Genomic DNA, 72089 nt, shown 5'->3' with positions numbered 1-72089 from the left:
AGGGATGGGGTCATGAAAGTCTTAAAAAAATTTATTTATTTATTTTGAGAGAGGCAGAGAGAGAGAGAGAACGAGGGGGTAGGGGCAGATAGAGAGGATGAGAGAACTCCAAGCAGGCTCCCCACTATCAGTGCAGAGCCCAGCATGGAGCTCAAACTCATGAATTGTGAGATCATGACCTGAGCCAAGATCAAGTGTTGGTCACTTAACCGACTGAGCCACTCAGACACCCCTGTCATGAAAGTCGTTAGGAGGAAGGATGGATTTGATATGGGCCTTGAAGAATGGGCAACATTTGGGCAGGGAAAGAAGAAAGGAGACCACCTACTCAGGTGCATGAACAGATCCTAAAATGGGAATGAATCTCAACTGTGCCCATGAGACAGTGAAAAGCCATTCCTGAGGATGGGGTGGGATGATCCCCACTCCCCACACCAATAACCGAGAGGCAACTGCTTCAGTGTCAAACAAACTTGAACTCAAACCCCACTCGTGTCACACAATAGCTAAATTAATAAGCCTGAGTCTCATTATCCTCATTTCTAAAATTGGAATAAAATACTTCATTCCTAAGTTGTCAGTTGAGGATTCAACGAAATGGTAATGTGCCCAAAGTACCCAGCCCTTCATGCTGGCCATAGTGAGACCAAAAAAAATGGTTAGACATCATCTAGTATGTGCAGATCAATTGAGCTCTCATGGTTAGAGCCTCCCGTGGTTTGCAAAGCACTCTCACAAACATGAACTCATCAGAGTGAACCTCCCAATAGTACTGCTGGGAAAACTGGAGTTTAGAGAAGCCTTGACTTTCTCCAGTTCCTATCTTTAGGGGCAGACAGACCTGTGCTCAGAAGCTAACTCTGCTACCTCGGCTAGCTAAGGCACCTTGGGACTCTTGGGCTCTCTGAGCTTCAGCTTCTTTGCATTCTGTGGTCAACTTTTCACATCCATATCTACATCCTTTCCTAAATATTTGATTTGATTCTTTACATTTTGAATAGATCATACATTATAAGCTTCAAAAATTAAACAGTACAAAAGCTACAAGATGAAAAGTCTCCCTCTCACCCCTGTCCATTATCCACCCTTTGAACCACACCCAGTAAGTAACCTGTGCATTCTCCAGTAATTTGCTGTGTATCCTTTTCTGAGTCTTTACGCACATAGAAGTCAATCTAAATGCGTATAAATATGTTTCTGCAACTTGCTTTATTTTTTAACAACACATCTCAGATATGTTTTCGTATCAGAACGTACCAGCTCCTTATTCATTTTTACAGTTGCATGGTATTCGATTATATGAATGTCCCATAATTCAACTAGTTTCCTATTGACGGGCATTTAGGTTGTCGCCATAGTCCTTTGTTATTACAAACAATACTGCTGAGAATAGCCTGTACCTAGGCCATTTTGCAAGTGAGTACATTCATAAGCTAAACTCCTAGAAGTACAATTACTGGGTCAAATAGTTTGTGCATTTGGCATTTCCATAGCTATTGCCAAGCTGCCCTCTATCAGGTTATACTTCTGCTTGCAATGTCAACATATGAGGGTACCTGTTTACCCAAACCTTGCCAACTCTTGTTGTCCTTGTTGCCAATCTGACAAGTGAAAATAGCATCTCAGTGTAGTTTCAATTTGAATTTATCTTATTAAAAAATGACTTTAAGGGTATATTCATAATTTTTAAAAGCTATTTGTATTCTATTTACTTTAAATTGTATGTTCATATCCTTTGCCCCCTTTTCCATTGGGTTGTTGACCTTCTGTATTTGTAATAAGGAAATTTCTAGAAGAAAAATTTTATGTCAGAAATACAAGCCCTTCATTTGTAGTATGAGTGGCAAATAACTTTCTCAATTTGCCATTGGCCTTTTGATCTTGCTTACAGCATCAGTTGTGTGTGTGTGTGTGTGTGTGTGTGTGTGTGTAAGAAACCATCCCCATACATATTGGCCTAACGTAACATTTATTTGCTCATGATGCAATGTTGTGGCCTCCACTGAGACCACTGTTCTCTGTTCCATGAGGTGTCAGCTGGGCTCACTTAGGCTTTAAAGTCACTCGGTGGTTGATGACCTCAATTACAAGTCTGGTGTTTGACTGACTGTCAGTAGAGATGATGGAGATCACTAGCCATCCAGTAGGCTAACCTACTCTTCTTCTCATGGTGGCCACAGGTTTCAAAAACAGCAAGAGAGCAAGCACCAATGCCCACATGTTTTTCAGTGTCTGCTTGTGTCACATTTGTTATTGTCCCAATGGCCAAAGCAAGTAACATGGCTAAGGTTGGAGTGAGGGTAGGAAAGGAATAGCCAAGGGTGTGAATAAAGGGGAGACATTTGTGGCTATTTTTTGCCTACCAGATTTATAGGAATTATTTGTTTTTGGGTTTGGGTTCCTTATCGTGAGGTTACTATTTGTTTGTCTTTCCATGCAGTTTTTAATTTTTATATAACACAATATCATGGGTTCCGAATTTTGAGTCATAGGTAGAAAGCTCTTCCCCAGTTGAAGGTTATAAAGGTCATTCCTATTTTATTCTTTTATGGCTTCATTGCTTACATTTGAGCTTTGATTCATTGGGAATTTATCCTGTGTTCACTCCACATTTATATTCTTGACGAACAAACAGTCCTCCTCTGTTTGGGAAGGTTGTTGCACCAGTCAGGATAGGCAAAGTTATACCCAATTACAAAAAAATCCTAATGGTAGTGGCTTTTAACAAGAAAAATCTACTTCATGCTACATGCCCATCAAGGTTTGGCATAAGCTCTGCCCCGCATCAACTTTACTCTGGTGCCCAGACTGATGAACCATCCTCCATCTAGATCGTTGCCAGTCATGCACAGGAGAGAGGCCGTGACCAAGCACAGACTGCCTTTCAGCTTCCTCTCAGAAGTGACATATGTCCCCTCCACCCTCATTTCATTGGCAACGCAAGCCGCACAACCCATCTTGATGCCAATGGGATTCTCCCCCGAGGAGGGACAGCAAATATTTGGGAACATTTCAGGCTTTCATAACTGTCCCTCCTGCCAATGTGCAGATTTGCAAAGAAATGCACGTGGAGCCTGAGGCAGGCTGGGAACTCCATCTCGCCAGCTAGCTCAGGAACATGACTGCTAGCCTGTGGTTCTACCTGCCAGGGGCAAATGAGGCCCACCCCAACATTTCTTCCCCAGATCTTATATCCTGCTCAGACTAGAGGGCACATATATAATCCAGAGCAGCAAAGGACAGAACGGGAGGAATAGGGGGCCTCACCTATGGGACTGTTGAATTATGTCTCCCTCAAAAGACGTGTTGGAGTACTAACCCTCACCCCCAGTGCCTCAGAATGTTACTTTATTCAGAGATGGTGTCTGTACAGAAACACGCAAGTTAAAATGAAGTCGTTAGGATGAGTCCTGATCCAATGTGACTGGTACCCTTACAAAAAGGGGATATTTGGAAATGGACACGTGCCAAGGGAAGATGAGGTGAGCACACAAGGAAAAGACAGCCATCCACCAGCCAAGGAGGGAAGCCTGGAACAGACCCTTCCTTCAGAGCCCACAAAAGGAACCGAGTCTGCCAACACCCTGGTGTCAGACTTCCAGCCTCCAGACCTGTAAGACCGTAAGTGTCTGCTGCACAAGGCACCCAGGTCTTGGTTACGGCAGCCCTAGCAAACGAATACAGGGAATGTCTCCAACGGCTTGATGGGGGCGTCCTGGATGCTCTTTGGAAAGGGCTTCTGGTGCCACACCAGAATAGCAGGAAAGAGATCTGTGATCAACTAGCAAGGTCTTCCATGAATGTGACGTGGGGAGCAGCATTGAATTTGGAGTCAGCTGGCCAGGAAGGGCTCCTGCACACTGTGACTTTGCGATGAAAACAGGGGCTTTGCTGAAACGATGAGGGAGGGAGAACGGAGAATAGCATGGCATCCGCGAGGATATTGGTCCCTGGCCTGCTCGAAAGCCATCCGCCCGTTAACTAATAAGACAGCACTAGCAACTAGCAAGAGAAAGTCAAAGTCTCAGACAAAATGATAGCCCCTTAATATTTTACCAGACATCAGCATCCCCGTCAATGACTCTTTTTGAAGTTTGTTATATTAAGACCACAATATCTGCTCTTCTCAGCCCTGCTGAGTATTATGAAATCTCTCCACCTCCAGCAGAAGTGATTCCAAAACCCTGCTAGCCGCGACGTATTTCTCAGAGCAGGTGTCAGGGTGTGCGAGGGCATTAGAGGAAGGCTGAAATATGCATGAAGAGGTCCAGAGGCGTGGGGATAGTGGTTGCTTTTGGCAGCAGAGGGCCCCTCTTTGTTTCCTCCCTGAAGGCAGATTCACCAACAACAAACTGTTGTATTTTAAACCTGAGGCATTAGTGTGCATGCATGTGCGTGTGTATGCGTAACATGTCTTAGTAAACTGGGTGCTCCCTGGAACACTGTCCCAATTTGGAAGCAAGACAGCACTCTTGCCATTGATGGCAGGGTTGACTCAGCAGGCCCCAGCAGTGGTAACATGGTGAGATGGCATCTGAAGTGACTTCAGAGGCAATGATCTCCAGAAAGAAACATGATGCAGGGGGCACCTGGGTGGCGCAGTCGGTTAAGCGTCCGACCTCGGCCAGGTCACGATCTCACAGTCTGTGAGTTCGAGCCCCGCGTCGGGCTCTGGGCTGATGGCTCAGAGCCTGGAGCCTGTTTCCGATTCTGTGTCTCCCTCTCTCTCTGCCCCTCCCCCGTTCATGCTCTGTCTCTCTCTGTCCCAAAAATAAACAAACGTTGAAAAAAAAAATTAAAAAAAAATTAAAAAAAGAAACATGATGCAGAATAAGACAAAAGAGGAGGGGCGCCTAAGTGGCTCAGTTGGTTAAGTGTCAGACTTTGGCTCAGGTCATGATCTCACGGTTCGTGAGTTCGAGCCCCGAGTTGGGCTCCGTGCCGACAGCACAGAACCTGCTTGGGATTCTCTCTCTCCCCCTCTCTCTCTCTGTCCCTCCCCCATCTGTGCCTTTTCTCTCTCTCAAATAAATAAACTTAAGAATTTTTAAAAATATGTAGAAAAGACAAAAGAAGAGTGTATCTATTGCTTATGTAACAAACCACCCCCAAAACTGTGGCTTAAAACAACCAGCATTTTATTTGTTCATGATTATGTGGGTCAGTTATTTGGGCTGGGCTCAGCTGGGTGATTCTTCTATTCACCCAAAGTCATTCATGTGGCTGCAGCCAGCTGGCGGGTCACCTGAGGGCCAGTTGACCTAAGGGATCTCAGCTGGCTTGGCTCTTCTCTGTTACACAGGCTTTATCACAAGGTGGCAGAGGAGTCCTCGGCAGCCCAAGTTCATTAGCATTTTTCAGGCCTCAGCTTACATCACCCCTGCTAATGTCCCAGTGGCCACACCCAGAGCCAATGTGGGAGGGGATTGCACAAAGGCTTAGATACAAGAAGCCATGATCCCTTGGGGGCCTTTCAGCATGAGAATCTTCCACAGTTCGCTTTTCTGAGAATTTTGTAAAAGTCGCTGAGATTCTCAAAGGCAAAACTTGCAGACCACTGGACCTCCTGCCTTAGAAGGTAGTGAAATCTTTATTACTTTCATTACTGTGATCCCATCTATACACACAGGCAAGTAAGCCTGGGGAAACTCAAATTGTGGGTCTTGGATAAATCTGTTAATCTCTGAGACTCAGTTTCCCATCTGTAAAACTCACCCCATAGACATCATCAGGGAAATACAAGCCAAAGCCACACTGAGATACCACCTCACACAGGTCAGAATGGCTAAAATGAACAAATCAGGAGACTGTAGATGCTGGAGAGGATGTGGAGAAACGGGAACCCTCTTGCACTGCTGATGGGAATGCAAACTGGTGCAGCCACTCTGGAATCAGTGTGGAGGTTCCTCAAAACATTAAAAACAGAAATACCCTACTACCCAGCAATAGCACTGGTAGGAATTTATCCAAAGGATACAGGAGTGCTGATGCACAGGGGCACTTGTACCCCAATGTTTATAGCAGCACTCTCAACAATAACCAAATTCTGGAAAGAGCCTAAATGTCCATCAACTGATGAATGGATAAAGAAGATGTGGTTTATATATACAATGGAATACTACTTGGCAATGAGAAAGGATGAAATCCTGCCATTTGCAGCAACGTGGATGGAACTGGAGGGTATTATGCTGAGTGAAGTAAGTCAGTCAGAGAAGGACAGATATCATATGTTTTCGCTCATATGTGGAACTTGAGAAACTGAACAGAAGACCATGGGGGAAGGGAAGGGGAAAAAATAGTTACAGAGAGGGAAGGAGACAAACCACAAGAGACTATTAAATACAGAGAACAAACTAAGGGTGGGTGGGGGCTGGGGGAGAGGAGAAAGTGGGTGATGGGCACTGAGGAAGGCACCTGTTGGGATGAGCACTGGGTGTTGTATGTAAGCCAGTTTGACAATGAATTATATTAATAAATAAATAAACAAACAAAAAAGTAAGTAAGTCCTGGAGATATAATGTAAAAAACAAAAACAAAAAAACTCACCCCATAGGGTTATGGTAAGGATTGCACCAGCTCAGGGACTTTTGGGAAGTGCAAAGTCCTCAATGGGTGTTCTTCTATCAGCCAAGAGATGCCATGAGGGAAATTTTAAGCTGGTACACAGGAAAATGTGCAGATACTCAATGAGAAAAGAGAGTTCTGGGAGACTGAGCTGTGTAGAGAATTTTTTTAAAAAATTCATGAGATGACCTTTCGGTTCGAGGGGCATTAAGTTCGTCTTGGTCTCTCTGTCTCTCTCCCCAAGACTGACAAGGAGAAAACAGATTTTGTCTTTGTTTCACACATCTGTTTTCCTCTTGTGCTAATTCTAAATTGTTCCTCTATCTCAAACGCAATGTGTTCCCTCCTGCTCCAAACAGCGTTGATCCAGCTTGCAAGACATCTCCTCCAGAAAGTGTTTGTGGCTCACGCCCCAAGTCGATCCCTGCTCAGCCATCCATCAGATATTACCACGTCCTTTTTATGTGTCTGGCACAGTGCTAGGACCTGGTGACACAAAGATGAATGAGGCACACTTTTTATCCTCTCGCTGCTCACAGACTGGTGATGAGATAGATGCATAAACAGGAAATAGCACTATCATTGTGTGCTGTGAAAGAAAAATGTGTATTTTTTTCAACGAGCACGTAATGATCCCTTCCCCTATGCGTGCCTTCTGCTGGCGTGAAATACAAAATGAATTAAGATGCCTTTCCTGGTTTTGAGGGGTGTCTAGAGCAGGAGTCAGACAAGTCAACGGTCACAATCCAGGAACACAGAAGCAAGCGTGAGGTTCACACGGGAGCCGAGAGTACAGCACCTGCCAGATTGAAGCATTCGGGGAATGTTTCCCATAGGATGTATATCAAACAAGAAGAAGCAAGGGTTGGATTCCAGGCAGACAGAGCAGCGTGTACAAAGGCAGAGTGGCTTGGGGGAGTGTGGCATTTTGGAGAAACCCAAGCTGCTCAGCATGCCTGGTACACAGAGTGAGGAGGCGGGGGGGATGTGAGAGCAAAGCAGCAAAGTCTGGAGGGGTGGCAGAGGCCAGACCACAGGCCCTGGGGAACCATTGATCATTTCAACCTGGGAAGTGGTCTGGTTGGATTTGCATCTTACAAAGATCGTTGTAGCCGAGGTGGGTAGATCAGCACATATACGGGCAGTCGGGGGGCAGGACAGGGACACAAGAGACTGTTTAAAATTCCCTTCAAATGGGAAATTATGAGGGACTGAATCTGGGTAATACTACTGGGGGACAGAGAGAAGGGGGTGGATTTGGGAGCCAGAAAGAAATGTCATGGGCTGAATTGTGTCCTCCCATAAAAAAATTCATGTGTGAAGTTCTGGTACCTCAGAATGTGACTGTGTTTAGACAGAAGGCTTTTGTTGTTGTTGTTGTTGTTGTTGTTGTTGTTGTTGTTGTTTGAGAGAGAGTGCGATCACACGTGTACAAACAGGGGAAGGGTGGAGGGAGAGAGAGAGAGAGAGAGAGAGAGAGAGAGAATCTTAAGCAGGCTCCATGCTCAGCACGGGGCCTGACACGGGGCTCGCTCTCTGGAACCGTGAGATCATGACCTGAGCCAGAATCAAGAGTTGGACACTCAACCAACTGAGGCACCCAGGTGCCCCGAGAAGGTCTTTAAAGATACGATTAAGTTAAAGGTCATTAGGAGGAGCTCTACTCCTGTATGATTGTTGTGCTTATGAGACCGGGACACAGAGACACATAGGAAGAAGACCATGTGAAGGCACAGGGAGAAGACAGCCATCCACAAACCAAGGAGAGAAGCCTCAGAAGAAACCAGTCCTGCTGATACAGTGTCTTAGACTTCCAGCGTCCAGAATCACGTGAGAATAAATTTCTGTTAAGCCACCCCACCTATAGTACTTCGCTGTGGCAACCTGAGCAAACAAATACAAGGAGGAAGAATCAGGAGATCTGGGGGTTATGTGGCGGGAGGGGCTGAAGGAAGAGAGTAGAGGGTGACTTTCAGGTTTGTCACTTGGCCGTCTGGCATGTGATGCTGCCCCTCTCCAAGAGGTAGAACTCAGGAGGAGCAGTGGGGTTGGAGAGAGAAGATGGTGTGTTCCAGGTCGGACATGTCCACGGTCCCTGTAGAACAGTGAGTGGAGATGGCCCACCAAGCAGCTGGAGGTGTGGGGCTGGAGCTCACACAGGAGGTGTGGGGATACAGGTAATGAAATGTTCAGACAGAGGGGCCGTTGAAGCAGAGGACAGCGGAGGTCACGCAGGCAACACGTGTGCTGGGAGAAGAGAAGGCAGAGGCCACTTATGGGAGAAGGGAACAGAGATGGCCTGGGCACGGGACAGAGTAAGAGGCATTTCTCAGAGAAGAAAATGTCAAGAGAGGCTCTCAAATCCTGGAGAGCTCAATGTCTCTAAGTCCCTGTCTCTCTCTGTCTCTCTCTCTTTCTCTCTCTTTCTCTCTCTCTCTCACACACACACACACACACACACACACACACACACACACAAGTTCATGTTGTTCTACCATTTTGTGATATCGGTCGGTCGCTTTGCAAAGATTTTTCCATTGTTTTCCACATGTTGCTCTTCAGGCTTCAGAGTCAGAACCAGAGCAATGTCTGTCTACTTCTTCAGAGGCCACAGAATGCTCTTAGCTCTGGACCCCTGCCTGCTGGGGCCTGCCCTGGCCTCTAGCCAGCCCCCCAACAGAAGCTGTCCATTGGTCACTAAATGTCACCCTCCGGGAGGTTGGCCCGGTTTTTCCTCCAGGGCCATCTTAGCCCATCCTGCAGTGATTACCTCACTGAAGGACACAGACTCAGTGGCCCTGCTCCAGGGTGTTTGAGGTGAGACTGCTCTTTTTAAGGCTTTTTGAGGAGTTGGGCAGAAACCCTGTGCCTCTGGGGTGGGGCCAGATGTACGGGAGCTATGGAAACCACAGCACCCACTTAGCCCAGCCTCCCAGACCTGGGTAGAACCATTTCATTGGTTTACTTACTCTGGGAAGGTGCCTGGACCCCCTCTCATGGACTCCTCCCTCCAGTCCAGGGAGAGATGCCTTGAAGAAAGGTCATTTGTCCCGGGTTGTGTGATTAATTAAGAACCCAGGATGTGGGGGTACCTGGCTGGCTCAGTCAGAAGAGCATGAGACTCTTGATCTCGGGGTCGTGAGTTCAAGCCCCACGTTGGGTATAGAGATCACTAAAAATAAATAAATAAACATTTAAAAAAAAACCAAACCCAGGACTTAGCTCTGGGTGACTTTAAAGTTCTCTCTGCTGTTAAGTGACACTCTCTCTTGTCTTTCCGCCACCACCTGGTTCTCCCTTCCTTCCCGGGCATACTCCATGCTGGTGAAATCCTGGGGTGCTTTACCCTGAAGTAAACACAGTCGGCCAAGCAGTAGCTGGTGAACCGGTCAGCCAGTCAGTGGATGTTTACTCTCCAGGGCACTCCTCCAGGGTGTGGAGGGGATGGATGGCACAATACGAAGAGAGCACGAGAAAGAGCTTTCTGCCTTAAGAACTTGCCGTCTCCTTGGAAATCCGAGTGCTGGGCACAATGTCAGAGATCGGTTCTTCTCCCCCACTCGGCAATAAACTTCGGTGCAATGCCAGGCAGGGTCCTTTGTGAGGCCGACAGGGCAGGCCCTCTCACCCTTTCACCGAGAGGGAGCCTGAAGGGGTCAGCCCGCCCAGCTGGGCTGTCTCAGGGGCCCAAGGCGAGCTCAGTCCTCAGTGACAAGCTCAGCGCCCTCGTCCTTCCGGCTCACAGCCTTTCTGAGGTCCCTCGGCATGAATCTCCTTCGAGAGACCCCACTGGTGGTGACAGGCCTCTGTCTGAGCACTGGCTGCCCCAGCGATAAGGACTCCAGCCTCCCAGCGTCCTGGGAGAGCCCAGTCACTTTGAGCTGTTCCAGTCCCTTTCTTCTTTGGAGATTAAATCTCCGTGCCCCGTGCTCCCTTCCAGCATCAGGAGGAAAAGACATGTGCTGAGCACAAGCCCTGAAGCGGGGGGCCTGGGAAGCTTTCCCCTGTCGCCCGCTCACCGGGTCAAGGCCTGGAAAGCAACCCTGCGTGCATGGCCTCCCCGGCTGGCTGGGTGCGGGCAGCCTGTGTGCCTGCAGGGACTTCTGCCCAGCAGCGCTGTTTCCTCATACCTGAGCCGCCCGGGCCGCATGCACCACTCCCGGCCTGAGCACACTATTTAAGGCCGCGCGCTAGAGCCTGCTGTGAGTCACGGCACCGGGAGGGCGGCGGCAGCTCCACGCACCCGGCTCCCTACACGCGCGGGAAGGGGTGCTCCCCCGGCCATGGCCTCCCTGGGGCAGACCATCTTCTGGAGGTAGTGTGCTCTTCTCCTTCCTTCCTGGTGAAGGGGACAGGGGTGAGGTGTCTGGGGAGTGCTGACGACAACTGGGCTGTCCCACGGGACTCCACCTATACCCTTATCTGCTCCAGCACTGGGCTGGCGGGAGCCTAACTGGACTTGACTTAACATCACGCCCCAGCCACTCAGGGCACCCATTCGGGGTGAGGCTGGCTTTCTGCCATGGAGGGCCGGGCCCCCCCGCCAGGGCAGCTCTGGATCAAGGCTTGTATGCATCGGGCCGAGAGCTCCACGGAGACATCAAGGCTCTTGTGGGGCACCGAGCAGGGCTGTGTGGGGCTGCTTCCTGGGATGGCAGGGAGTCAGTGACTGATGCTGGATGGGATGTGAAGGTGCTATATATGCTATCCGGTCCCCAGGATGAGGCAGGCGAGCGTGCTGTGACCCTTCTCTGTGGGCGTGACTTCCCAGTACTGCTGAGTAAACCACACCAACACCCCTCCTCCACTCCCAGCTGCAGGATGGGGTCCCTAGTTGTCATGGGGGTTCCCAGGAGACGAGACCCGAGATGCTGCTGCTGAGAAAGCAGGCCTTTGCTAAGGCCCGGGTCTGACCATCCTGGGGACTGGGGCAGGGTAGGGAAAGAGAAAGAAAGAAAGAAAGAAAGAAAGAAAGAAAGAAAGAAAGAAAGAAAGAAAGAAAGAAAGAAAGAAAGAAAGAAAGAAAGAAAGAAAGAAAGAAAGAAAGAAAGAGAGAGAGAGAAAGAAAGAGAGAGAGAGAGAGAGAGAGAGAGAGAGAGAAAGAAAGAAAGAAAGAAAGAAGAAAGAAAAGGAGAGGGGCACCTGGGTGGGTCAGTCAGTTAAGCCTCCCACTTGAGCTCAGGTCATGAAGTCAGTTAAGCATCCCACTTCAGCTCAAGTCATGATCTCATGGCTCATGGGTTTGAGTCCGGCGTAGGGCTCTGTGTTGACAGCTCAGAGCCTGGAGCCTGCTTCGAATTCTGTGTCTCCCTCTTTCTCTGCCCCTTCTGCACTTGCACTCTGTCTCTGTCTTGCTCTCCCACTCAAAAATAAATAAACATTAAAAATTTTTTTTAATTGAAAGAAAGAGTAGGGAGGCATGAGAGGGAAGTATAAAATGCAGTAGGCACGTAGAGCTGACAGGATGGAAGGCCCAGAGCTTCAAGGAGGAGCAGGGTTCACGAGGAAAAAAGAAAGCCCACCCCTCACATTTCCTCCTCTCACTTAGCTACCTCTAGTTGCCTCTTTTTCCCTCAGAACGTCACTTCCCTTTCTGGAAAGAAAGAGCTGGAAAGTAAAGGATGGGTTTTCCTAAAAGGGTTGATGATTCTATGTCCATCATAACTCATGATGGTGTTTAGGAAGATGGGAAGACTGGTACACGAGGACTCTAAGGGTCGTTGGAGAGACAAATCCTCTGATTTCTAGGTGTTTTTTTTTTAAAGAAAGGAAAAGGAGGGAGGGAGGGAGGAAAGGAAAGCTCAAATTAACAAGGAAGTTTGTGAAGAGGCTGAGAGAATGTTACTTCCCAGCGGCAGCCTAGAAAATTCTTTCCCTTGGGGTGTCTGGGTGGCTCAGTTGGTTGAGCGGTTGAGCATCCAACTTTGGCTCAGGTCATGATCTCACTGCTCATGAGTTCAAGCCCCACGTTGGGGTCTGTGCTGACACCTTGGAGCTTGGAGCCTGGAGCCTGCTTCGGAGTCTGTGTCTCCTCCTCTCTGCCTCTCCCTTGCTCGCACTCTGTGTCTCTGTCTCTGTCTCTCTCAATAATAAATAAACATTGTAAAAAAACTAGGAAAGAAAAAAGAAAATTCTTTCCTTTAAAAAAAAATGATAGCTCCCTCACTTGGGTCCTTCTGGAATAGCCAGTCCTGCAGTTGGGGGGGTTGGGGGGTGGGCTCTGTGTGGTCAACAAGGCTGTCAGACAGCACTCACCTCCCCATGCCTTACTCCCAGGGGAAGGAGCAGGTAGTGGAGAGCTTCCCTTCAGGCTTTTCTGCCCTGCAAGAATGTCCCAGAAAGCACCTACATCAGAGGAACTGGTGTTTTGCCAGCACCTTCTATCTCCACGCCCTGGGCTAGGTGCCTTACAGAAGTGCTTTAATCCTCATCTGAGCCTGTGAGAGTTCATTATCACCTCAGAGAAGTTCAGCCATGTGTTCAAGGCGACACAGTGTGCAGGAGGCAGGGCAGCATTTAAATCCACTCTACCTAACTCTGAACCCCAAGCTGTCTCCTCTGGGCCGTGCTTGCCCCCACTCCACCCTCCCCTCAGACTCGCCTCACCTCGCCTGTCCCAGCTCTCCCTCCTCCACCCCCATTCCTCTGTTCTGGTTCCATAGATGTGAAACACTCCTCTAGCAACAAGTGGGTCTGTTGTTCCAAGGATGGATGTGTGGGCTTTCTAATAATACATTACAACCAGCCTGACTGGTTTTGCTGGAGGATTAGCAGGAGGTGGGTGTTCAAAATGTATGTTCCCCCACCCTTTAGAGACCCAAGGGAATCAACAGAGGCTCCTCTTGTTGGCCCCAGCATGCCTCATTAGCTATTCATGCTCTGCAATTGCAAAGGCCATGACAAGTCACAAGAGCAGATCTTTTGTGCCAAGAGGCCACCAGGAAGAGGACCAGTGGGCAGGCTCAGTGGGAAGCAGGGGCTGGAGAACTCATCCCACCCTTGGCCCTAACGAACCCTCTTTCTTTGCCATAATTTTCTTAATTCATAATAATTCCTTTTATTGAGGTGATCATGACCGTCGGTGATGTGGGGGAGCGTAAGAGAGGGCCTGCCAACCTCCGCAGACCTGGTGGATTTCTCTCTTAAATAATTACCACAGAGCTTAATACCTTCAAATCTCATGCTCAAAAATGGATGCCACTCAGGGATGGAATACCAATATGCAGTTTCTGCTGAACCTGACCTTGGTCTATTTCAGTGCTGTGTGATCAGAATTTTCCTCCCCTCCTCCCACTGTAGCTGACAGTGGGCACAGCATTTGCCCATGGAACATTTGTGCAGTACCTGCTAGGAGTTCAAGGGTAGAAAGGTCATGGCCCCTGCTCAAAGGGGTTATGTTATGGTCAACAACATTAACTCAATACCTTCTGTGTGCATCAGACTAGGCACTGGGTCAAAGGCGGCTAAGACATTGATGAGATTGTAGCCTAATGGAGAAGAAAGACTCCCAAACAGATAATTCCAGTATGCTGTTCATAAGCCATGAGACAATAAGGCAGTGTGCAACAGCAGCATTTCCTTAATCTGAGGCCTTAGGGAAGGTCTCCTGAGCCAGGTGATGGCTGGGCCAAGCCTTGAAGGATGAGTTAGTGTGATCCTGGTAAAGAAGGGTGGGAAGGACACTCTGTGTAGAGGAAAAAATAGAATAGAATAGAATAGAATAGAATAGAATAGAATAGAATACAATACAATACAATACAATACAATACAATACAATACAACACAATAGAACTCCTGAACCAGCTACTCTCCTCTCATCATCAGAGTAAGAAGCATGAGGCAGGGGGTACTGGGATGAAGCAGGAGAGGCAGGGCCAGGTCATGGTGGGTCTTATCTGTCAGGCTCAAAGTTTGTTGTTGTGACGAGAAGCCGATGAAGGCTCTCAAGCAGGGGGAATCATGGTGGTTTTCATCTTGGGTGGGTTATTCCAGAGGCAGCATAGAGGATGGATATGAGGGCAGTGAGCCTGGAGGCCAGGAGAAACTGGGGAAACCATTGCTGTCAGAAGTATAAGGGATAACGAAGACCTGAAGTGGAGAATGATGGCTGGGATCTGGAGGGCAAAATCAATTCCAGACACATTTAGAACTTAAAATCAGTAATATATGAAAAATGAATGGAGGGGCAGGTAGGGTGGTTCAGAGTAGGAGTAGATGAGGCAAAGGGCAGAGCCAGGCATGAGCCCGTTTCTGGATCGCACAGAGTGAGTTGGAGAAGAGCGAGGAGAGATGAGAGTTGTTTCACTCTGGTACATGTTGAATTTGAGGGCCCCCTGGGACCTCCAGTTGGAGATGCTCAACAGGCAGCGGAAGGCATGAAACTGGGAGAAGTGAGGGCTGGAGATAGCAGTTGGAGAGCAGTTGAGGGAATGGTCACCTGGGATTCCTTCTAAGGAGAACACATGGTGGGGGGGCAAGGAGCCAGCTAAAGAAGTGAGCTAAAGAAAACTAACTTTTATGGGTGGTCAAAGGAAGATGAGTCAAAGAAAGAGCTGCGAGTACACAGTGGAAGAGGTAGGAAGAGACCAGGATGGACAAGTCTCAGGGATGTCAACAGAGCAAAGTTTCATAGAGGTCCCGGGGCTGGAAGCGGTGTCATTCAGGCTCAGTAAAGTCTGGCACTGACAGAGAGATCCAATCCAGATAAAAATATGGCCTATGCAGCATTTAAGTGAAACTCACATGGCTTTGCCCAGAAAATGAAGAGGGCAGGCTTCCAAGTAGATCCTGCATGCAGATGAGGTCAAGCAGGGGTAGGGACCCTCTGAGTCGAGCCTGAAGAAGGGCTCTGAGTGTGCACAGTCAGCAGAGAACATCGGATTGCTATGACACCTGGCAGCTCTCTTTCCAGAAAGCAGAGACACAACTGTAGCAGAAGTGAGGCCCAGTTGGCACAGATTTCAAATTGTTATTCTGCTTTCCTCCCCACCATCCTTCTCTCCCTCCCTCCCTCCCTTCTTTCCTTCCTTCTTTTTCCCTAGATTCTTCATCTGTCCTATTCTGACTCTTCTATCTGAAGTCAACTCTTTGGAGCCTCTAAGACTGGGGGAAATCACCAGCAACGAGAGTGACGAAGACATGTCCAAGGAAGGAAGTTACTGGGTGGAGAAGTAGCAGGAATCTTTTTACCAGAAGAAGGCACATGAAACAGAAAATAAGGGAAACCAGAACAAAAGCAGCTCAAGGGGCTTCGCTCTGGAGGCTTCGTTTCCCACTGTCCCTGAGTTTTCAAGCTGGTGGCTGGCTCAGACCTACCGGACCTTAGTGGCCAGGGAAAACAGCGCTTGGCAACACAATGAAAGTTCGCCTGATGAGAAAATCATGAAAGGTCTGGCTTGGGGAGGATCTCAGCACAGGCCATGCTGACACTTGAAACCCCTCTGAGATAGGAGATCTGCCCAACTTTCAGACCCTCTGAACCTACAAAACCTAAGGTTTGGGGGCCTTCAGGGCCCATCCCCATGGACAGGACAGGAAGTTAGGAAACGAGATAAACTGCACATCGGGAGAAAGACTTAAACAGGTGGCACCTGTGTTGCTGCCCCTGTCTTTCCATTCAGCTCACATGGCGTTTCCACCTCAAAGTCTTCCTGGATCTTTCTAGCTGCTGTTAACTGCCCCTTTTATGTTTGCGGTTGCCCATGTTGATGAATTTCTGTTCCTGACGCCCATCTGTCTCCCTCAGTAGGGTTTTAGCCCCTCGAGGGTCTGGCCTTCACCTTGTTCACTGTTGTGTGGGGGCTCCACCATGTGTGACACCATGGCTACACAGCGGGGCTCTGGAATCAGACTGCCTGGATTCAAATCCTCCTGCCACTTTGAACACTTCTCTTCTGTGAGCCTCAATTTCCCTCGTTCTAAAACGGGGTGACAGTAGTACCTAACTCCTAGTGCCATGTGGATGACACGTGATGATTATGTGCCTGGCACATCCTAAGAACTCTATAAATGTTAGCTATTGCTAGTTAGTTGCCACTCTACAATGCTCGGTCCGTGACCGGCTCTCCATAAGAACTTGTTAACCTCAACTCCATGACGCCACTGGCTCTCCCATCCCTTAAATAGGTGTTCTAGGGAGACTACACTTGGATAAATTGCCACTGGGGTCTCTTAAAGACAGTTAACTCTAACAACACTCTGGAGAATATTCAGTTTTCTAGAATCTTGTTTTGAAAAAAAAAAAAATCCAGCCCACCTCACTTTGTTGTCTATGAGTCTGACACGTAATCCTTCTCTCAACCTGAGGATGACTACGGTTTAGAATATATGTCTGGCTTTCCCAGTATCAAGCATGAAAGCAGACAAGGTGAGTTGGGAGACCCTTGGGTATACAAGCTCAGCATCTACATCTTCCTGACGAGGCACTGTTGACATCAGGAGCCACAACCTTCAGGGAGCAGTTGGAGCTATGGAGATCTGACCAAGCACTAAGTAATGGTTAATTAGCTAACCCACCCCACAGTCCTGATTATCTCCATTTCAAAGATGCCAGTGTTGAGGCAAGAAGATTTGCTCAGTGTCCCCCAGCCAGCCAGTGGCAGGAACCAGCTAGTTCCCACTTAGACCTCTATGCCGACTGTTACTAGGAAAGTGTCTTTCTACTCAGCTCTGCCTCATCTCGCGCGACTTAAAAAACCCCAGCTCCTCACTGGCAAAACTCACATCCTCAGGGGCAAATGACTGCCGGGATTCTTAACCGCCGAGGAAGGAGCTTCCTCCAAACAGGCAGGAGCCTGTGGACTGTTGGCCCCTGGTTTGCGTTGTTTTGAGTAGCTGCTCTAGGTGAGTGAGCTCAGGAGGAAGAAGTGACTGAAACTCAGTGAGAATTACATACTCTCAGAGCTTGACAATTCAGACGGTACACCCCCTCGTTTTATTGCTAAGCTAATAAATTGTGCAACTTGCCCATGGGTCATGCAGTTTTTAAAACATGGGTACAACAATAAGCTTATATTGTCCAGTGTCCCTAGCTGAAAACTGCGTTGGACCCCAGCCAGCCACGACTGACCAAACAGCAAGGTCCCTAGACCTGAGAGACCAAAGCTTCCTCCATATTTACCTTTGACATAGGAAGACGTGGAGATAAATGTTGGTACTGGAATTCGTCTGACCTGTGTTCGTATTCCAGCCCTCCACTCCCTCGCTGGGGGACCTCAAGTACGTTACTTAACCTCTCTGTGTCTTCACTCCCTCCTCGGTAAATTGGGATTCATAACAGAGGCTATGTCACAGAGTTGTTGTCAAGACCAAATGAGTTAATGCACGTGAAAGTTTCCAAGCAGCACCTTGTTTGGGTTAACGGTTGGGTGTATGAGTTATCTCAGTTATTCCCTCCCACTGTTTTCACAGAATAACTAAGTGATTTGGAGATAGGGAGCCGAATGGCAAGTCCCACAGTGGCAGCTGGGTTTAAGGGACCTCAGTGTCTGAATTGTTCTAGGATTTCAGTCAACTGGAAACACTTTCTTTTCTAGTCCCTGTTCTGTGAGATCCGGGAAAAATCCCTGGCCGCCTGAGGTGGCAACATACCCTATGATACTCAGGGTTCAGTCTCCTGACGGCAGAGGTGACATCACCTGGGCCTGTTAGAAATGCAAATTATCACACACAACCCCCCCTTACCAATCCCCCAGACCTACTGAATCCCAACCTGGGGGTGAGGCCCAGCAATGTGTTGTGGTTTGTTTTTTTGGTTTTTTTTTTTTTTTTCATTTTTTCAAGTGTTTATTTTTGAGAGAGAAGCAGGGAAAGGGCAGAGAGAGAGGGAGACACAGATATCCGAAGCAGGCTCTGGGCTCCGAGCTGTCAGCACAGAGCCCGACACAGGGCTCGAACTCATGAACTGTGAGATCATGACCCTCAGAACCAAAGTCAGACGCTTAACCGACTGAGCCACCCAGGCGCCCTACAATGTGTTTTAATAAGCCATCCAGGTGATGCCGACGTGAGCTCAAGTTCCAGAAGCTCTGTATTAGAGTTCTCTCTGGACTCCTTGGTTCCTCAGGGAAAGCACAAGGATTTCATCTGGACACAGATAAATTTCACCTGGGCTCATTTATCATTCCACATTTCTCCTTAAGAAATGTTCTAGGGGCGCCTGGGTGGAGCAGTCGGTTAAGCGTCCGACTTCAGCCAGGTCACGATCTCGCGGTCCGTGAGTTCAAGCCCCGCGTCAGGCTCTGGGCTGATGGCTCAGAGCCTGGAGCCTGTTTCCGATTCTGTGTCTCCCTCTCTCTCTGTCCCTCCCCCGTTCATGCTCTGTCTCTCTCTGTCCCAAAAATAAATAAACGTTGAAAAAAAAAATTTTAAGAAATGTTCTAAAGAGGGACAGGTGGGCCTTGATGAAAACGAAGGGAAAAACATGAAGTTTCTGCAGGTAAGAAACCCAGGTTATATTTCTCTTTATATTAGCTTTCCGCAATCCCAAACCATCTGCCTGGAACGTTTCAGATTTACTAGCCCATCACTTCCAAATGTATTCCTACTGCTCCCAGCACAGCAGTAATGGGGGAAAGGGCAGACGGTTTCCCCTCTTTCTTTTTCTGCAGGTTTAGAATGAAAAATTTCATACACTAAAAACCATGAAAGATTTGAGAAAGGGAGAGAGCATCCATAAAATTTAAAGTATTGAATTGTCTCTTTTAGCTTCCTATGGCCTCCTCATTGTGCTCTCTTCCACCCCCACCTGAAATGGCCATTTCATACCTCTCTTCTCTTCAATCCTCTTGTAAGCCCTCCCCTCCCCAATCTCAGATGATTATCTTGCTTTATCCTTCACTGAGAAAATAGGAGGCAGCAGACAGGTATCCTTTATCTTTTCACTCCCAAAACTACCTGCTGCACTCATCCGCGTCCTTTTTCTCTGCTCTCGCCTGCTCAAGAACACCTCTGCCAGCCAACATCCTCGGTCTCCCCTCTGCTCCTCTGTCATCCCTGTCCCCATCAGCCCATTGCTATCTTAAAGGGAAAACCCTCTCTCACCTCACAGACTCTCCAGCTCTCACCCCATGTCTCTTTTCCCTGTTCAGCAAACTTGTCGAAAGAGCTGTCTGGGGTTGCTGATGAGATCTGCGGCATCAGAGAGGGAGTATGATGTGGTTCCTAGTGCAGACTGGAGCCAGGCTGCCTGCGTGCAATCCCAGCTCTGCCACCTTCCAGCCATGTGGCCTTGGGCAGGTTCTTGGTCCTCCCGGTACCTGGGTCCTGCATCTGTAAAATGAGGATGATACTAGAATCTGCATAATAAGACTGTGAGAATTATGTGAATGAAATCATATAAAGCGCTTAGCAGATCCTTACTGCAGAACACAGTTTTGTCCCCACTATACCAAGGTATTGCTCCTGTCCCTGCCAAACCTGATGTTGACCTCTCTGTACTCATCTTACTTTCACGGCGGCATTCGACACAGATGTCCCACTACCTACTTCATGATTTCTTCTCTTGGTTTCCATGGTACTACACTCTCCTGATTCCCCAACTCCCACCCCTGCTTCCCACCCTCCTTCCCCTGTGGCACTGGTATGGTCTCCTGGGGTTACCTCTGCTTCTCCAAGCCTGGGCCTAGTCTGAGGGTAGCCATCCCTCTGCTGCCCCCACACAACTGGAAACCACCAGGATCTTCCTCTGGGAAGCCTGCCACCGGTATGAGGACTTTCATTCATTTTCTATATTTAAAAAAAAAAAAAAATTTTTTTAACATTTATTTATTTTTGAGAGACAGAGCACAAGTGGGGGAGGGGCAGAGAGAGAGGGAGACACAGAATCCAAAGCAGGCTCCAGGCTCTGAGCTGTCAGCACAGAGCCCGATGCGGGGCTCGAACCCACGAACCGTGAGATCATGACCTGAGCCGAAGTCAGATGTTTAACCCACTGAGCCACCCAGGTGCCCCCATGTCCTATATTTGATGATTGGCTCTACTCTGCTAAAAAGTCTTAGGGCCCAGGAACAAAATATAGTGGCATAGGGACAATTATCCTTTAAAGGGGCTGGCGTAAGCTTCAGGGTTGGGATGAAGTCCCATAAGGATGGTAGGGTAAGTTGTGTACTAGAAAGTGCTATATAGGAGGATGGCCATATTGGGCCACGCTTCCCGGAAACAGCCCTAACGCCTGTCAGAATCCCCTCATCTGTCTTCTCACTCCACTGGACCATTATCTGGTCACATCTGAGCATCATGGGGTCCAAGCAACATGCTTGATTCGAGCCCCTAATAATCTCTGTATTTAAGTACCTAAGACCGTGGTTCCCCAAATGAGTCTAAAGGGCACTGACGCTGCAACACAATTTTTCCTGGAAGAGTCCTGCAGTCAAGCAAGTTTGGAAGTGCTGAATATTATTAGGTTGGACCATGTGAAATTGCCAATGTTCAATGGCTTTTGCCCTATGGAAATGGCAATTTCAAATGGTTCATCCTCATATGTGTTCCTCTGGGACGTTCACTTAGGCATATTAGCATCTTCACGTCCTAACGGTAGAGAAATCTGTTTGATTGCGATTGACCCAAGGTTATGAAAATGTAATCCTTTTTAAAATAATACTTATTAATAAACACCAGACACACTTTGGGAAACTATGGGCCAGGGTAATTGAGAACGGCAGTCATGAATAGAAAAAAAGTGCAAGAAGGTGGGAGTGTTCAAGCAGCAGCCAGGCCTGAGCAAAAGCACGGGAGAAAAAGAGCAGGATGGGGTTTTCCTTCCAGGGAATGCCTGCCCGTCTTTGAAAGCCAAAGTCATATTTTTTCAGATATTCCCCTTATACAGTCAAGCTCTTCCTTGATGAACCTTCTTTCAAATAAGCTTTTTTTGTAACTGACTTCTGCCCTTCTCTCCCTCCTAAAGGGTGGGGAGGATCCATGAGGTGACATCAATGGCTCATGCCATATTCCTCAAATGACAGATACTAAATAAACATGGGTATTATTTTGACTGCCCTCTCATTATTATAATTATTAATTAGTTCATCGTTTCTGGGTATTATCATCATCCCAGTTCATAGGTGTTCATCTAATCTGCTTACACCAGTGAGGTGAGTTAAGCACATCTGGATGCAGAGAAGAGACTCAGCCCTGGCTGCCGGTGCCTCAGGGAGCATCTCACACATGCTCTATAAAGAACGTGGGCACATAGCCAATGTGAGTTTGTTGTTCTCCAGGCACTGGAGCCAAATGTCCATGACAGAGAATGAAATTGTTGGATGGGGTAAATTCAGGTAGAGTAGAGTGAGACAGGGGCTTGGCCAGGACTAGATCCCCGGTGCTTCCACTGCCCCCCACACCATGCCACTGTCTGGAATTCTTCCCATGAGAGAGCCTCTAACAGGCTTCTCTGTCATTCATATGCTACCTAACGGCCACCTGTGACTGACCCTCTGTGGAGGGACTAGGTATTTTGACATCAGTCAGCCCCTCTGGTCACCTAGCAGGTGTTAGGCATTGGTAGGCACTATCTAAGACTCTGTGGGAAGTAGAAGATGAGAGTTGAAGGATAGGGTGTTGCTTTCTTAGGACAGCATAGCGTTAATCAAAGTTGTGAACCGTGGCTTTCTGGGACTAACGACATTGAATGGTCCCCTGACAGTTTTGTGTCCTGTGGTGGAAGACAACTGTTTAGAGTGAGCATCCTTACAAAGGAAATCCCTAGCCTGTCAGGGACATGGCTACAAACATTCAATTGCCAGGTAGGGTAACAACAAGCCTTTTTTGATTTCTCATGATATAAGTGAAAACAAAGCCTTTGACCTAGGCTCGCCCAAAGAGCACACACAGATAAGCCTTGAACAGGCCACATCATCTTGCAGGCCCTCATATCTCTTTTGTCTTCTCTCCATAAAAGTCAAATAGTCTTACTAGCATTCGGAGAGCTCTGAGAGCAACGGGAAGGGGTGTGGGCATTGCTACTTCTCTCCTGCTTCGTGGTAGATTAGAAGAGGGTGGGATTCGGAAGCTGGGGGTCCTGATTTGACTTCCCTTTCCAAATTTATATTGGGTAATCTTATGCCAGTCACTTGCTTAATTTCTCCTGTTAAGTAATGACAATAAATGGACCTCCCAAAACTGCCCTAAGGCATCTCTTGCATTGCTTGACATGTCTACATCTTTAATTGAGAAGCTGTCTCATCCATTTGAAGAAGAGAATTAAAAAAAAAAACAACACAAGACCCATACACCATGAACTTTAAAACAAGCAGAAGGTCAGAGGTGCCTGGGTGGCTCAGTCAGTTAAGCCTGCAATTTCAGCTCAGGTCATGATCTCACGGTCCGTGAGTTCAAGCCCTGCATCGGACTCTGCACGGACGGCACAGAGCTTGCGTGGGATTCTCTCTCCTCTCTCTGCCTCTCCCACACTTGCTCTCTCTCTCTCTCTCTCAGATAAATAAACTTGAAAAAAACAGGCAGAAGTATTAAAAGCAATGGTCATACATGTCCTATTGTCCATTTCCCTTTGGGTCCAGCTTCAAAGAGTCTGTGCATATCAGGAATGTAGCCCCACGTTCTGGATCTCTCAGACAGCAACTTATGTCAATTCTAGTGTTGGCCTTCTCATGGGATCACCCTATGAGAAGCCCCACAACCTTTAATCATAGCCTCCAAATTTGGGTTCTTCCTGTGTATCAATACAGTTCCACAAGTTCCACATACATTATTGATGAATTTAACAAATAGTTATTTGATCATCTACTTTGTACCTGGCAACAGAGATCCTAGGATTATAGTCGTGTATCAGGAGACGGATAAGTAAACACACAGTTATAAGAGAGTAAGCAAAGTGCCACTGCAGGCCACTTTCAGAATGCTTTGGAATCAACTTCTAACCCAGCGTTGATGGTAGTGATTATGGTGCATGGTCAGAGAGACTTTTTGAAGGAGGTGGCTGCTGAGTGGGAATTAGCGAAGCAAGGAGAAGTGGAAAGAACATCCAGGCGAAGTGCAAGGCCTACGAGGTGGTGCAAGATGGGAAGACAAGGGGGAAGGCAGAGCAGGGAACAGAGTGGCATCTGGAGAGATCAGCATGAGCTGGATTTAACCTCAACAACTGGAGATGTTGGGTTTTATCCTCCCACTTGCCAGCTGAGTAAATTAAGGCTTGAGAGTGCTAGGAGAAAGTGAAGGCGGATGCTTGGGGGGAAGATTAGAAGACGTGCAAAACAAGCAGATGAGATCAAGTCACTTTTGAGAATGATTTTCAAATGAATGAGGAGAAATGATGAGGTCAGGAAGCCATTGGTTAATGGCAGGACTCTGTGAGGCCCATTACTTACACTTTCTGCAAGGGATCATAAATTTCACTGCTTATCCATTGTCACAACTGTTGAATATAATATATACAAAGGGAATTGAAAATAGAGTGTAGATCTATCTGCCTCCAAAGTCTATACCCTTTCCTAGTTTAGAAAGAAATTTATTTTATTTTAATACTAAGATTAGGGGGGCGCCTGGGTGGTGCAGTCGGTTAAGCGTCTGACTTCAGCCAGGTCACGATCTCGTGGTCCGGGAGTTCGAGCCCCGCGTCAGGCTCTGGGCTGATGGCTCAGAGCCTGGAGCCTGTTTCCGATTCTGTGTCTCCTTCTCTCTCTGCCCCTCCCCCGTTCATGCTCTGTCTCTCTCTGTCCCAAAACTAAATTTAAAAAAACGTTGAAAAAAAAAATACTAAGATTAGGTGGTTGGAGGAGCTGGGGAAGTTGGGGTGGCCCGCTGGTGGCAAGTTGGACCTTATGAGGCCAATCCCTTTAGGTCCAAGAACTTGATGGCTGTACTCTGTCGAGAGCTCTGGAGCCCAGCTCCCCAGGAGCCTCTGTGCAAAACCCTAAATGCCACTGCCTTTATTTAAAAGCCCTTAGAAGTAAAACTCTAAGTGTTAGCAAAAAGGGATATTGGTATGAGAAGGAGGTGTTTTGATTTTGCAAACCTATAAGCTTCTTGGCTCTCTTGAGGTACCAGAAGGACTTTTTCCTTAAAGAGGTCCCCCCAAACTTCTTAACCGTGCTAAAACTCTAAGAGAAGACTAAAATTTTGAAAGTGTTGTGGTACCTGGCTGGCTCAGTCGGTGGAGCGCACGACTCTTGATCTTGGGGTTGTGGGTTCAAGTCCCACATTGGGTTTAGAGACTACTTAAAAATAAAATCTTTAAAAGGAAAAAAAAAAACCACAAACAAACAAATCCCAAAAATTTGAAAGCTTTTGACCATGACCAAAACTGAAAAATAGATAAATCTGGCTGTTTTCTCATATTTCCAGGTTGACATTTTCTCATAGGCAAATTCCTAGATCAACAAAATGCTCAACTTAGCAAAGAGGTAATTATAGTTTCCCTAATACTGACCCCAACATATTCTATTTATTCTAATAAAGATGTAAATGCTAATTTTCAGAGACAGAAAAAATGGGGACTGTAAGAGAATGTTTAATATGTGTAAAGGATCCTGCTAGCTTCCCAGTTTCCTACCCCTAAGGCAAGTACAACTGTAGAAAAGTGAGTTGCAGGATGGTGGGCTTTCATTGGCATTCCCCAAAGGTGTCAAACTATGAAGGAAGGGTTTTTCATTTTTCTGAAAATTCTGGGGGCTCCTGGTGCTGCCCAGCTGGGCTTCCTAGAGCTGAGGCTGTTCTCGAACCATCATGCAGGGCAGCTGTGAACAGCCTATTGTGTTATGAAGAACATGTCTGCTCACATAAAGGAAGGCAGACCGGTTATGTATAACTTCTAGCACATGTTCACTGGGTCCTGGCTCTGCCTCTGAAAGTGCAACAGTTGACCCAGGAAACTGTTGGAACTGCTTCCTGAGAGCATCACTTTGAAAGATGCCTGCTCGCCCACCATCTAAAAGACAGGTCAAACCTAAAGAAATTAGCGTTTTCTCTTGCAAAATGTGTTTCCTTTATTTGTTCTACAAGTGTAATGTGGGATTAGTGTGGAAACTTTGGAAAATGCAGAAAAGCACAAAAGAAAAAAATTATCAAAATCTCTATCATCCCTAACCTAGGGATACCCACCGTTATTATGTTCTTCCAGTCTTTTTTCTTGGTATCTATGTTTAATAAGTGATACCCTACAGTGCATATTATTTTAGAAACTACTTTCTACATATTGGTTTTGTGAACATTTTTCATATAAATAAATATTCTTGGGCAGTGTGATTCTTTACCACTGCATAGTACTGCCTCTATAATGAACCTTAATTCTCTCGTTCACTTCTCTGTTCTTGGACATGTGGGTGCTTTCAATGATTTGCCCACAATTACTATGCTAATTTTAACCAACACTATAGTTACTATCCTTGGAAATCCATCCCGTTGGGGTTTTTTAATTTTTTTTTAATGTTTATTTATTTTTGAGAGAGAGAGAGACAGAGCACAAGCAGGGGAGGTGCAGAGAGAGAGGGAAGCACAGAAGCTGAAGCAGGCTCCAGGCTCTGAGCTGTCAGTGCAGAGCCCAATGCCAGGCTCAAACTCACAACCTGTGAGATCATGACCTGAACTGAAATTGGATGCTTAACTGACTGAGCCACCCAGGGGCCCCTAACCAACCGTATAGTTACCATCCTTGGAAATGCATCTAAAGAACCTGTTGGTTCTTTATAACGAGTTCTTAGAAAGAATTACAGGATGGAAACTCACAATGTACACCATATGCCTTCTGATGCATGTGAAGACGCTGTCCCCCTTCTCCTCGCCCTAAAGTTTGCACCAACTCACACTCCTACCAGCCATCTAAACTTCCCAAAATAATAGTGTCTACATAGGCCTTTTCCAGGACCAGCACTAACCCTTTGCCACCGTTTTGAAAAAGAAAATGGCAATTTTTTTTAATGTTTATTTATTTTTGAGAGAGAGAGAGAGAGGTAGAACGTGAGCAGGGGACGGGCAGAGAGAGAGGGAGATACGGAATCTGAAGCAGGCTCCAGGCTCTGAGCTGTCAGCACAGAGCCCGACGCGGGGCTCAAACTCACAAATTGCAAGATCATGACCTGAGCCAAAGTTGGACGCTTAACCGATTGAGTCAACCAGGTGCCCCGAAAATGGCAAATTTTCTATCTCATGTTCCCACATTTCCTTGTTTTTGAGGCTTTCTTTTTCATGTCTTAGTTTCCTTCTTAATTTCTCATCCAACCCTACTCTCAGTAAAGTCACTAATATACTCATTTACACTCAGGTACACTAGACAGTGATTAATGAGATAAAATATTATACTATACATTTTAATCAGTAACAAAACCAAAGGGCTAAATTTCTTATAGGGTTTCACTTTATTATCAAGCTAAAGATGGGAGGGACTGTGGCGTGGAGAAAGCCCCAAGAGGTAGGAAAACAGAGGGTCAGTCGTCCACCATACTCCTAGAGCTGCCCTCTGCGAGTCTCTTATATGGACAGAGAAAACAATGGAATGTTCACAGGCTATTCCTTCTCTACCCAACCCCTCAGGAGAATCTTGGTGTTTTCTGCTAAGTCTCCCCACCCTCCAGCTCATAATTATGAATTCAGTGGAGTAAGCCACACAGGCAAAACTGATGAAGGTGGAAGAGAGAGGAGAGAGGATTTGCTGGTGAGAATAGATAGAAAGCTACGAGGGAGAAGAGACCAGGGAATAGACCTCAGAGAGAGTTTTGGGGAACTTTCAAGAAGGGAAAGTTTGAGGGGCGCCTGGGTGGCTCAGTCGGTTGAGCGTCCGACTTCAGCTCAGGTCACGATCTCGCGGTTTGTGGGTTCGAGCCCCGCATTGGGCTCTGGGCTGATGGCTCAGAGCCTGGAGCCTGCTTCAGATCCTGTGTCTCCCTCTCTCTCTGCCCCTCCCCCATTCATGCTCTGTCTCTCTCTGTCTCAAAAAAAATAAATAAACATTAAAGAAGGGAAAGTTTGGGAAGCCAATAGGAAGGACAGAAGTTGCAAAAGAGGGTGTCTTCTTTTTTTTTTTTTTAAGAAGTTTTGCCATGCACTGTCCATGTAATGCCTCTTGATGTTTTCCTACATGTCCAGTGGTTTCAGTGAAGCTTTTCCATTGGGTCAGTATTTCTTTGTGACATTGTCAAAAACTGGACCACAAGATATTTGGGCTTTATGTAGATTATAATAAGATCCTCCCCCTCGAGCTAGACAATATTTATGGATAATAATTAAGAGCTGATTTCTAAATGCGTGTTTATATCTAGCTGCTAATTTTAATTATTCACGTAAAATCTTTTATTTAAGGAGAGATAACCCTGAAATAAAAATATGGACCGCCATTCCATCGGGCTGCCTCGTGGACATGTTTTGGTTCAGTAGAAGAAGGATACGTTCCAAAATCAGATCAGCTCAGTTCGGTATTTATCGAATGCCTAGGATTAGTCAGGCACTATGTCTGACACTCAGGGGAATAAATGTGACTGATACATTGATTCAGCATGACCAGCAGGTTAATAATTTATAATCAAAGCGCAATTTTATTTTTATCTCTCTCTGACCATTTGAAGTGCATTCAGTAGGGAAATGCATGACAAACCTTTTTTTTTTAATTCAAGTTAGTTAACACACAGTGCAGTCTTGGCTTTAGGAGTAGAACCCAGTGATTCATCTCTTACGTATGACACCCAGTGCTCATCCCAACACGTGCCTTGCTCAATGCCCATCACCCATCTAGCCCATCCCCTCACCCAACACCCCACCAGCAACCCTCAGCTTGTTCTCTGTATTTAAGAGTCTCTTATGGTTTGCCCCCCTTTCTGTTTTTATCTTATTTTCCTTTCTCTTCTATGCTATCTGTTTTGTTTGTCAAATTCCACATGAGTGAAATCATAGGATATCTGTCTTTCTCTGACGGGCTTATTTCACTTAGCATGATACCCTCTAGTTCCATCCAAACCTTCTGAAAACTGTCATGAAAACTTGGCCTCTCCTTCAGATGGCTGATGCCTCCTTGGCCCCTGGTTCATGGCAGGCGCACTTCTCACATGACTCTCAGTGCTCAGGTGTCCTCTCCCACGTATTGCTTGTGGTGAGGACTCACAGCTCTAGGGTATCAGGCCCACCAGACAAACTCATATCTTCCTTGCCTCGTGAAAGGGTAATGACCCCCAAATTCAGCTCTGTGTTCCGTCTCCCCCAACCTGAACCCCTGTCTCTGTCTCACTCACTGAGCTGTTCTAGACCACATTAAATCCCTGAAGTATGATTTCGGTTCTAGTGGGTGTTTCACCACTGCACCCCAACTTTGTGCTTTGTGCATTGGGGAGGAGTTACAGCCTCAGAAATTACCTCACGCAACTTCTCTCCCTACACTGAGCCCCTTTTAAATCCTTCACCTGATTGAGGCGGCTAAGATTTCTGGAAGTGGTTGTCAAAGATCCCCTTTTAAAAATCTGCATAGTGCTGTGGTATCTTGCTTTGGTATGCAGCGTCTACTGTATCTTAGAACCTCAGCTGAAATGTTAAACTTAACATCCAATTACATGCACACAAAAAGATACACTTCCCGTTACTGAGAAGTTTAGAGGAGACCAAAGGAGACACAAATGTATAAGCAGATCATTTATACACTTGATATATATGATGGGATGGGCATCGTGATAGAAACATGTACCAGGGACAATGAGGACACCGAGATAACTTCTGATACACATTGCCACCGTTTTCCCTCAAGCACCATCCAGAGTTAGGCCATACACAAAAGAATGAGGAGGCTGTCTGGCTTACAAGTGAGCTCAAAGAATGTGGTGTCTTCCTGGGAACTTCATGCTTCAGCACAAAGGCCACGGAGTTGCCCCCTAGTTACTCCAATACCTGGAGAAATGATAACATTACACATTTGGGGTAATACCGTATAATTGGTTACAGTGGATAGGGGAAGGCTCCTTTCTTAAGGGTTTGAAAGGAGGCCCAGAAATCTTGGCAGCCACATCTAAAAATAGTAATCCTCTCTGAATCTGCCTGGAGGCATTGTAGAGACAGGACCGGTTGGGGGGCCAGCGCCACTCAGATGCGTCTCCTTGCTGCTCTCGGCTCCATGGTATCAGTGCCCATATAGAAGACATCTGCACGAACACAGCCCCAGATTTTAGGGGTGGAGAGGGAATAGAAGGGGCCCTGTCCACTAAAGCTACCTTCTCCTACCTTCTCTGCATTTTATCCACCATCCAATTCTCTCTCTCCCTTTGCAATAAATAGCTCATTGCACTTTCCCAGCCCCCACCTCCCACCCAAACACGACTTTACAAAACTGTAAGGAAAATACTGAACACGTCTAAGAATGAGCTTGCTCCGCTCGTGGTGCTAAGGCAAGAGGAAAAGGGAGCTGTGATCTGTTAGGGTCTCAACTGAAGTTTACGCTGCTGAGCCCTGGGCCCTAGAGACGTCCTCTCCAACTGTCCGAACAGGTGCAATCCACTCTCCACGCCACGAGAACCCTGCCCTGGCTACAAGTCCACAGGCCTGTTGTAGCTTTAGTGATTTTACCCATTGCACGTCCCAGCCATTGGAATAGCCCAGGAATTCAAGCAGTCAGGAATGGAAACTACCTCTTTCAGACCTCTCACACCCACCCAATCCCTTTTCCCATTTTTAGAAAGATCGCTCTTGTAACCAGAGACCATTTCAGAGCAATGAAGCAGCATTTCATGCCCAGGGTATCCCCCACCCTGTTAGATGGTGACTCGTATGGCAGGCCGTGGCAACCTCCTCTGGGAGACCGTGGTAGCAGGGAAACTGGCCAGAGGGAGATAGTTCCAGCATCCCCAGTCATTCCTACCTCTTGTCTTCTGGGCACCCCCATCTGTGTTGCCACATCCCATGGTCACCCTGGGTTTCTCAACTCTGTGGCCACTGGAATGGTCACATTTGACTGCAATGTGAGACACTGTTTCTGTCCTCGGTTTGGGTAAGATATGCCTAGAAAGAGCGGAGAAACTAAGAAACCATTGTAAATATGAACCCAACAAAACTAGTTTCTGATCCTGACTTCTGAAATCTAAGCCAAGGTCGATGTGGCTGGTGCAGCTTTAGGGGCACTGGAATTATCCTTTGTATCCAGGCTAGTGAGAAACAAAGCCCATCCATTTCTAGACCAAGGGAAAACCGGGGACGCATTTCTCCCAGGCCTGGCAGGATTCTCAGTCCCTGACAGAATCTAAGCGTCTCCACAGGAGACCTTCCCCTCCTAGCTCCACCCTCCACCCCTTTGGCCTGGAAAACAGCACACTGTGTACCCACAGTCACCCTGGTTCTTCACATGGGCCTTAAAGGAAAGGGATGCAGCCTTTTTAGTGCATTTGCTACCTGCCAGGCACTGTTCTACAGGTGTTATATATATCATGAAGAAAGGCACCAAATGAAGAAGGTAGGTCTGACGTTGGCCTTCAAATATTTCTCCCTCCCATTCAGAGCATTAAAAAGATGGTAGTGGTGCCCCCTAATGCCTCACCAACCACCAGGTAATTCACGTACGAAAACCACTAAACTTTAAAACAAAAAAAAAGTATACACAAGTTAACATTAAAAACACTTCCTTCCAGTTTTCCTGATTGTAAAGTCCACTGAAACTTAACTTTGATCTCTGGTCCCTTTGTGAGTGTTGGTCGGGGCTGGGAGGGACAGGTTGCCATTCCTGCTGGGCTAAGGCCATAAGGCCACGCTTCGTGGGCCTAATGAATAGCCCAGGGCTGCCCAAAAAAAGCTTGCTTTGGCCCATCTCTTGAAGTTCTGATAGCTTGGACCCCTGGACAGCGAAGCTTTGTCTGTCACTTGTTTCTCTAACGTGTTCAATATTGCCTGAAGCAAATTCTCTGGATGCCCATTAAGACTGATTCTACCCTGTTGTGAAGGTATAAATCTTACTTTTAAGTTTTTGGAGGCATCATCTAATAGTCTGTTGATTGTGCAGGAAGTGTTCACGTTGGGTACCATATTCCCTCCATGGCGTATCTGTGTCTGTGATACCTGCTGGGCACTCGAGCTATACTTCATACCTCGCATTTCCTTTTCTCTTAGGACTTTGAAGATACAATCCCATCATTTTTCTGGCATCCCTTGTTACTTTGGAAAGCAAGCTATTAGTTTGTCATTCCTATCTAGGTAATTTGTCTTTTATCGCTTTTAAGATCTTTTCAGTCTTTGTTCATCAGTTGCGCTATGAAGTGTCTTGTAGTTTTCTTTTTACTTACCCTACTTGAGATACACTGGCCTTCCTGAATCTGAAAAATTGGGATCTTTCCTACATACTAAAAAATACTCGGTCTTTTTCTCTTTGGATAGTGCCCCTCTCTCATTCTCTACCTCTGATTAGATACATATTACATTTTCTCATTTTGGTCATGGTGTGTCCTACCCTCTTTTTTATATTTTTAAAACCTCTTTTGTTTCTATGGCTTGAAATTTATATTTTCATTCCCTGAAAATTTCCTTTTGGCTTAGAGGGGTGTGTATATTTTGTAAATCATCTGTGGAGAGAAATGACTAAAAGGACCCAAGGTGAATAAGTGATCAAGCACAGCTATTATCAGTTAATTTCCAGGTTTGCTTCCTGACCCTGGCCAACTAGGTCTTCTACTTTTTTGAGCCCTCCAAAAAGCATTGTGCTAGAATTCATGGCACCAGCAAGATTTCATATGCTGTAATTTTTTAAAAGATTATTTTCCTTTAGAGAGGAATATAAATGATCATTTCTCCCATAAAAGGTGCCTCAAAAGTGAAGACTGTGTTAGTTTCCCTTAGTCTTTGATTTATCCATTAATTCAATAACTTTTAAGTACTATGTGCTAGATACTCTGAGGGATGCATTCTCTAAGGCGAAACATTTACTCAACAAACATTTATTAAATTCCTGCCATGTTCTAAGACCTGGAAAAACAGCATGAACAAAACACAGAGGCAAGAAACAGCCTGGGATCTTTAGAGGCCCAAATTCATTTAGAATAGATGAAACATGGAGGTAGGGGGCCAGAAAATGGGGCAAGAAATGGGATAAAGTATCCACAAGTTCAAAAAAATTTTTTTAAATATTTATTTATTTTTGAGAAAGAGAGAGAGAGAGAGCTTGAGTGGGGGAGGGCCAGAAAGAGAGAGGGCCAAGAAGATCCAAGCACTGTCAGCACAGAGCCCGACACGGGGCTCAAACTCACGAACCGTGAGATCATGACCCGAACTGAAGTCAGACACTTACCTGACTGAGCCACCCAGGAGCCCCTAAACTATCCACACATTTATGTAAACTCTTCTTGAGCTTGAATTTGGTTTCAAGATTTTTTAAACTTTCAGAATTCATATACATTCTTTCCTTTTTATGCTCAAATCAATATTTTATATTTAGATGTAAATCTTAAGCTGTTACTAAAATATGGTATCTGAATATGTAGAAGTCTAAACCAGAAGATAAAACAGAAATTTTGTGTTTCATTGTAGCCCTGTAGCCAACCAATCCCCGGGTTAGTGCCAAACCCCTGGGCCAGGCACAGGCTGGGATGGGGATTTGGGGGTGGGTACAGGAGAATACAGCAGAACCTTCTTGCATGTAGTACCAGGCTAGCAGGAATACAGGAACCATGAATCTACAGGAGAGAGCTGAGGCCTGTGCCCTAGAAGTCAGGCTGGGCCAGAGGGAAATGACCATGCAGCAGACTCAGAAATCACAAGGAGGCCCTGGATTCAAGCCCAGCTCCAGGGCAGAAGCAGGGTGCAGATTCCAGGCTGGAAGGCCGGGGAAACTTTCTTGGTATCTGTTACAGACAAGCAAGTCCACAGAGTTGTGTAAGTCAAGGATGACCGTGGATCCTAGGACAGGGTGCGTATCGCCTACCGTCCTCAGTGTGAGCAGTCGAGACCTGTCATGTACTGGACAGGGCAGCCCCAGGGTCTGTGGCTAAGGAGTGCGGCTCGATCCCTCAAGGGATGGGCCCCGCAGCCTAACTTCCACAAGTCCGTCTGTCCTCCCAGGCTTCATACAGCCACACCTTCAGCCACACTTTCAGCACTGTATGTCCACATCTATGCAATGAGAACGTGGGTCCCAGCAGGTGAGGACTTGCCTGCCGTAGAGTCCTGGGTCAGACTTTTGGAAGACCGAACAGCATATCCCTATTGATTCCCAGGATACAGCGGTCTGCTTTTCACTGGGGAGATTTCCTGGTGTTACTGAAATAAAGAGTGAATGACAGAAGCCTTGGGGCATACAAATATGACATTGTATCCCATTTCAGAACACAGAGGCGTCAGACCGCCTAAGACAGGTATATGTGCTCAGGGAGAGAAAAGTTCTGAGGGTGACAGATAGACTTGTTCCCAGACTTACTAATGAATAAACAATGAACTGATCCCAGGGCTAGGCTTTCTGAGAGAAGACAGCCCAAGTTCTTCTCTGAATCTCTTCAGTGACAGTGTAGGTTTCCTGAAGGCAAGAAAGGGATGAAAAGTCACAACAGTTATTGTGGCTTTAGGGTGTTGCAAAGTGATCTAGATTCTAGATCATTTGCTCTGTGGGCCGCCCATGTGCCATCTGTGGGCCACCCATGGGGCCACCCATGAGGCCCAGATCACAGTGACCGATGGGGACAAAGGGTTGAGGGAAATGTACCTGCCCCAGAGGGAGACTGCCCTGTCCTACCCCATCAAACTTGCTAGTTCCCATGCCGGCCTCCCAGCCCCCATCCTAAACCCCAGTGCCTGACCCTCCTCCTCTCGCTCAGGCCCTGCCCTCTGAGGTTCCCCTTCCTACCTCATCCCCTTAAATCCACTAAGGAAAGAGAAAAGAGAGCACGCTCTGGGCTGGGCCTTCAGGAAAGGCGTCAGAGTCAAGGCAGAGCTCTTTGAGTGGGGCCTGCCTTTCACAGCCAGAGAGGGGTCAGAAGAATGTTACAGATGGAGGACAACAGGGGACAATGCACTCATCCGCTTGGTAAGGATTCACGGCTCCAGAAGGGGAGAAGGGTCACGTAGATACAATGGGCATTTTACAATGGTCTTAAATTCTAGACTCGATTTGAACTTTGATCTATAAACAACGAGAAATCATTTAAATTAGGAGACATAGGGGTGCCTGGGTGGCTCAGTCAGTTGAGCATCCGACTCTTGATTTCAGCCTAGGTCATGATCCCAGGGTTGTGGGATCAGGCCCCATGTCATTTCTGTGCTGAGTGTGGAGCCTGATTAAGATTCTCTCTCTCTCTCTCTCTCTCTCTGCCCCTCCCAGCTTGTGTTCTCTCTCTAAAATATAAAAATAAAAATAATAAAATAATAATAATAATAATTGGGGGATACTGGGAAGGGATAGGAATAAGAATTAACATTTATAATTTAAAAACAAAAACCAGCATCTATACAAAGCCTAGTTTGTTTCTCTGACCCTTACAGCAATCCTGTAGAGGCAAAGTGTTGATGAGGACACAGGTAGAGGAAGAATTACAGGACTGCTCAATCATACAAGCCCCCTGCTCCCATCAAGTCTTCATTAGGAAAATAACACCAGGTTCTCCACGGAGTTGGTGAGGGGAGAGATAGAGAGCACCTTCTCTTTGCATCATCCATTCCAGAAATGACCGTCATCCATCCATCCATTCACTGTCACTGAGCAGTGCTCCAGCCCTCATCTGGACTGGGCTGGAGCAGGAGGGGTGAGGAAAGCAAGGTGATGTGGGACAAGGTGGGAAGGAGGCCGTGCATGATAGGAGAGCGGCCTGAAAAACAGGAGCCAATCATGTGAAGGACGTGCTTATTAGCGGCCAAACCTCACTCCAGGTGCTGTGAGCACCCCTGGAAATCTCTCCCAAACTTTGGTTTGGAAGACTTATAATTAGGCTGTTTCAGTTCCGACCACACAGACTGCTCAGGGGCTGCCCAGCCCTTCCTACAGAGCAGACACTTCATGGGAGGTTCATAACCGGTGTGAAGTGTGTTTATTACTAAACACAATGGGATCAGTTATACCGCTGAAGAAATCTTCTGGAAACGTTATTTCCTCTGCAGTGAGAATAAGGAAGAATGGGAGACACAGGTATGATTAGAAAAAAGACTAGTGATCAACCTGATATTGACTTTTGTCCCGCTCTGCTTGTGCCACTGGAGAACGGTGTGCACACGGCTGATGAAATGCTAATGTGTGCTTCATGGGCAATCAGGGGACAGTTATAAATAGAGCAGGTTTAAGAATAAAATATAATGGGGCACCTGGGTGGCTCAGTCAGTTAAGTGTCTGACTTCGGCTCAGGTCATGATCTCGTGGTTTGTGGGTTCGAGCCACGTGTCAGGCTCTGTGCTGACAGCTCAGAGCCTGGAGCCTGCTTCCCTGCTTCGGATTCTGCGTCTCCCTCTCTCTGCCCCTCCCCTGCTCACGTTCTGTCTTTCTCTTTCTCTCTCAAAAATAAATAATAAACATTAAAAATTTATGGCTCTGCCACAAAATCAAATATTGTTTAGGAAAAGGTATCTATCTGTTAACATTCAGTAATTTTCCACCTGATACTCCCCCTTTCGGGTTTCCTTCCAGCATCTCAAACAAAAGATACCACCTGCGAGAGGTGGGCTTCTTCAGTCTGTGGAACATCAGGCCTGATGGCCTCCATAGGTTATTAACTGCACAAACCATGAACCCAGCAACTGATGGGAACCCTGGGAGTTAGAAATTTTGGATTTATGTAACATACCGTACAATAATGAAGGCCATGCATGATGGAGTATTAGACCCAAGTCTCATCCTGCTCTGATTTAATAATGTAGGGGTGAGCCCGTGGATGAGTTACTTAACACAAGGCCTCAGTTTCCCCATCTGAAAAGAAAGATAACAGTACCGATTGGGTTGTTGCAGGGATTAAATGAGATAAGTGAGGCCCTGCCCTCAGTACATACCAGCCATCATTGTTATTAATAAAGGTTTTAGGAGGCATAATCAGAATACATAACTGTGGCAAGGGCAAGGCCAGAGCAAACCCCCTGGGATATCAAATTACAGAACTGTCTATTTGAAAGGGACTTTCAAAACTGTTCCAAGTCCTATCCGGTGCCCCAAAATGCCCTTCCCCACTTCTGTCCCTAAGTACTTACTCAGCCCCTGCTTATAGGCACATGTCCAGTGACAGGAAACTGCAGTCTCAGGCCCGTACCAGAACCCTCATTGGAAAGGTTCTCTGGATACTTGATCTAAATCTAACCTCCTGGAACTTTCACCTATTGCCTTCATTTCTTCCAGAGTGATAGAGAATAGGCCCGTATGGCACCCTTCAAATTTTGAAGTGATCATCACTACATCTGGACGTCTCTAAACTAAACTACCCCAGTTACTTCAACTACCCTTCAAAAGAAATGTCTTCTGGGGCGCCTGGGTGGCGCAGTCGGTTAAGCGTTCAGCCAGGTCACGATCTCGCGGTCCGTGAGTTCGAGCCCCGCGTCAGGCTCTGGGCTGATGGCTCGGAGCCTGGAGCCTGTTTCCGATTCTGTGTCTCCCTCTCTCTCTGTCCCTCCCCCGTTCATGCTCTGTCTCTCTCTGTCCCAAAAATAAATAAACGTTGAAAAAAAAAAAATTTAAAAAAAAAAAAAAAAAAAAAAAAAGAAATGTCTTCTAACCACATCACCATGCTGGTCCCACTTCTCCTAGATCAACAGTTCTCAACCAGAGCAACATGTCTCCAGACACTTCAGGTTGTCACAAAAAGGGCAGGGTACTGCTGGCATCTAAAAGATGCCAGGGTGGGGCGCCTGGGTGGTTCAGTCGGTTAAGCGGCCGACTTCGGCTCAGGTCACGATCTCGCGGTCCGTGAGTTCGAGCCCCGCGTCGGGTTCTGGGCTGATGGCTCAGAGCCTGGAGCCTGCTTCCGATTCTGTGTCTCCCTCTCTCTCTGCCCCTCCCCCATTCATGCTCTGTCTCTCTCTGTCTCAAAAATAAATAAAACGTTAAAAAAAATTTTTTTTTAAAAAATAAAAGAGGCCAGGGATGCTGCTAGAGAACCTACAGCGCACAGGACAGCCCCGGCAGCAAAGAATTATCTGGCCCAAATACTCAATATGGCTGAGCGTGAGAAACCCTGTCCTAAACAAACACATTAATCAGTGTTCTTTTTATTTATTTTTATTTTTTAATGTTCATTTGTTTTTGAGAGAGAGAGAGAGCACGAGCGGGAGAGGAGCAGAGAGAGGGAGACACAGAATCTGAAGCAGGCTCCAGGCTCCGAGCTGTCAGCACAAAGCCGGATGTGGGGCTCAAACCTACAAACCTTGAGATCATGACCCGAGTTGAAGTCAGACTCTTAAGCGACTAAGCCACCCAGGTGCCCCAATCAGTGTTCTTCTTAAAGTGTGGGCCAAAAATGTGCATAGAGGAGTGTCAGCCATTTTACTGTCATTCTTTTTCTATTAAATTCGGCTAAGACTCTGGTAGTCCGTGGATAGTGGTTAGCTCAAGCCCCCTTTTCATGTGTCACTGCTAGCCCAGAAACGGCACTCCCGGGGCCCACGTGCTCACCCAGAAATCACCCATCAGTGGTGGCACTCTCTCCTGCTGAGCCTGGAGGCAGCCTTACAATCTTCTCTAACACCATATCCTAGGCCACCACCACTATCCATCATTCAAAAGAAGTTGGCACGTAAGATGCAATCTACTTGTTGGTCATATCTTCCTGGTTTTGTGGCATTGGGGCCCGGGTATGATGTAACACTGGGTCCTGTGCTTTGGAGGACCCCCATAACGCTGCATCACTATTCTTCGCGGAAGCTTGAAGGAACTCAACCTGATACTCAAAAGCACCCAAGTGTCTTACGGGCAATTTTTGAAAATGTCTTTCCCAAACAGAAAGCCAGGCTGTCCACTGCCAGGAAAGCCATGTGGACAGGGCAGGGCTGCCCAGAAGGATGCCCACTCCTCCCCCTCCCCTCACGCAGCTAAAATTCCATGGAACAGCCCCCTCTTTGCCAATTGCTTCCCAACCCTCCATTTACCAATCTTAAATGGTCATGTTCTCAGTTCCCTGGATCAATGCTGGCCTTGATTTTACCAATACGGATAAAGCAGGGGGATGTAGAGATGGGGAAAAAAATGTTTGAAGAGACAACAGTCTAAGCCTCTCAGAAACCTAAAACCTGTACTAATCAATATCTGGACAATAATTGTACCTTGAAGCCCAATGCTGTCTTCTACATAGTATTTAAAAATAATTCCTTTTCACTTTTCTGGGGGGGAAGAAAGAGAGAAATGTTTTGGATAGGCTGAAATGAATGTCTTCAATTTCAGCATTCTTTATAATAAACTCAGTCACTTGGTTAGTTTATGAACAAAGTAATATATTTGATTTATTCAAATATTTACTTGATTTACTCAAATATTCTGCTTGCTATATTTAATTTAAAAGTGTAATTTATTCAGATTAATCATACAAGTGATAACTTAATCTACGTTTCAGAGCCCTTAATCATTTATCATTTATTCAAGTGGAAGTAAGCTGATGATCTGTAAGGAACGTGCTATCTCTCAGTTCAGTCAGTATTTGGGGAAGGAGGCAGAAACTAGAGAGCATAGAAACCATTAATGTTTGGATAAAACAAAGGGCACTTTATGCCTTCCAGAATGAGTGCTCTACGCACCGTGGAGCGGATCCAGAAAGCCCTTGTTTTCTGAAATGGAGCTAGAGGAGATACACAAGGGGTGGGGACGAGGGGAGCCTTCTGACCTTGTGGCCTCCTGCCATGTGGGACCTTTGTGGCTTGCTGTGGCTTTCAGGTTTGTCTGTGTTTTAAATTTCAAATCAACACCTGTGCTTGGGGCTGCCTTCCCAGATCAGCACACCCCAGTCTGCACCTCCCCACGTCCCCACCTTCCCAGAAGACCCCCCTGGCTTGCAGCACCCTCGGTCAGCACAATTGTGTCTGTGCAGTTTGAATAATGCCCAGAAACAGATTCTGGCCCTACTGAGCTGCCCACTTTGGCTGCCAGAGTTCTCTCCAGAGAACATTATTCCTGTTGGTAGACCAATTACAAGGTCACACAGGTTTTGAGCGGTCAGACCTCTATCCTGTTTTTCTCCATAAGCACTGCCACGTTTAGAGTGTGATTTTGTACAGTGTGAGGTTTTGCAGGGATGCACGGATCATGGCTTCCCAGAAATGCCTCATTTCTTTCAAGGCAGCAGCAGCGGAGACAAAGGCGTGTGAGGTTGTTGAACAGGGCCATCCCTGGGTAGCATGGATGTGTTTGGCAGAATCTAAGCCCCTCCCCTGGAAGGCTCTGAGTCCTGCAGCACCTCAAAGCCCCCTTCTCCAAGTCCAGAGCACTGAGTGGGGTCCTGACCCCATCCCTGCATACGTGGTCTTTCTGTTGCTTTAGGTTGCTGCCTTGGAGAGAGAGTACGTTGCAGCATGAATTAGCTAAATGCATTTCTCAAGAAAACCTTCCTTTGTACTTTCCTTGAAATTGGTTCATGGAAACACACTTCGTGGAAACACTCTTGGATTCTTCCTATTTCTCTCTGATGTAAATACTTCCTACGCCCTAGAATTCCTGCGAGAATTTGTTGGTCTTTGTACTGAAGCCCTAACTATGTGTCTTGTGTTATTACAGCATGCATGTGTGCATGTGCATGCATGTCTGTGTATGTTGTACGTGCATGTGTGTGTGTGTGTGTTTTGCTTCAGTTACACTATACGCTCCTTGAGGGCAGGCACCCCATCTCTACATTTCCTCCATATTGCCCGGCAATGCCTTTCACACACTCAACACTCAATAAAGCTTCCTAAATGAGCCGATCCTCCAAAAGCACTGATTTTCATGTGGGTCCTTTTGTAAGGAGGATCTACTTAAATGTGCGCCGTGAATTCCAACGCAGTGGTGAAAAGACAGTTTTGCAATAAAAACTTCCCACAGCGTCGTTATTGGAAATCATTCTGGCAAAGTAAAAGCCAAAAAGCAATGTAAGAACACCTTATGTGAATATTTTATTCAACTTTAAAAAAAATTAATAAGCAGCAGACAGGAATTATTTAATCTGGCAGCTCCGAGAGTTCCTGCCTCTCTTTCCAAGGCACTAGAGTTGAGCTATTTCCCAAGGGAACAGCAGCTTGGCACAAACCTCAAGGTGATTCCTGCTTAGGGAGATTGCTGACAGACAACAGGGTTCAGCTTCCACGATTAGGGAAACATGCGGGTCTGCTGGTGATGGAGACGGGCTCAGCCGCTTTGAGTGACACACACGACCTCCACTGTCCCATCCCTGCCAGTGAGTGTGCAGGTGTCTGTTCTGTGTCTTTGCTTTTCCTCAGAGAGGGTAGGGGAAAGCACATGTGATGGCTTGAGGCAGGGGTATCTATGATGCTTCAGTGTGGCTGGAGGGCAGGAACCCAGGGGGAGCGTGGGGAGAAGCAGAGGCAGGAGAGAAGGCAAGATAGCCCCTTTCAAAGGCCACATGGCCACATCCAAGGGTGAATTTTTATCACGAGGGAAATGGAAAGGCACTCAAAGTTTTCAGCAGAGGACTGTTATGACTATATTACAGTTCGGTAATCATTTTTACAAAGAGCTCAGTCGCTGAACCAAGGGCCAGTCTCCACACCAACTTCCATCAGCACCACCAAGGAAACATATATTCCAACTTAAAAACATGAGTTTGTTATATAACCACAGCAGAAAAATAAGAATTCATACTATGGAAGCTTCCCATGTGCCTGGCATTATTCTACATGGTTTTTAAAATCACTCAACTCGTGTTAACACTGTGTTAACTCGTTTAATCTTTTAAAAAAAATTTTTTTTAATGTTTATTTTTGAGAGAGAGAGATAGTGTGAGTGGGTGAGGGGCACAGAGAGAGGGAGACAGAATCTGAAGCAGGCTCCAGGCTCTGAGCTGTCGGCACAGAGCCTGACGTGGGGCCTGAACCCGTGAACTGCGAGATCATGACCTGAGCGGAAGTCGGACACTTAACCGACTGAGCCACCCAGGTGCCCCCAGCTCATTTAATCCTAACAGGAAGGAATGGAAGCTGGAAGTCACATGACTATAAGCGGTGATGCTGTGGCTCGAATCAAGCAGGGCTCGGTCCAGAAGCCATGCTTGGGACCTTGTCATCATACTCTCCCCGTGATCACTGAGGCTCCCACCTCAGTCACTCTCATACAGAAACTCTGAAGTCACGCTGATGGGGGCGGTATGAAGAATGGGCAGGAGGGGCCAGACTGGAAACAGGGAAGACTGTTGGGAGAGCCTTGTAAAAATGCTAGTGGCACACGGTGGTGACCAGGGGCCCTGAAGACAGAAATGAAGAGACTGGGAGAGAAATGAAAAGGATACTCAACAGGACCTAATAACTCAGAGGAGCTCGTTGAGCCCTCGCACACGCCTGGTACACGGTATTTCTGATGTATCAAAATACTCTAATATTGTTAGGATTACCAGTTGGACTGTTCCCAGGTGTAAGTCAGCTTTTAATAACAAACTTACAGCAAATAGCTTCGGGTAAACATTTTTATGGTAAAATATATATACACAGCCTTTCATGGATCATGCCACATCCACTATCTAATTTGATCTTAAAACAACCCTCTTAGATCGGTCTTCTCAGTCTGCTGTAACAAGGAACCACTGACCTGTGGCTTAAACAACAGAAAGGTGCTCTCTCACAGCTCGGGAGACTAGCAAACCACCTGTGGGGCAGGCTTGATTCCTTTGGAGGGTGAGGGAGAATCTTCTCCAGGCCTCCCCGCCAGCTTCTGGTGGTTTCTGGGCAATCTTTGATGTTCCGTGGCTTGTAGGTCTCTGCTTTCATCTTAAAGTAGTGTGTTCCCTAAGTGTGTGTGTGCATGTCTGTGTCTAAATGTCCCCTTGTCATAAGGACACCAGTCATACTGGACTGGGGGCCCACGCTACTCTGGCATGACCTCATCTAGCAAATTCCTTTTGCCATGACCTTATTTCCAACTAAAGTCACATTCTGAAGTACTCAGGGTTTGGACTTCAAAATATAAATCTGGAGGGGTGGACGCACTTCACCCTGTAACACCCTTCCAGCTGGCAAAGCAGGGATGGCTCCTGTGCCCATTTTAAGGAAAAAGAAACCGAGTCTCAGAGAGATGAAGTAATTCCCCCAAGGTAAGTGAAACCCTGAGCCACAAATGCGAGGTGGCTCCCTGGCTCAGTAGTCAGAGAGAGCCAGGCAGTGCCGCCTGCTGGGTGCGTGTGGCTGTTCTCACACCCTTCGAGCGGTCAGAACCGAGGGTGTAGAGAGAGCAAAGTGGTCAAATGTGGTCTCCTCTTAGAATCAATGGCAGATACCCCGTTGTTAAAAGCATCATTTTGCTTTATTCAGTTGCTGCCCCCACAGCCGCACCTCGTGAGGGCTTGACCTCCAGGGAAACTGTTCACTCACATTGTTTCTTGTACGTCTGTTGTTTCTTGCGGTGGGTCCGGCCCTGAGCAAGGGGAGAGCTGGGCACAATGCGCGTATTCAGGGCAGAGAGCAGAATGCCCTGCGCCTCCCTTTTCTCTCTGTGGCACCATTCTTTGCCTCCCTGTGCCTTTCTTTTGTCCTGTTGTTGAGCAACATTGGTGTGGGTGTGGGGAGTGTGCGGCTTGCCAGCAGTGAGACCGCGTGCCCGAGGACGCCTGCCTGATGACTTATGCACAAGGGTGGGCAGCGATGGGCGAGCTTCCCAGGAACCGCTTTGCCAACACGCTGGCTCCGACCTGGGCCTTCTTCTCTGCCCGCGTCACTCTCGACAGCGAGAGCTGGTAGCCCTCCAGGGGCATGGGTCCACCCGGAGAGCGGATGGCCGTGCCCCATGTGTGAACCCCCCTCCTCTTGGGAGGGAGCGTAGGAAGTAGATGAGTGCAGCTTCCAGAGATAGATTCTAATCCCAGCTCTTCCACTTACCGACAAGGTGAATTTCAGGAAGATGATGAATCTCCCTGTGTCATTTCCTCATCTATAAAATGGGGATAATACATTTGTTTACCTCATAAGGTTATTGAAAAGATAAATGATATAATCCATGGATGGTGCCTAGAACAACATGTCTGCCAAGTTATTCTAGCGCTCAGCACTTGTAAACAGTACTGCCTTAGTTTTCCCCCAAGTGTCATTTGTTAATTTGTTCATTGAAAACTGGCAGGATACATTTTTTTAATGTTTATTTATTTTTGAGAGAGAGAGAGCGATCATGAGTGGGGGAAGAGCAGAGAAAGGGAGACACAGAATCCGAAGCAGGCTCCAGGCTCTGAGCTGTCAGCACAGAGCCCGACACGGGGCCCGAACCCACGAACCGTGAGATCATAACCTGAGCCGAAGTGGGATGCTGAGCCCCCCAGGCGCCCCTGCAGGATACATTTCAAGAAGTTAACAATGGTTGTGTCTGGATGACGAAATTGCAGGTCATTTTATTGTTCTATTTTTTTAAAAAAATACATTTGTATTTTCTAAAGTTTCTATAATAAATATGTAGTACTTTTTTTAATAAGAGGAAACAAACTCCCATTGAGGATCTTCAGGGTGCAGTGGACTAAGGATGGGTGAGTACAAGGGAAGATATGACCATTGTCTTTCGTGGAGTTTAAAGTCTATGGAGGGTGGGGAGCCTGGGTGGCTCAGTCTGAAAACCGTCCAACTTTGCCTCGGGTCATGATCTCATGGTTCACAGGTTCAAGCTCCACGTTAGGCTCTGTGCTGACAGCTCTGAGCCTGGAGCCTGCTTTGGATTCTGTGTCTCCCTCTCTCTCTCTCTGCCCCTCCTCTGCTTGCATTCAGTCTCTGTCTCTAAAAAATGAATAAACATTAAAAAAATTGTTTAAAGTCTATGGAAGGAGACAAGGCAGATAGATCAATGCTGGGCATTAATGCTCAGTGTGGGCTGAGTATGGAACCAGTCCCCCCGCAGGTTGCACCCAACACCACAGAGATGCCCTCAGTTTTGTCCCAACGATCTTTGTATGTGGTCTTCCCTGATCTGGAAATAGGACAGTAAGATGATACACAAAGTCACTGCTTTCATGACCCCCGTCACCCCCAGGGACACGGGGATGGAATTGTTGAGACCCCTTCCAAAGGCGCCTGTTCCTAGGAAGGGGCTTACGGTGAAGAAGAAAGTTGAGATGCTTTCTGTGGCACCTCTGACAAATGACACACATGAACCCGGGTCACAAAGCAGCATGTCAAGTGAACTGAAGAGTAATTTCCTGTTTCTCTATCTCTCCATAGCATTATTAGCATCATCATTGTTTTGGCTGGAGCCATTGCACTTATCATCGGTTTTGGTATCTCAGGTATGTGATTTCTTGCGTTATCGTGATCCATTCACCCCTTACCACTTAGGTGCCTGATTACTCAGCGCGGTCGAACGGAAAGAGCGCAGGGCTTGGACCCAGAAAACCTCAGAGCAGAGCACTGCTTCTTCTACTTATGGACTCCGCTCTCTCCGAATTAGTCATTTAACTCCCCGGGCCTCAGTTGCCTCATTCGTAGGATGGGGGAATTAATGCCCAGGTCCCCAGGTAGTTGCGAGAGCCAAACGGGATGTGTACCAGGGTATTCTACCTACCAATCAGCGCTGAAGGTATCTGGTGTCACAGGTAAAGGGCTACAGCGAGCCATTCTAGCAATGGTTGGCCCGGGTGGGTGGTTCCTTTGCAGTAAAACGTTGCTGAAGTGTTAAAGAAAATCAGGTCCGGGGCGCCTGGGTGGCGCAGTCGGTTAAGCGTCCGACTTCAGCCAGGTCACGATCTCGCGGTCCGTGAGTTTGAGCCCCGTGTCGGGCTCTGGGCTGATGGCTCAGAGCCTGGAGCCTGCTTCCGATTCTGTGTCTCCCTCTCTCTCTGCCCCTCCCCCATTCACGCTCTGTCTCTCTCTGTCCCAAAAATAAATAAACGTTGAAAAAAAAATTTTTAATAGAAAAAAAAAAAAGAAAATTAGGTCCTTGTGCACAGGGGTCCTAGGTAGTGGGAAGACAGGTTGTGACTGCTGTTCGTGCAGGAAACTGACGCCACCGTGCATGGATGGTGAGATTCCAAAGGCAGCTGATGTCAGTTGCAGGAATAGTCTTCTCTCCCTCTTCTGTGTGGACCGTGACTTGGAAGCCTCTATTATGGATGCCACTTAATTAAAACATTGAGTGAGTTAGGCCACAGCTGTCTTCTCCGAGGCAAACTGTTTGCTCCATTTCCCTTAAGCTGCCTGACTCAGGCCAACATTTCTATTTTAACTTAGTCTGGGGCCAAAGCTGTCGCTTTATAACTTCAGTTTCTATAGTCCCAGCTGCCTGTTGTCTCTGTCACTCTCCTCTGGTGGGGATGTGCTGCCACCAAACAGTGGTTGTGGCTTAAGTGAAGAAAATGGTAGCTGGTACATGTGTTTGCCTAGAAAAGGCATTAGCACCTTTCCCCACTTCCTTGATCGAAAATAGGTATTTTGGGGGGCGCCTGGGTGGTTCAGTCAGTTAAGTGTCCAACTCTGGCTCAGGTCGTGATCTCGGGCTCTGTGGGTTCGAGCTCCACATTGAGCTCTGTGCTGACAGCTCGGAGCTTGGAGCCTGCTTCGGATTCTCTGTCTCCCTCTCTCTCTGCCCCTCCCCCGCTCACACTCTGTCTCTGTCTCTCTCTCTCTCTCAAAATTAACAAGCATTACAAAAATATTTTAAGAGAAAAAATAGGTATTTTAGGGTACCTGGTTGGCTCAGTCAGTAAAGCAGGATACTCTTGATGTTGGGGTTGTAATTCTGAGCCCCATGCTGGGTGTAGAGATTACTTAAAAAAACTAAAAACTTAAAAAAAAAAAAAAAAAAAGGTATTTTGTCTTTCATCCATTTTGATTGGATTGTCTGCCTTTTTCTTTTTGATTTGTAGGAATCCTTTATATATTTTGGATGCAATTTGGTTATATGCATTGCAAAATCTCTTCTACTCTATGGTTTGCTTTTTCCCTCTCTTAATGATGTCTTTCAATGCGAGCAAAAGCTCTTAATTTTAACCTCGTCCATTTTATCCATGTTTTCCTTTATACTGGAGCTTTTTGTAGCCTGTTTGGTTAAAAAAATATTTGCCTATCCCAAGGTCATGAAGATTTTTTCCCTAAGTTATCTTCTAGAAGCTTTCTTATTTTACCTTTCTCATTTATATCTATTAACCATTCAGAATTAATTTCGTGTATGGTGCAAGAGAGTGGTCAAGATTCATATGTTCCGTGTGGCTCTCCAGGTGATCTCGCACCGTTTGTCAAAAATACTGTCCTTCCCCCATGTCTCACCAAGTGCTATTTTTATCATAAATCGAGTATCTAAATGTGTATGGATCTGTTTCTGAGTGTACTAGCCTATTTTATTCTAATATTCTTTTATAATTCATTTTCTTTTTATGTTCTCTCTCTACCTAGTCCTGATCTTGGGCATTTTATCTGTCCATCAGTCTGTGTGTATCTCTCTCTCCTTCTCTCATCTTAAAGCAGGTTTACAGGGCATTATTAGCTCGACAGTAGTTTTGAAAGAGCCACGTTTAGGTTTGTCTCTGATTGTTTTCCTATTTAATTAGTTTTGGCTTTTATCTTTATTAATGTCCCTCTTTCTGCTTGGTTTTGCTGTCTTTTCATTCTTTTTTCTAGTATCTTAAAATAAACACTTCTCAAAAGAGTATGTCCAGGAAAGCCAACATGGCCACCTGTGACTCAGTCGGTTAAGCATCTGACTTTTGATGTCGGCTCAGGTCATGATCTCACGGTTTGTGAGATCCAGGCCTGTGTCAGGCTTCCCACTGACAATGCCAAGTCTGCTTGGGATTCCCTCTCTCTTTCTCTCTGCCCCTGCCCCACTCACTCTCTCTCAAAATAAATAAATTAACATTTTTTAAAAAGAAAGCCAATTAATAGCTTTTAGGAGATGCTATCATTCAGCTTTCCAAAATGTTTACCAATTCACTCTTCACCAGAAGTGTATGAGAGATCCAGTGTTTCATGTCCTCACCAACCCTAGATACTGTAGAATCCTTTTGTGGTTTTAATTTCTATTTCCTGGTGACTGAGGAGACTGAGTGCATGTTCATATGAGAATCATAATGTTGAGTGACAGAAGCAGACACAAAACAGTACGTTCTATATAATTCCACGTACATATAGTTCATAAACAGGCAAATGAATCTCTATTAGAAAGGAGAATAGTGGTTACTACCCTGGGAAGAGTTGAGGGGGTAGCCTTTAGGAGGCAGCATGAGGGGACTTCTGTGGGATAGTCAAGTTCTAGTTCTTGGTATGGGTGGTGGTTACGTGGAAATGAAAATGTGATAATTCTGCAGACTGCACAGTTACGATGTGTACATTTTTATGTATATGTGTTGTACTTTAACACACTCATACAGGGGCGCCTAGATGGCTCAGTCAGTTAAGCATCCGACTTTGGCTCAGGTCATGATCTTGTGGTTCATGGGCTCAAGCCCTGCATCAGGCTCTGTGCTGACAGCTCAGAGCCTGGAGCCTGCTTCGGATTCTGTGTCTCCCCCTCTCTCTGTTTCCCCCACTTGCACTCTGTCTCTGTCTCTCTGTCTCTCAAAAATAAACATTAAAAAAATTTAAATATATTCATATATACACACACATTACAAATATGTATTATAAAATATGTGTATATATACATTGGGAAATAAAATATCGACTGATAAAGTGAATATTTTGAACTAACTTTTAAAGATATCAGTATATACATTTTGGTAACTTCTTCACTAATGCTTAATTAGCTCTTCCTTAGTTATAATTTACCCATTCTGGATCTTATACACCTCCTTGAATTAAAACCCTAGGCGCCTGGGTGGCTCAGTCAGTTGAGTGTCTAACTCTTGATTTTGGCTCAGGTCATCTTCCCATGGTCATGGGCTTCAGCCCTTCATCAAGCTCCACGCTGTGCAAGGAGCCTGCTTGAGATTCTCTCTCCCTCCCCCTGCCTCTCTCTGTCCCTCTTCCCTGCTCGCACACTCTCTCTCTCTAAAAATAAAATAAAATAAAAAAATACACTGCCTTAAAAACAACAAAAACAACAACAACAACTCTAGTGTTTGTCCTGCACTCTAAATCTTGGTGACGAAACTTTTTTGGGCTTAGGGCCAAATGGCTTGGCATGACACCCCTTATGGAATTATCTTTTACTTGACCACCCTAGCAAGAATTTTCACATTGCCACAGCTTCCCTGTGACAGTCGACTAACATTTTGCCACTCACACTTTTCCTATTGTATGACTACAGCGACCTCAGTACTTAGCTCCGTCCCCTGAAAAGGATGCTCAGAGGGTACTCTCTAAGTGCTTTTTTGAACGGACAAGTGGATGGGTGCTTGGAGAAGCAAATACATGGATAAAAGCTAGTCTACCCAGTCCAGCAATATTCCACCAGTAATATTAAAACCCTACTGCCAATAAAGAGGTTTTCTGCCTCCGTCCTATTTCATGGGGTTAAAGCTGGGCATTTTGAATACAATAGGCTGTTTATGAATTTAACACTCTTTAGTTGGATTTTTCTCAGTTGCCTTTATTAAAACGCCCATAACCCTTACCCGAGAGCATCATATTATCACACTTTAGATAAATTCAATAAAATGTTAGCTGGCTTGGGGTGCCTGGCTCAGTCAGTTAGTGCCCGATTCTTGATTTTGGCTCAGGTCATGATCTCACGGTTCGCAAGTTTGGGCCTCACGTTGGGCTCCACGCTGACAGTGTGGAGCCTGCTTAGGATTCTCTCTCTTCCTCTCTCTCTTCCCCTCTCCCACCCGCTCTGTCTCTCAAAATAAATAAATCCACTTTAAAAAAAATGCTAGCTGGCTTCATACACAAGGCAGTGAAATTAAGGAAATGGCATTACATAGGTGATGGTGATGATGATGGCAATATCTTTTGAATCTTTCCTATCTGCACCTATGCAATAAATAATCTTTCCTATCTGCACCTATGCAATAAATAACTTTGCATACATTATCCAACTTACTATTCACAACAAAGAGGAGACAAGTATTATTCCTACCTCCCAATAACTACTCACCCAAGGTTGCACACAGCTAGCAAATGGCACAGTTGTGTTTCAGGCCCTGGTAATTTGCTTCCGGAACCCACACTCTTCCCTACCTCCCCAGATAATGACTTTCGTACAGAGTTGTGGCATGGAAGGGTGTTTTCTGGTGTGCCTTGCAGGCATCATTCCTGAGACCGCAGCTCAGACATAGAGATATTCCTAAATACAGAAAACAATTCCACCTCTTCAACACTCTCCTGAGGTCACCTATGCCAGCTCCTCATCGCCACCCCACTCCTCCTGAACAGTACTAAGTATGGACCCCAGAACACATAAAATGCACGTGAGGTGAATTATTTGGAAGAGAGGTTGAGAGGCTGCCATTAATCCCTGGTTATAGGACAGCCTTTGTGGATGGCCCTTGGAGACGGGGGCGGGGGGTGGGGGCGGACGCCGTGGAAAGGTCCCTGACCCTCTGCAGCCCAGTCCTCACACTGTCACTCACTCACTGGATGACTTGGAACAGCTCTGTGTAAGGGAAGAGTTGAGGGATCAGACAGAGACGTTCTCATCTCAGGTCTGACACTGACTGTATGTCTCTGGGGATATAACTTAACTTTCCAGAAATGGTTTCCTCGCTGATAAAAGAGCCGTTGTGGGAATTCAATGAGAAAAGTGTTTGCGAGGTACCTGGCACATGAGTGTAATAAATGGCTGTCACTGTTATTTAGATTGATAGCGTCGGTGCTATTGATAATAAATTGTTATTATTAATGCATTTATATGGCACTTCTTAAAACTTCCACAATTTCCTGGCCATGCCAGGGCTGGACACCTCCTCTGAAGTTAGGCCAGGGCAGGGAGCCACAGGACACGGTCTCATAATAAATACTCCATCTTTGGACACTGGATAAGCCAACCAGGCATGTGCTCATGGCACCGAAACAGGAGACTGAACAAATTGTCTGCAAAGTATTTGAGAGGCATACAGATCTATATATCTAGAGCTAGGTCTAGATAACCTATCTAGATATCTAGATATAGATATAGAAATATAGATTTTTTTTCAACGTTTATTTATTTTTGGGACAGAGAGAGACAGAGCATGAACGGGGGACGGGCAGAGAGAGAGGGAGACACAGAATCGGAAACAGGCTCCAGGCTCCGAGCCATCAGCCCAGAGCCTGACGCAGGGCTCGAACTCACGGACCGCGAGATTGTGACCTGGCTGAAGTCGGACGCTTAACCGACTGCGCCACCCAGGCGCCCCAATATAGATATTTTTTAATTGTAGTCATCTGAGAAACAGCTGTTGGCCTTTCTTACTTTCGTTTCATGGTTTTCAATCGTTTTTAATTTTACGTAAGGTAAAGATACCATCTTACTGGATAGGCTCTCTGTGTGTCTCAAGCTGGTCATGGATATAAGCCAAATGTGGTAGAAAGAGCACAGGGTTAGTTCCAGACAAGATTGTGTTTGATCCTGGCTCCACTACATGCTAGACAGAGCTTCGGCCAGCCATTTAATCCCATGGAGCCTCTTTATCCTCAGTCATAAGAAGGGCATAATGGGAATTCCTATCTTTCCTGGTTCTTACCAGGCTTAAAAGGAGTCACTATAACTGAAGCACTTAGTAAAGTCTTCCTGTCCTCCTGGTGCTCTGATCTGCAATCTTTCCAAATGATTCTAGTTAATAATGGTTATCGAAAGCATTAAGATTTAACATGTGGCAAGTCAGGTGCTATGTTAAGCTCTTTGCCTGAGCTGTATCCTTTAGACCTTTCAGGGACTGTCTGAGGGAGCTACTATCATTAACATCTTAATTTTAGGGTCACCTGGGTGGCTCGGTCGTTTAAGCGTCCAACCTCGACTCAGGTCATGATCTCGCGGTTCATGAGGTCGAGCCCACATCGGGCTCTGTGCTGACAGCTCAGAGCCTGGAGCCTCCTTTGGATTCTGTGTCTCCCACTCTCTGCCCCTCCTCTGTTCATGTTCTGTCCCTGTCTCTCAAAAATAAGTAAACGTTAGAAAATTTTTTAAAGATGAAAAAAAAAATGAAATAAAGAAGTTAGAAAACTTGCCCAAGATCACATATCCAGTAAGTGGCAGAGATGAGACTTGAATCCAGACAGCCTGATACCCGTTCTCAAACACCATATTCCACGGTGGCTTCCCACATTGTCCCTTCATCTAGCATGGCCCAGCATCCCTCCTCATTTCTTCTCACAGAAGCAGCCGTTACCCCCAATCCTGCTCTCCTCTCTGGCAAGAGGGGCACTCACATTGGTGCCAACTTAAGCCTACGTGTTACCACCTTTAAGCCTGGTGTCCGTCCAGGTGGCTGGGTGTTTCCAGCCAATGCCGAGCAACCATTCCTGAAAGCTCCCAGTATGCTGTCTATGCTACTGGAATGTACAGGACTTGTCTCACTGAGTCATTTCAAAAGAAAGTTCATTTTCCAGGTTTTATCCAGTGGCACTAGACATCCCAGATTATAATTTCTGTAAAGAAGTCTTGCCTTGTGTCACCTATAACCTCATTTTCCAAGAGATTTCTGCTCCGACAGGGCAGGGCAATTGAATAGCGCTCACCCAGTGTGAAAACAGAACCGCTCAGATTTTGGCCTGCTTCTCTTTTACAGCTACTCTTCTCCGATGCAAACCAGAGCTGTCAAAGCAATTAGCCCTCAAGGGCTAGAGAATGCATTTTCAGTAAGTGGCAGGGCTTCCCAACTTTAAAGTTGAAATCTTAGAGGCCAGTGAAATTCCTAAAATCTGTGCCTGTTTCAATTAACAGAAATCTCTATCAATAGATAACCACCTCAAACCCATCTCCTGGAGTCCTCTTACCCTCCGGCTCACCAAATCACACAAGAGCCACTGGTGGTTAAGAGGCCTGGAGAATACTACCAGGCCAGATTGTGTTTCCTAAAACAATTGGCTCTTTGAGCCAATATTTGCTTGCAAGTTTGAATACAGATTTCTTTCTTTCTTTCCTTTCTTTCTTTCTCTCTTTCTTTCTTTTTCTTTTATTTTTTTCTCTTTTTTTTGAAAAGCAATATTTGTATGCTATTGCTTGCAAATGAAATTTCCTTTAATCACTTTTAATCATCATTTATTCAGCTAACAAGCATTTATTGATTGCTTTCTGGGTGCAAAGCCATGGCTAGGTCCTCATGGTTTTTTAAGTTCTCCCTAGTTTTTATTCCTCCTCTTGATTTGATAAGGGAGGGGAGCATTTAATCGACATTATGCTCATTCCATCTGCCACATCTTTAATGCAACCTTAAATGGGCGAGAGCCTGCAGTGGGTCCCTGGGGCACTCCACACTTGCCTACTTTCAATCATTAAGTTCTCTAAGAGATATTTCAGCAAATTCTCTACCTTTGGGCTCAAGGCCAACACATTAAAATTAATTCGGTAGCACAATTACCAAACTAAGATATGTCATTACCATTTCATTCTCTCTATAAACTGTGTTAATCATGTATTTTTTCTGAAAAGTAATTTTTCAATTCAACTTTAATGGCACTTTATAAACTACAATCAAATTTATCCCTGCTCTAACATAGTTACATTTGCTCCATGATTATATTGAGAATCTCTGTATTTTCATTGCTTTCTTTTTCACTGGCTCACGTTTCCCCAAAATTTAGATGCGGTAATCCTGCCGAATATTCCTTATTCCTATAACCATTTTGGATAGTAGCATTATCTCATATAGTGCCTTGATTTCTACTTATTTCCATTCACTCATTCATGTATTCATTCAATGAACAAACACTATTTTTATTTGTAGAAATGTAGCATTAGGCACTTGTCTTACTTTGTTCGGGCTGCCATAACAAAATATCATAGACTGGGTGGCTTAAAAAACAGAAATTTATTTTCTCACAGTTCTGGAGGCTGGAAAGTCCTCCCCAGGTTTTAGGTGGCCCCGTCTCTAAGGCTACAATGGTAGTGGTCCTCTGGCCTGTTGAAACACAGACAATGGCCCTCATCCTTTGAAAGGAAGGAGGCACACCCGATGATCTCTGCGCATCACCTTTAGATCGTTTTTCCCTTTTCTGGAAGAATAGCACATATTTACAGCTCTATGGTCTTGGCCTGCAGGATCTAAGAAATCTGACAGCCTCCCTTCATTTGTCTCATTTTTTCTATCCCCTTTAGTTTTCCTGTCCCCTGCTGGTGCTGTTGCTGCTGGTATAGTCCCCATTTCTATTCCTGGCTTCTGCCGAGGTGGCTAATTAAACCTTTCTCATTTTTTTGCAATATGGATAGGCTGAGAAATTTCCAAATCTTCAAGTTATGGTTCTTTTTTAACTTAACAATTCCTTCTTCAATTCATCTCTTTCCTTTCTTAAATTTTACTATATAAGCAGTCAGGAGTAACCAAAATGCTCCTTCAAACCTTTGCTTAGAAATCTCAGCTAGGGGCACCTGGCTGGCTCAGTGAGTAAAGCATCTGACTCTTGATCTCGAGGTCATGAGTTCGAGCCCCACATTTGGTGTAGAGATCACTTTAAAAATATACAATCAATTAATTATATACCCAATTCCATTACTTGTAAATTCAAAATTCCATCACTTATAAATTCAACTTTCCACGAAACACTAGAACATAGTTTAACCAAGTTCTTTGCCACTTTATAACAGGATGACTTTTCCTCCAGTTTCCAATAACATGTTCCTCATTTCCATCTGAGACCTTACCAGAATCACCCTTAACATCCATATTTCTACATGCATCTTAAAATTCTTCCAGCCCCTACCCAGGACCCTGTTTCAAAGCACCTTCCACATGCTTACTAGTCTATTACACCAGCACCTCACTTCTTAGTACCAAAATTTGTATTAGTCAGGGTCGTCCCGAGAAACAGAACCCAGAACCAACTGGAGTGTGTGTGTGTGTGTGTGTGTGTGTGTGTGTGTGTGTGTGTAATGAGAGAGAGGGAGGGAGAGATTTAGAAAGAATTGGCTCACACAATTGTGGAGGCTAAAAAATCCCAAGATCTGCTTCATCAAGCTGGAGACCCAGATGGTTGAGTTCCAGTCTGAGTCCAAAGGCTTGAGAACCTGGAGAGCCAATGATGTAGTTCCAGTCCCAAAACTGACAGGCTCAAGATCCAAGAAGACAGTGTTTCAGGTCTAGCCCAAAGGCAGGAAAAGACCAACGTCCCGGCTGAAAGCAATCAGGCAGTCGGAGTTCCCTCTTACTCAGGCTTTGTGTTCTATTCAGGCCTTCTACTGATTGCATGACGCCCCCCAAATAAGGGGCGGGGGGTGACCTGCTTTACTCCATCTACTGAATCAAATGTTAATCTTGTCCAGAAACATCCTCACAGACGCCCCAGAATGTCTGACCAAATGCCTGGGCATCCCGTGGCCCAGTCAAGTTAACATATAAAATCAGAGCATTATAGGGCTTACGAATATCATGAAGACAGTCTCCGTCCTTGAAAAGCTTACAAATGTGTGCCAGGGACAGGCTAGACACAAGGTGGAGGGAGACAGCTGCTATAATAAAGGCAAGGGAAAGTATTATGGGAGAGTAGAGAATCTATTAATTTTGTCTTGGCAGATCAAAAGAGGGCTTCACGCAAGGGCTGCCATCTGAACAGCCTTGCATAGAAGTAGAATTTGGATAGCTGGTGATAAAGGAGAGGGGGGAACTATAAATTGTAGGTGCGAGATGAACAGGGGTGTGAAGATGCATAGTATAATGGTATAACCAGTACTACCCTGGAATATCTTGGATATTAGTCTGTCAAGTAAAAATAATTGAAAAGCAAATTAAATCTTTAAAGCAGAGTTCAAGAAAATGCCAAGGCAGGGGGGGGGGGCCTGTTGCATTCATATAATGCATTGAAACTCCGTACTGTCGTCTTTCATAATTTCTCTCCCAGATCTCCCACGTGAATGGCCACTGTGCATGGCAGCTGCTCCCAGGTCTCACTTCCCCCACACTCAAAAGTCTGTGCAACTTCCTCCCAAGCCAGCCTGTGCACAGGTTTTGTTTCCCCTGCCTCTTTTTTACCTAGAACTTTTCTTCTATCAGTAACTCTGTTCTTTCTAAATAAACCCATTGAGCTTAGCTTCTTCGGGTCTGTCCTCCATCCAGTACCTTCACCTACTTTCCATAAAGCCTACGAGCCAATTAGTTCCAATCCCTAATGGGCTAGGAGAGGTGAAATGCCAAGGATATCCTTATGTTCATAGCATTTACCTCTTAAATCTGAAAAATAGCATGCATACCTTGTGTGTTTTTTCCAGTGAAAGCAGAAAATCAATAAATCACTTGATATACATAAATAGTAGAGACTATGGAAGGATGTGTTAGGAAATGAGACTGGAAAGGCAGCGATAAAAACTAATATCTATGGGGCACTTACTATGTGCCAACCAGGATTTAGCTTTGAAGGCCATGCTAGTAAGTCTGAACTTTATTTACTCCACAGCCTTTGGGAGCCGTGGAAGATTAGTGATTATAAAACTGATGTGTCCAGACTGTATTTTAAGGTCTACCCGTAAGATGAATGCATGTAAACTAGATTGGATGGAAGCAAAGATGAGAGGCAGAAATACCAGCAGGGAAGCCAAGAAATGCTCGGGACCCATCAAGTAGGACTTTTTTGGCTCTAAGAAGGAGAGGTGTGTGCCGACTGTTTTAATATAACAAACAAAGCATTTGTTTAAAAGGTACTCAGAGATTGGGACAGGAACTAGACGTGGAACCCCTCAGGATCTAAGACAGCTCTAGGGGTGGAGGATTCTCTTCATCTTTCTCTCGCATGTTCTCTCCCCCACACTTTGGATCGGCTCCACTCTCCTCTTGGGCTCAAATGCCCCTCCCCCTCCTTCACTTCACAACCAACCATGGAAGGATTCTCTCAAGAAGAGTCGGTTAATAAGAGACTCTTAAGTACTGAGAATACACTGAGGGTTGATGGGGGTGGGGGAGAGGGGAAAGTGGGTGATGGGCATGGAGGAGGGCACCTGTTGGAATGAGTACGGGGTGTTGTATGGAAACCAAATTGACAATAAATTCTATTTAAAAAAAGAAGAATTAGATTTGGTTAATTAAATCACCCCTACAGGCATGCCCAGTCATTCAGTTGGCCAGTCCTTCACAGATTGCACAGGCTGTCCACTGGGCAAGTGGGGGAGAGGCAGTGGATATGTCTGGCATCATAATTAATATTTCTACTGGTGGTATGTTTGGAGGGTGGGGTGGTTTCTATCTTGAGCCAAAAATCAATTAAATTAAGTACGATTCTTCATTACACCATAGCTAGCACTATAACCTTGACCAAGTCACTTATCTCCTCTTTGCTTTGGTTTCTTCATCATCCAAATGGAGATCAAAGTAACAGCACTTTAGAATCTAGCATTCTCCAGAATCACTAGCCACATTTAGTTAACGTGAGGTCTCACTTCTGTGCCACTTCTGGTTAACCAAGAGTAACAATACCTGATGTGTGTCATTGCAGTTTGCAAATCAAGTTCACGTCCATTTGATTTGATCCTCATAAGAACCCTTTCAGGTGGGGAAGACAAATATCATTCCCTCCATTTTTCTGAGACCCAGAGAGGTTACATGATTTACTCAAGCTCACACAGCTATTAAGTCAGAAAGCCAGGACTTGAATTCCCATTTCAAACTCCAAGTTCTGTATGTTGTCTACTTGTCACCTCTCAAGTTTGGGTTGCCTGTTCCCAAACAGCAGATCTGCTGTAGATCAAGGCTATTGTGTCCCTGTTCTTTCTATTCTTATGTCTTCTTTTTTTATGCCTCTCCTGTTCTTCTACATTTCTAATTTTTTCCAGAAGTGTTTGGCCTTCAGTAATGAAGGGTTTGGTTGTAGACATTCCAAGACTTCCCTCAGCATTGACCATTGCTTCCTGAATTGCAGGGAGACACTCCATTAGAGTCACTACTCTCACCTCCGCTGGGAACATCGGGGAGGATGGAATCCTGAGCTGCATTTTTGAACCTGACATCAAACTTTCTGATATCGTGATACAGTGGCTGAAGGAAGGTGTTATGGGCTTGGTACATGAGTTCAAAGAAGGCAAAGACGACCTGTCAGACCAAGACGAGATGTTCAGAGGCAGGACGGCTGTGTTTGCAGATCAAGTGATAGGTGGCAATGCCTCGCTGAGGCTGAAAAACGTGCAACTGACAGATGCTGGCACCTATAAATGTTACATCATCACCTCCAAAGGCAAGGGGAATGCTAACCTTGAGTATAAAACTGGAGGTGAGTCACTTTGGGAAAGAGGGAAAGAAAGTGCCCAAAGGTAGGTGCCCAAAGGTATTTGGGGCTAAAGACCATGGATGGCTGATGGAATATGTGTGCCCAAGAGTGACCAATAAGGCGAAGACTGTCTGAATTCTGCCAGCAGCCATCCTTGCTGTCCAAGACCCACAGCAACTCCAAAAATAGCCCCCTATCATATTAGATCTTAAAATCTTCTGCTCTGGACTCTAGTCTTTTCCAGATTTTCAGGTATATTCCCTGAAATATCTTGCCAAAATAAACGTGGTCTCTTTCATGCTAGCCTGTGTCATTACTAGCAAGAGAAACCTGTGATCTGGCCTGAGACTTTTCTACAAGAAGTAGGCCCTAGCCCAAGTCTGAATTCAGTACCTCCAGGGGCTTATGGCAGTGGAACCCGTTTTAGGAAGACTTCAAAAGGAACTAATGAAAAACAGTATTGTCCTATAAACTCACTAATCCTCCTCCAGTGAAATCCACCCTTCCTTATCAACTCAGCTTGGTGAATTACCATACAAGGAACTCAGAAATGTACTGTGAGGAGTAAAAAGATGATTAAGAAAACTAGATGATTGTCCCCCGTCTTGAAGAGCTCTTTGTACAGAGCATATAGAGTTGAGGGCTGGGGCAGAGATAAGAAAAATGGGTAAATAACTATAATAATTGGTAAAGTGTATCAAATGCTTTAAGAGAGATACACAGTGATTTGGGGATTCAGAGGGAGAGAGAGATCACATCCAAATGCCTAGGGAGGGGACGGATAGGAAAGCCCCCATGGAGAATTTGGCATTTGAGAAAGGCCTTGCAAGATAGGCAGAAAGTATCCTGAGGTCTCCTGGCCTGCACAGGCCTTCCTTGGACACTTCATAACACGTGTTTATATTTGTTTGAGGCACAGATCTAGAGCCAGACCTGGACAAGTATAGTGACCTGGGCAAGGCAACCTGACTGGGCCTTAGTTTCTTCATCTTAAAATGGGGGTTCCTAGGGTCATATCAAAGGGACACCGGAGCCAACTGAAAGGGCTTCCAGTGGCAAAGCTGGAACAGTCTGAGCAACCATATAAACAGCATGGTATTAAATTAGAACTCCAAGTATAAAATAAACATGCGAGTCCATACTTCTATAAATATGAGAGGGGCGCCTGGGTGGCGCAGTCGGTTAAGCGTCCGACTTCAGCCAGGTCACGATCTCGCGGTCCGGGAGTTCGAGCCCCGCGTCAGGCTCCGGGCTGATGGCTCGGAGCCTGGAGCCTGTTTCCGATTCTGTGTCTCCCTCTCTCTCTGCCCCTCCCCCGTTCATGCTCTGTCTCTCTCTGTCCCAAAAATAAATAAACGTTGAAAAAAAAAAATTAAAATAAATAAATAAATAAATAAATAAATAAATAAATAAATATGAGGGAGACGGCACAAACCTTTACAGATGAATTCCAAATAATGTATTTAGATCTCCCCACTCCTGGAGGTAGAGCTTAACACTTCCTCCCTCCCCCACGACCACACATAGTGTGTGTTTTTCTCAGGAAGTCCAGCTTCCAGAGAAACCTGCCTCAGCCGGGTGATCAAAGTTAACCTCATCAGTGATAAGTCATGTTGATAGCATGCCTTCTGATGTGACATGATGAGAAGGATACTCTTCCTCCCACCGTCTTCCTCTCCAAAACCCATAGCACCAATCTAATCATGAGAAAAACATCAGACAGATTCCAAGAGAGGAGCACCCCACAAAATATCTGACCAATACCACTCAAAACTGTCAAGATCAGGAAAAACATGGAAAGACTGAGATACTGTCACAGGCCAGAGGAACCTAAGAGGACGGGAGGACCAAATGCAATATGGGATGCTGGGGAAGAAAAAGGACATTAGTGGGAAAACTGGTGAAATGCAAACAAAGTCTGGAGATAAGTTAATAGTTATGTACCAGTGATGGCTTCTATTATAACTACATAATAGTTAGGTACCAGTGATGGGTTTCTCTGGCACATTTTGACAGATGTGCCACGGTTATTTAGGATGTTAACATTAGGGAAAATGGGGTGAGGTGTATACAAGATCTCTGTGCTATCCTGGCAACGTTTCTGTAAATCTAAAATCATGCCAAACTTAAAAGCTTATTTTTAAAATGGCGATAATAGATATCCTTGTAACTGTTGTGAGGATCAAATGAAATAATGTCTGGAATTTGGTACCTGGCACAGAGAACACCCTCAGTAAATGGTGGTTCACTGTCATGTACACTCAGTTCCTTACATCATCTCCCGGGAGCTCATTCCCTGCCTGCTGGGAGGGGATGAGCCTCATCTCCCCTGCTAGATGGCAGACTCTTTAAGGGCAAGGCAAGGTCTTTCCTTGTACTGCTCACTCAGTTCCAGCACAGTCCTGGGTGAAGGAAAGTGCTAAATAACTTAATAAATTATATCCTGGCATAATAAGCGTTTTACAGTCAAAAGTCCAGGACTTAACATTTTTCCATAAGTATCTTTCTGCCTGAATATTAGAAGAAGCTAGTCTTAATTTCCAAGTTCACTTACCTCCCCAAGAAGGAGAACTATCTTAGAAGAAGACAAATGCCTGCCTCTACCCCTGGACACCAGGGCTGGAGAGGCTCCACCCAAGAAAATCCAAACCACCATGATGGGAAGGCCTGTGTATGGAATTTCTGTGGGCGACAGGTGAATGCTGTTTGTCTTTTCCTTCTCCTTCTCCCTCCCCACCCTAACTTTATCCTCCAGGCAGAAAAATACATAAAAAAATCCAACAGGCTTCACAGGTACCTGAGAAAATGCCCAATTTCCTTAAGGGATACACTTTCTTGTGATCAACTTTATCCTTTATCTTTAAAGGGATAAACTGGAACTCATCTTAGTTGGAGAGATTTACCTGTTATAACAATGATACCTAAAACTTAGGTCTTGGCCAAAGGGTTGTGTAAATCTTTACTGGAAACTACTATACAATGGGCCATGCACAGACAGCCCACTGGGGAAGTATTGAGTCACTTCAGTGGTGGAAATGACTGTGTTTTTAAGACCTTGCACTTCAAAGGCTATATTGTTTTATTGGTATGACCTTGACATCTGCCCCTTTCAATCCTGCAGCCTTCAGCATCCCAGAGGTGAATGTGGACTATAATGCCAGCTCAGAGAGCCTACGGTGTGAGGCTCCCCGATGGTTCCCCCAGCCTACAGTGGTCTGGGCATCCCAAGTTGACCAAGGAGCCAACTTCTCAGAAGTCTCCAATACCAGCTTTGAGCTGAACTCTGAGAATGTGACCATGAAGGTTGTGTCCGTACTCTACAATGTCACGATCAACAACACGTACTCCTGTATGATTGAGAACAACATTGCCAAAGCCACAGGGGATATCAAAGTGACAGGTGGGTCTCTCCATGCTTTTTGTACACTTTTCATATGGGTTTATTGGGGGTGAGAATCAAATCTGAATTAAAATCTAATTTCTTTAACAGATATATTATGTATCAGGGAATGGAAAGCTCCAGAGTCCTCTTCATGGAGACCTTAGCCACAATTATAGTGAAGAAGCCTAACACAAGACAATATTTATGGCATATAGGTCAAAAATTGCAATGAGGCTTCATCTTGTATGCCTTCTCATTGGCTGGGGGTGGTTCCCTGGAAAGCAGTATTTAGGAATCTGTGGCCCTAACTCAGTAGGTCTGCTTTGGTGAAGCAATGAGGAAAATGACAATTATTTGACATCTTTGACATATTCAGCTGGTGATCTACATGCCTAGCCCCCCAAAACTGATTTGGTTCTAGCCTGCTTTTGAGAAGACGTTTTTAGGGTCTGACTTAGTCTTATTCAGCCCATCTGGGACTGGCTCATGATCCCACTAACACTGGCCTGGGATTTATCTGAAAGCTCTGGCATTAAGTGGCCTCCCAGGCTGACACGACCAAGACTCAGAGAGGCCCAACATGCTAGTTTCCCTGCTTTCATGCACACACACACACACACACACACAAAACCTAGGGTTGAGCTAGTGTCTAGAAAATGTACAGACTGGATTATGACTTTTAAGACCGTCCCTACGGCAGCTGAATTAAAAATTCAGTCTAGAGTGGAAGGCATATGTCAGGAGAACTGCTGTCTCATAGCCAGCCCAGAACCAGTGGAATACCTTGCACATTTAAGAGCACTATCAAGAATGTGTGCTGAATTTAGCAGATCCTGCACACCGAAAAAACTGATTTGAGGATTAACACAACAATCTGCACAACCTGAACCACAGAACTCAGCAGGTACATGGCGCAGAGAGGTGAACCGGGGGAGAGAAGCCATGGAGGGCAGGGAGCTGTTTTTCCATCCAGGGAGATGATGGAGAATACAGGAAAAGCACTCCCCCTCAAAAACACCTGGACAGAAAGCGGAAAAGTGGAAACAGCCGCAGGGACTGAACTGAAAAGGGAGAAAGGAGAGGAGAGGGTTTAAATTCCATTAAGATTATAAACAGGGAGCACAGAGTCTGCAACTCCGCAGCTGATACCTGGTGGTGCTCCGGTGGGAAGGGTGAATCCCCAGGAGCAAAGTGGGGTCCGGGGCTCTTCGGGCCACACAGGGAGAGGCGGTTCCCCTGCTGGGAGGACATTCGGTAGAGGCTGTGCGGCCACCCGGAGAACAACCGCATTCGCTGGTGCTGGAACAAGTTCACTGGGGGTGAAGCCAGATGCGGGTTGAGATTTTCCATAATCCCTGAAACGCTGCTGCCACCTGATCGCGGGAACTTTCTCTGGGGCGGCTGGCACCCAGCCAAGCCGCAGTCTCTGGGCGTCAGCAGCACAGTCCCGCCAACGTTCCTGGGGGTGGCGGCACCTGGCCAGTGCTCGGTGAGACCCTCCTGCAGAGGGGCGGAGCGGGTCAGAGCCGCGGTCCCTCGAAAGTGAGGGGTCGGGAAACACAGTCTCATTTGAGATAAAACTCAGGAGGGAAGTGCCGCCTGGCACCCTGATGGCTTGGTCACGCAGGGTATAAAAGCAGGGAGCCGCCACAAACCAGAGACAAAGGATGGGTGTGTGACTAGAGACGGGGTAGCTGGGTGACACCATTTTCGCCCTTCCCGCGCATGCGCGTACGCACCTACAAACGCCACAACAATCCACCCTGGTAAGCTAAGCAGCACCATCTAGTGGAGAACGGAGCCATTACACTGAGCCCCACCCAACTGGGCCAACCTCGCTCTTCGGGAACATGACAAATCTCTCCACCTACTTAGTTTACGGACTATAAAGTACTTCATAGTTTGACTTCTAGCGGAAAACGGTGTAATTTTAATTGTATTTCAGTCTGTTCACTGGCCCATCTATTCAATTTTTTTCCTTTATTTTTCTTTCTCTTTCTCTTTTTCATTTCTTCTTTTTCTTGAATACAGAAAGAGAAAAAATTTATTTTTACTTTCAATTTTTATTAAAATATTTTTCTTTAATTTTTTTCTACTATATTTTTTAGTCTTGTGTAAATTTTTTCAAATTCTATTTTACTTCCATCTTATCATTTTATTCTATCTCAGTGTATTCATTTTTTCAAATTTTCAAACGATTTCTTTTTTTTTTTCTTTCCCCTTTTTCCTCTAATCTATTAAGCCCCTTTCAACACCCAGACCAAAACACACCTAGGATCTAGCACCATTTATTTGATTGTGTGTGTGTGTTTGTTGTTTTTAATTTTTTAATTTTAATTATTTTAATTTTAATTGTTTTTAATTTTTTTACCTAATTAATTCCTTTTCTCCGTTCAAAATGATTAAACAAAGGAACTCACTCCAAAAGAAAGAGCAGGAAGAAACAACAGCCAGGGACTTAACTAACACAGACACAAGCAAGATGTCTGAACCAGAATTTAGAATCACGATAATAAGAATACTAGCTGGAGTTGAAAATAGATTAGAATCCCTTTCTGTGGAAATAAAGAAGTAAAAGCTAGTAATAATGAAATAAAGTGCTATAACTGAACTGCAATCTTGAATGGATGCCACGGCGGCAAGGACTGATGAGGCAGAGCAGAGAATCAGCGATCTAGAGGACAAACTTCTAGAGAATAATGAAGCAGAAAAAAAGAAGACTAAGACAAAAAAGCACAATTTAAGAATTAGAGAAATCAGTGACACATTAAAAAGGAACAATATCAGAATCATAGGGGCCCCAGAAGATGAAGAGAGAGAAAAAGGGGTAGAACGGTTATTTGAGCAAATCATAGCAGAAAACTTTCCTAACCTGGGAGAAGACACAGACATCAAAATCCAGAAAGCACAGAGGACTCCCATTAGATTCAACAAAAACCGACCATCAGCAAGGCATATCATAGTCAAATTCACAAAATATTCAGGTAAGGAAAGAATCATGAAAGCAGCAAGGGGAAAAAGTCCTTAACCTACGAGGGAAGACAGATCAGGTTTGCAGCAGACCTATCCACAGAAACTTGGCAGGCCAGAAAGGAATGGCAGGATATATTCAAAGTGCTGAATCAGAAAAATATACAGCCAAGAATTCTTTATCCAGCAAGGCTGTCATTCAAAATAGAAGGAGAGATAAAAAGTTTCCCAGACAAACAAAAATTAAAGGAGTCTGTGACCACTAAACCAGCCCTGCAAGAAATTTTAAGGGGGACTCTCTGAGGGGAGAAAAGACTATATCTATATCTATATCTATATCTATATCTATATCTATATCTCAAAAGCAACAAAGACTAGAAAGGACCAGAGAACACCACCAGAAACTCCAACTCTACAAGTAACATAATGGTAATAAATTCATATCTTTCAGTACTCACTCTAAACACCAATGGACTAAATACTCCAATCAAAAGATGCAGGGTAACAGAATGGATAAGAAAACAAGATCCACCTATATGCTGTTTACAAGAGACCCACTTTAGACCTAAAGACACCTTCAGATTGAAAGTAAGGGATGGAGAACCATTTATCCTGCTAATGGTCGACAAAAGAAAGCCAGAGTAGCCATACTTATATCAGACCATCTAGACTTTAAAATAAAGACCGTATCAAGAGATGAAAAAGGGCATTATATCATAATTAAGGGGACTATCCACCAAGAAGACCTAACAATTGTAAACATTTATACTCCAAATGTGTGAGCACCCAAATATATAAATCAATTAATCACAAGCATAAAGAAACTCATTGATAATACCATAATAGTCGGGGACTTCAACACCCCACTTACAACAATGGACAGATCATCTAATCAGAAAATCAATAAGGAAAAATGGCTTTGAATGACACACTGGACCAGATGGACTTAACAGATAGATTCAGAACATTTCATCCTAAAGCAGTGGAATATACATTCTTCTCCAGTGCACATGGAACATTCTCCAGAATAGACCACATACTGGGACACAAATCAGCCCTCAACAAGTACAAAAAGATCGAGATCATACCGTGCATATTTTCAGACCACAATGCTATGAAACTTGAAATCAACCACAAGAAAAAATTTGGAAAGGTTACAAATACTTGGAGACTAAAGAACCTCCTACTAAAGAATGAATGGGCTAACCAAGAAGTTAAAAAGGAAATTAAAAAGTACATGGAAGCCAATGAAAATGATAACACCACAGCCCAAAACCTCTGGGATTCAGCAAAGGTGGTCATAAGAGGAAAGTATATAGCAATCCAGGCCTTCCTAAAGAAGAAAGAAAGGTCTCAGATACACAATCTAACCTTAAACCTTAAAGAGCTGGAAAAAGAACAGCAAATAAAACCCAAAACCACCAGAAGACAGGAAATACTAAAGATTAGAGCAGAAATCACTGCAAAAGAAACAATCAACAAAACTAAAAGGCAATCAACAGAATGGGGAAAGACATTTGTAAATGACATATCAGATAAAGGGCTAGTATCCAAAATCTATAAAGAACTCACCAAACTCCACACCTGAAAAACAAATAATCCAGTGGAGAAATGGGAAGAAGACATGAATAGACACTTTTCTAAAGAAGACATCCAAATGGCCAACAGACACATAAAAAGATGCTCAATGTCACTCCTCATGAGGGAAATACAAATCAAAACCACACTGAGATACCACCTCATGCCAGTCAGAGTGGCTAAAATGAACAAATCAGGAGACTATAGATGCTGGCGAGGATGTGGATAAACGGGAACCCTCTTGCACTGTTGGTGGGAATGCAAACTGGTGCAGCCACTCTGGAAAACAGTATGGAGGTTCCTCAAAAAATTAAAAATAGATCTACCCCATGACCCAACAATAGCACTGCTAGGAATTTACCCAAGGGATACAGGAGTGCTGATGCATACGGGCACATGTACCTCAATGTTTATGGCAGCACTTTAAACAATAGCCAAATTATGGAAAGAGCCTAAATTGCCATCAACTAATGAATGGATAAAGAAGATGTGGTTTATATATACAATGGAATACTACTTGGCAATAAGAAAGAATAAAATCTGGCCATTTGCAGCAACGTGGATAGAATTGGAGAATGTTATGCTAAGTGAAATAAGACTGGGAGAGAAAGTCAGATCCCACATGTTTTCACTCATATGTGGATCCTGAGAAACTTAACAGAAGACCATGGGGGAGGGGGAAGGGGGGGAAGTTACAGGGAGGGAGGCAAACCATAAGAGACTCTTAAATACTGAGAACAAACTGAGGGTTGATGGGGGGTGGGGGAGAGGGGAAAGTGGGTGATGGGCATTGAGGAGGGCACATGTTGGGATGAGCACTGGGTCTTATATGGAAACCAATTTGACAATAAATTATATTTAATATAAAAAAAAGATTAGAGCAGAAATCAATGCTATCGAAACCCAAATAAACAGTAGAACAGATCAATGAAACCAGAAGCTGGTTCTTTGAAAGAATTAACAAAATTGATAACCCCCTAGCCAGTTTGATCAAGAATGTTTGCTGAATTTAACTGAATAAATCATATTTCTGTCAGCTTACTTTTTAATTTAAAATTGTAAATATGAAAAAGCAACCTGTGGCATGGGAGAAAGTATTTGCAAATCATATATCTGATAAAGGGTTAGTATTCAGAATCCATGAGGAACTTCTACAACTCAACAACAACAAAAATCAAATAACCCAATTAAAAAAATGGACGAAGACCTTGAACGGACATTTCTCCAAAGAAGATACAAACAAATGGCCAACAAACGTATGAAAAGATGCTCAATATCACAAATCATCAGAGAAATGCAAATCAAAATCACATATCGCCCCACAACCATTAGAAGAGCTAGTATCAAAAAAAAAAAAAATCCCAGGAAAAAACAAGTTTTGGTGAGGATGTGAAGAAATTGGAACCATTGTACATGTTGATGAGATTATAAAATGGTGCAGCCGCTCTAGAAAAACAGAATGGAGATTCCTCAAAGAATTAAAAATAGAACTAGCATGTGATCTAACAATACCTTCTGTGTATATATCCAAAAGAATTGAGGGGCACCTGGGTGGCGCAGTCGGTTAAGCGTCCGACTTCAGCCAGGTCACGATCTCGTGGTCTGTGAGTTCGAGCCCCGCGTCAGGCTCTGGGCTGATGGCTCAGAGCCTGGAGCCTGTTTCCGATTCTGTGTCTCCCTCTCTCTCTCTGCCCCTCCCCCGTTCATGCTCTGTCTCTCTCTGTCCCAAAGATAAATAAACGTTGAAAAAAATTAAAAAAAAAAAAAAAAGAATTGAAAGCAGGTTCTCAAAGAGATATTTGTTCACCCATGTTTGTAGCAACATGATTCACAATAGACAAGAGATGGAAACAACCCAAAATGTCCATAAGAGATATATGAATAAACGAAATGTGGTGCATACATGCAATGGAATATTACTCAGCCTTAAAAAGGAAGGAAATTCTCTCACATGCTGCAAAGTGGGTAAATTTTCAGAATATCATGCTACATGAAATAAGCCAGTCATAGAGAGACAAATCCTCTATGATCCTACTCATATGAGATATCTAATGGAGTAGTCAAATTCATAGAAATAGAAAGTAGAATGGTGGTTACCAGCAGCTTGGGGGAAGAGAAAGGCAAAGGGAGTTGTTTAATGGGTATAGAGTTTCAGATTTGCAAGATGAAAAAGTTTTGGAAGTCTGTTTCACAATAATGTGAATATATTTAAAACTACTGAACTGTACGTTTAAAAATGGTAAAGATGGTACATCTGTGATATGTTTACCACAATAAAAAAAGTATCTAACCAAAAAAAAAAATCATACATATGAGAAAAAGAGAGCTCTTCCGCCATCCTGAGGAACAAATTGGTGACTGTACTAAATAGATGCTTTTAGTTGACTGCAACAGAAAGCCAGCTCAAACAGGCCTAAGGTAAAAGGGAAATTTAATAAAAGAACATTAGGGTATCTTGTAGAACCAAGGACACAAAGTGCGGTTTGGCTTCAGGAAGTGCTGGAACCAACAATTTAAACTCTATTGGGATTGTCAATTCTCTAGTCTCTCTTTACTGTCTAATTTGGTTTCTCTTGTTTTAGTCTATAGGGCAGAATGTGAGTGCCAAGAGTTCCTAGTTTAAAAGTCTCTCTCACTCAGTAGAGTAACCAGAGTGAGCCTTAATCCCTCAGTCCTATCCTACATTCTCAGAAAGGCTCAACTTGGGTCAGCTGCCCACACACAGACCAATGGGATAGTACCTGATGGAAGGCCTTCCTAGAAGGAAAGGGGGGAATGAAGCATTGGGCATTTAGAACAACGGGTGTTAACACCAGTATCTCAGTTCAGATCTCAATAAATATCTCCAAACTGTGTAACTAATGCCTTCTAATAGAAAGGACAATAACTGAACAAACCGCAGAAATTGAGCACACGTTTTATTCTGTGAGCAGATTCTTTTTCCACACGTGTTTATTGAATGCATTAGGACAAGTGTCCCATGTATCAGTACTAGGACTGACTACCATATGGCAGCATGACATAGCTCAAAATTCAGAAAATTAACACAATTCCTTCTTGCCACGTACAAAGTTAATGACTCCATACATGTTTTTAAACAATCGGATGAGACCATGAAGTTTATATCCTGTGTTCTCTGACTATACTGCTAATTTAGGCCATTCATTCAGCAAGTATCTATTGTGTGCCAAACATGTACAAAGCAGTTTTTCAAGCCCTATGAACTACTGAGATGAATAACACAAATGTCATAAGAGAGGTCAGTCACAGTGTAGACATGGCGTCTAGGGGAAAGCGCTAATTATGACTGTGGCTCAGTAGACGAGGCAGAGTTCAAGCTAGGCTTTGAAGGACAAGAAGAATGGTTTTGATAGAGTAGGAAAGTATGAAGTCAGGAACCTATGGCAGCGGTCCAGGGGAGAAACGATGAGGGCTTCACCTGGGGCAGTGAGAGTGGAAAGGAAAGAGGAAGAATCAAAGGTTAATGAAAAAAATGATCTTGGTGACACAAATAGGATGGACGACAGCAAGAGCAAGTCAAAATGCATCTGATATTTCTACCCAGCTTGCTTAGGACGTTAGTAATGCTGTCGACAAAAAAAAAAAAAAAAAAAAAAAAAAAAACCTAAAACACAGGAGAAGACACATGAAGACGAGGGTTCTAGAGATGTGGAGCTGACAAGGCCCATTGTGCACACAGGTACACATGTCCACTGCTTAGCACACTATCCAGCATGTGACAGCATTCTCCCCCAAACCTTCAACTCTACTCTACATTTTTCCTTCCATGACCAGGGATCCCCATCAGTGTAACCCTTCTAGCCTCTCTCTTCTCTCCCTTCCTCCCCTTCTTCCCCGAGGAGGAGGAATTAATTTATCTGATGGGTGACCTTAATAGGAGAAGCTAGACACAAGGAGTTTGGCTCCATTCTTTCCTTTCCTCTCTAGCTAACCCCCAGGAAGTCTACATTCTATTCCGCTCCTCTAAGCCACCAGTTTTTCCCAAGCGCAATCTGCCCTTGTGACGGGAAGCCTGTCCCTGTCTGGGGCTGCCCGTCCCTGGGACAGCCTGGGCTGCAGCCCATCTGCCTGAAGACGAAGCTTCATCTTTTATTGTCGCCCTTGCCAATAATAAAGGTGTTATTCTGGTCTTCCAGCAGCCCCACTCTTTTTATCCCATCCTTTAATTGATTCAGAACTCAGCTGGGGAAGAGAGTGGGGCGTTTGTTTGTTTGTTTGTTTGTTTGTTTGTTTTGTTTTTTTACTGGACTCCTTTGAACCCCAATGGCGGGTGCTCAAAAAATATTTACTGAATGATTAAATTTTTAACTGACATATTCGGTAGCAGCCGTAAATCCACAGGTCCTGTTCAAAGTGCTTGACACGTATTAACTCACTAATCCTCAGAAGTTGTCTAGGGAGTAGGTTGTTATTATTTTTAGCCTGGTTTTATAGGTGAAGAAACTGAGGAGGAGAAGATTGAGTAACTTGCCTAAAGTCACACAGCCAGCAAGTGTCACTGCTGGAATGAACTAGATGAGACTGGGATGTCTAGGAAGGAAAGAGAGTAAAAGAAGAGTAATTTCATTTCTTCACTTCTACCTTTCTCTGCTTCAAAATGAGGACGATACTTTCTCAACGCTTTGTAGTGCTGTGAAGAAGCAAAGGACACAGAGCCTGCAAAGGTGCCTGCCTACAGGAACAAATACGTCTGAAAGCAAACACTGGCCATGACTGTTCACCCTATTCATTCTTTGCTGAGCAGTAACAATCTCTGTATTGGCATTGTTTTTCATTTGGCTGAGTGTCCGCTGGAGTGGACCACAGAATGGAACTTCCTTTGAAGAAGGAGAAAGCTCAGATTTTAAGCCAGTTTCGAGAGGTAGAGAATAGGGTACAGAACTGCCCCCCAACTGGGGTATAAGGTGTATTAGAAACAACTTGTTGAGTCTTTCAGGTACTTTTCTTTGCTACCCAGCCATGCGAAGAAGACCTGCAGCTTTTCCTCTGTGACCCTGAACTTGTTTCTGTCCCTTTGTAGACTCGGAGATTAAAAGGCGGAGTCACCTGCAGCTGCTGAACTCAAAGGCCTCCCTGTGTGTCTCTTCTTTATTTGCCATCATCTGGGGACTCCTGCCTCTCTCCCCTTACCTGATGCTCAAATAAGGTGCCTTGGCCACACGGAAACATGCACAGTCACTGGTACGACAGGTGAGATGAATCACGAATGGGGTGGGGGTCGGTTCCGTGGGTGCTGGTGTTCCTCACACGAGGCAAGCAACCTCCGGCATCAGCCTCAGAGAGAAACACTGGACGGTGCCAGGCCAGTGGGCACTATTCCCACCGGTATTGTGAAAGGTAAATGTTTGTGAACAAAGAGTATAGCTCTCATCGATACGCTTAGGGCAGAAAACAACGATGCCATTCAAATATTTGTGTAAATTCAAACATCTTTTCATTTATTGAGTCACCCATCCACAAGGCAAAAAGAGAAAGAGAAAGAGATGTTTGGCCCTGAGAGCTCCCCTGGATTTCACCGTTATTTTCCGAAGCATCATGACATGAACATCATTGCTCCCACAAGTGACCTCCTCCTACCCCCCCAGCAAATCTCCTCTTGACCAGAAATTTGACAAGTGACTCAGCAATCAGCCTCCCCTGTTGAGGCTTCTCCCTGTCACCTCAGTCCTCCGGCTCCAATCACTGGCAGGACGTTTCTCTCTGAATCACCTTCTGCGTGTGGAATTTGTACACGGCTGAGCTCATGAAGCTCCAGTCGGCACGACCACATTCGGTGGCATCACCACCATGGGCCCAGGCTCACAACCTTAGAGCTATTTTTTGTCCCCCTGTGGCCTTCGTGTCCATTTGCTACCAAGCCCTGTAGCACTGTCCCATGTTGTCCCTCAGATTGACCCTAATCCAGCCTTCATTGCTTCACACACCAGCCTAGTTCTAAAACCTTATACTTGCTCCTTCCTTTCCCTGTTTCCGGTGATAGGAAACAAGATAGCAAAATACAATTATTCAAATGCTATTTTCATCACAGCCCTCCTTTGCTCTGGGACCTCAAGTGACTCTCTGGGCACTGTTACGTCAAAGTTGAAGTCCTCAGCCATGCGGTCACAGCTCTCTAATGGTGTCTCGCCCTGAACTTCCTCCTCCTCTCAGCTGCCCACTCCTCTCTCTGGCTCTGCTCCCTCTCTTCACTGCTCCTTCCTGGAGGTGCCCTCTGCTCTGTGGCGACCCAAACCCATGCTTCCTTCACCCATTTCAATCAAGTGCTTCCCAGCTTATGGCCCACTTTCCTGATGGTCCCTATATTCTGCATCCCCTTGGCAAGCATGAATAATGTATGATATCTTCCACTCTCTAAGGC

At 45.3% G+C, this 72089-nt stretch overlaps 1 protein-coding gene across 1 annotated transcript; it reads left to right on the top strand.

Annotated features, from left to right (window-relative positions):
* Positions 1-43191: 43191 nt before the first annotated feature.
* On the top strand, positions 43192-70961 carry VTCN1 (V-set domain containing T cell activation inhibitor 1). The gene is made up of 5 exons (XM_032594094.1): positions 43192-43283; positions 44746-44810; positions 57427-57783; positions 60902-61180; positions 70752-70961. The coding sequence occupies exons 1-5, from the start codon at positions 43192-43194 to the stop codon at positions 70874-70876; spliced, it is 918 nt and encodes a 305-aa protein (XP_032449985.1). The 3' UTR covers positions 70877-70961.
* Positions 70962-72089: the final 1128 nt, after the last annotated feature.

The sequence above is a fragment of the Lynx canadensis genome, chromosome C1, assembly GCF_007474595.2.
Source record: "Lynx canadensis isolate LIC74 chromosome C1, mLynCan4.pri.v2, whole genome shotgun sequence".
Lineage (NCBI taxonomy): Eukaryota > Metazoa > Chordata > Mammalia > Carnivora > Felidae > Lynx > Lynx canadensis.
This window is presented reverse-complemented; position numbering and strand designations above follow the sequence as displayed.

Excerpts from the sequence above, each read along its gene's own strand:
- VTCN1 (XM_032594094.1), top strand. The coding sequence starts at position 43,192 with ATGGGCGAGCTTCCCAGGAACCGCTTTGCCAACACGCTGGCTCCGACC. Across the intron at positions 44,811-57,426 it reads CATCGGTTTTGGTATCTCAG|GAATTGCAGGGAGACACTCC; the intron begins GTATGTGATTTC and ends CCATTGCTTCCT. Across the intron at positions 57,784-60,901 it reads CCTTGAGTATAAAACTGGAG|CCTTCAGCATCCCAGAGGTG; the intron begins GTGAGTCACTTT and ends TCAATCCTGCAG.